Source organism: Rhamphochromis longiceps, linkage group LG3 (assembly GCF_057381845.1).
Source record: "Rhamphochromis longiceps isolate RC_006_pf linkage group LG3, R_longiceps_female_GT1.1, whole genome shotgun sequence".
In the NCBI taxonomy this organism is placed as follows: Eukaryota; Metazoa; Chordata; class Actinopteri; order Cichliformes; family Cichlidae; genus Rhamphochromis; species Rhamphochromis longiceps.
Genome location: NC_140559.1, coordinates 4,827,403 through 4,899,491, shown reverse-complemented (window position 1 = coordinate 4,899,491; position 72,089 = coordinate 4,827,403). Strand labels below are relative to the sequence as shown.

General features: G+C 43.8%; 2 protein-coding genes across 2 annotated transcripts in view; one reads left to right on the top strand and one right to left on the bottom strand.

Moving 5' to 3' along the window:
- LOC146672606 (uncharacterized) overlaps positions 1 to 11,141 on the top strand; it is a 15,709-nt gene extending 4,568 nt beyond the window's left edge. The window contains exons 2-4 of the mRNA XM_085401303.1: positions 2,751 to 2,856; positions 8,750 to 9,682; positions 10,008 to 11,141. Coding sequence (XP_085257429.1) covers positions 2,839 to 2,856; positions 8,750 to 9,682; positions 10,008 to 10,700 — 1,644 coding nt within the window. The 5' untranslated portion in view covers positions 2,751 to 2,838 and the 3' untranslated portion in view covers positions 10,701 to 11,141. The remainder of the gene's footprint in view (positions 1 to 2,750; positions 2,857 to 8,749; positions 9,683 to 10,007) is intronic.
- Positions 11,142 to 45,079: 33,938 nt separating this feature from the next.
- LOC146672605 (uncharacterized) lies at positions 45,080 to 48,328 on the bottom strand. Its single transcript, XM_085401306.1, has one exon. The coding sequence runs from the start codon at positions 46,880 to 46,882 to the stop codon at positions 45,485 to 45,487; it is 1,398 nt and encodes a 465-aa protein (XP_085257432.1). The 5' UTR covers positions 46,883 to 48,328; the 3' UTR covers positions 45,080 to 45,484.
- Between the last annotated feature and the right edge of the window lie 23,761 nt (positions 48,329 to 72,089).

The following is a 72,089-nucleotide window of genomic DNA, read 5'->3' as shown; positions in this document are numbered from 1 at the left end:
TTCTCTTCTTCCTTCCATCCCATCATTTCATATATCACTCTGCACTTGCTATGTGAGAACAAGGCACAACTTGCTATTGCAATAAACTATAATCTAATTATCCACACCTAACAACTCTTGCACTTAATCTATAATAAAATGATGACAGAAAAATGTTATAGCCCTGCCTTTAGTAGCCTCACACAGCTCCTGCTGTTTCCTCCTCATGTCCTTACCAGCCATGTCTGCACAATGTTATATCATGAGTAATATTTTTTTTAAAAATCCATCTAAATAAAACACACACATGCACGCACACACAGTGACATTTTAGACCTTCTTCAGAATACTGTATATACTATGGGCATCATGGTGCTGATCCAGAATCCTTACATTATTATTTATTACTAGAGCTACAATAATAAAGCAAAGAGGAGGGGGAAGTAATAAATATGAAATAATGTATTTATGATGATTCCATTTGTTTCACTATCCACTCTGTGCAGAGGCAAAGCTTATTACATTTTTAAACTGTAGAGATACAATCATTTTACTGCTGTAACATCCAACTTTTGTCTTATTTAAAATATAAATCTAATATAATCTGCTTCTTAATGTATGTTCTTTAAAATACAGCGTGTGTTTTTAATATATTATAATTATAATAATGCATAATTATGTGGACATGCATATTAGATCGTTTTTTAGTGAAATATAATCCCTCCAGAAAGGCAGGAAAAGCCCGGAAACTTACTTTAAAACTAAATATGTTCCCTAAAACGGTGACAGAGCTACAGACCCATGACAGCCTTACACAGGTAGCCAGCAGCTGTGACCAGCACTACCTGTGCAGTTAATAAAAGGACAGGTAATGTTTGTCGCGCTGTTGCACACACAGCACGCTCGTTTGTTTCAGTTCGTCAGTAGCAACAAGACAGCTTACCAACGTGTACGTAATAAGCTGATACTCCTGTGTGCTACACACTACAGTGTGCGCTGTACACCTACTTACTGGTTTTGTCGCATCAGTCTGTGTCTCTGAGTTAACTTGTGTTTCTCCTACAGCTCCGGACCGCTAAAAATGCGCGTGCTCTTTGTGAGCTCGTTCCCGGCTCGTAACCAGCGCGTTCTGCCGTCAAGGGCGATCATTGGTTAAATGTGATCATGTGACTGATGGAAGCCAGATCCTTTTATTTAGCAAAATGTGATTAATAGTTAAATATTATTGTTGAGGGGCACAGACAGGACTCCGCACGCACACACACATTAAAAAAAATAAAATAATAATTTTTTAAAAAAAAGTTGCCTCAACAAAAGGGCACCTTGGGCACCCATCAGGAAAGGGGCGGGTGCTCAAGCCCCTCTAGCCCCCCCCCTCTGCACGTGCCTGCTGTTAGGTTAATTGTGCTGATCCTCGGGTTGGGGGATTTGTGTTTGTACTGGAGCGCAAAATTCAAACCAATGGAAGATGGACAACAAAAGTTCAAAGCCATCAGGTGCTCAGGTTAGAAAAAAGAGAAAAGATGCAGGTAAGCAGACGTGTGATTGGATAATGGCAGGTCATCCTGAACCAATCAGACTAAACTCCAAACAATACATTATGTTACAGATTTTAATATTAATTAGTCATTGTTACTTGTTGATTTGTCCTTTTCTCATTGTGTGACGAATTATGACGACTGTTTGGTAGCTGTTATTGTCTCTCTCTCTCTCTTCATGTGTGTTTCTCTGGTGAAACAACAGTTTTGTGTTAATGTTAGGGCTGCACGATTTTGCATAAAATGAGAATCACGATGTTTTGGCTTAGAATTGAGATCATGATTCTCTCATAACAATAAATAAACATAAAACAACAAATGTCTCACGTTTTGTTGTTGCAGCAAAATGTTGTCCTGCTTGAAATTCCGTCTCCACCGTTGCTCGACGCTGCGTGTACAGAGCAGGTAGTGCAACAATAGAAAAATAGTTGCGGGACGGCACTGTGTAGCGTTTGTCTAGGGTGTTGATCGTTTTCCTAAATCCCTCGTTTTGCACAGAGTTGATGGAGCCATATCTTTGGTCAGGTGATAAGTGATAGCCTCCGTGATGTCTTTGTGCCTGCGGGAGTTCGACGTGTATAGGGAAGCGCTGTATAAGGTTCCCGTTATTGATGTTTGGGTGGTTGACCGGGACGGATTTTCTCCTGTCACTTTCTCGTCATCCCTGACGTGCTCTCCGTTGTTTTTTCCCTGCTAATTTTAGCATCACACGGCACAGCTTCTGTATCACGTGGTATAAGGCTCCGCCCTTGTCATTTGTTGAGCAGGAAGAGTGAGCGCTTGTTTTTATGCAGAGTACGTCCCGGATCAAAATGTGAAGTTTTACAAATCACCACTTCTTTAGTGAATATCATTTCAGTCTCAGACAACCTCGTTTCTCTTACAGAGGTTGAATGCACCTTCTGCGGATGGCGGTACCACACAGTGTGCGTGGACTTCCCCTGCACAGAAGGCAACTACAAATGCTGTGAATGCTAAATAAACAGAAACAAATGATCCCTGTTGTCTTTGCTTGATGATTGGTTTGAGTCTTGACAATCCACATTGCTGGCGTTGCATCTTTCAATGCCAGCAATGGCAGGTATCAGTGCTCAAACCTTTTGTGTTTGTTTCCAACAAGTTGCCCACCTCGGGAAACAAAAATGTGTTCTTTTACTTGTCAGATGAACATATGAGACACTTTGACTCTTCAGTGCAGTGTGGAGCCTAACAAAGATCTGTTTTGTGTCCCAGCTGATCAGCAGGAGGAGGAGAGTCTGACGGAGCAGCAGAGGAACATTTTCAGCTACTTGGACTCAGCTCAGCCACTACAGAGGAAACAATGAGCTCAACACAGAAGGTGACAGACAGAGCAGGACCATATGACCAAAGATATTTATCACCATATACATTTGAACATTTGCCATAACGATGTAGCTGACGATAGAATTGACACCAGACAAAATACTTTACAGCTGCACAACTTTATTAAAAACCCATCAATGTATTTTCACTGAAACAAGCAGCTGTTGTTTATGTGCATTAAAGTTATATAAAAATGTAACAGTGCAAATGCAAATTCCTCGCTGACAGTTTAACCAAAAGGCGTTTCCAGTGGAAACTGGCCAACACATCCTGAGCATAACCATGTATAATATCCACTAAACTTCAGAAGAGGTTATACAGTCGTGGCCAAAAGGTTTGAGAATTGCATAAATATTGGAACCTGGAGAAGTTGCTGCTTAAGTTTTTATAATAGCATTTTGCCTGCACTCCAGAATGTTATGAGGAGTGATCAGATGAACTGCATCGTCCTTCTTTGCCATGAAAACGAACTTAATCCCCAAAAAGCCTTACCACTGCATTTCATTGCTGTCATCAAAGGACCTGCTGAGACCATTTCAGTGATCGTCTTCTTAACTCAGGTGAGAATGTTGGCGAGCACGAGGCTGGAGATCATCATGGCTGTATCCCGATTCAGGTTCTGCAGCTTTAAAGTCCTCAAGGGCCGCGTACTCAAAGACCGCTAAGGCCGAAGTGCGAGGCTCGTAGGCTCGTGAAATGGGACGTCTAGCCTCCGTCGCGCTGCCCAGGTTGCCTAGCAACCATGATACTAACAGCTGGAAACGTTTCATACAGCTTTGTTTGACAGAAATGAAGGAGAACATATTTAGTTCATTTGTTTCTACATGAGCTCTGTGTGATTTGATGAGTATCTGAGGCTGAGACCACAGGACTGTGAAACATGATTGTTGGGCTTCATTTCTGTGCTGCTGGCTCTTCCTCCTCCTCTTCCTCACACACTGCTGAGTTTGTCCTGGTGGATCATCAGGGCTGCAAAGCCTCACAGATGATGTGCAGCAGTGGCTCCCTCAGTCTGTCCTCACTCTGGACACTTGCAGTCGTCACACATGGAAATCAAATGTGTGATAAGCTGCAGGATTCAAACACAAGTGTAACTTATAAACACATGTTCATACTTTTATTCCACAATCAGAGAGAAAGAAACAGAGAGAGAGTGCAGGACAGACAGACAGGTGACAGTCTCAGGTGTACACACTGCTACACAACAGCACCAGAGAAGCAGGATTTAGTGTTTGTGTTATTACGAGTGTAAACAAGAAGAGTTCCAGATGGTGCAGTGGACACATGTGTGACTGCTGTGATTAAAGCATCTTTCTTTCAGCTTAACGAGTGAACCGTCAGCTCATTCAAACACACGTTAAAGTGCGTTTGGCTCGACACCACCGAACAGAGGCAGCAATATAACACAGCTAACATTAACAGTCAAAGTCAACTTTATTTGTCAATTCTACCACATGTACAGGACATACAGAGAATAGAAATTTCGTTACTCTCAAACCCTAGATGAAATAGCAAAAGAACATTTAAATATAAGAGAGTGATTAAGAAATGCAAGTAAAATAATTAAAAAGTAAAAATTTAAATAAATACAATGCGATTATACCAAGAAAGATATACAATATACAATATACAATAGTCAAGTAAGGGTAAATGACATTGAGTGTAAACCAGGCAGAGTAGTGTAAATAGGCAAATAGTGCAACTGGAGATTTAGTAATGTACGGTAAGAGATAGTGTAACACAAAGTCTTATGAGGTAATGGCAGTCCACTGCTCCACAAAGTGACTGGTAACTGGTGCAGGCCAGTGAGTGAGTCAGAGAGTGTGTGTGTGTGTGTGTGTGTGACAGAGTTCAGTGAGACCATGGAGGAGAGAGGGGAGAGGGGGCAGAATCGGGAGGGAGTTAAGCTTCCTGACAGCCTGATGGATGAAGCTGTCCTTCAGCCTGCTGGTCCTGGCCTGGAGACTCCGCAGTCTCCTCCCTGACGGCAGCAGCTTGAAGAAGCTTTGCATTGGGTGCGTGGGATCAGCCGCTATGCAAAGGGCTTTTTTAGTGAGACGGGTGTTGTAAATGTCCTGGAGGGAGGGGAGAGAGACACCAATGATCCTCTCTGCAGCTCTCACTATGCGTTGGAGGGTTCTATGACAGGACGCATTGCAGGCTCCAAACCACACAGTGATGCAGCTCGACAGGACGCTCTCGATGGTGCCTCTGTAGAAAGTGTACATGATGGGGGCTGGTGCTTCTGCTCTTCTTAGTTTGCGGAGAAAGAAGAGACGCTGCTGTGATTTCTTGGCCAGTGCTGTGGTGTTGTACGTCCAGGAGAGATCCTCTGTGATGTGCACACCCAAGAACTTGGTGCTGCTCACTCTCTCCACAGACGCTCCGTCAATGGTCAGAGGAGCATGTTGGGTGTGCATTCTCCTGAAGTCCACAACAATCTCCTTCGTCTTCTCCACATTCAGAGAGAGATTGTTGTCAGCACACCACGTGGCCAGGCATCTCACCTCACTTCTGTAGTCGGTCTCATCCCTGTTGCTAATGAGACCCACCACCGTTGTGTCGTCCGCAAACTTGATGAAGAGGTTGGAGCTGTATGATGGAGTGCAGTCATGGGTCAGCAGAGTGAAGAGGAGGGGGCTCAGCACGCATCCCTGCGGGGCCCCCGTGTTTAAAATGATGGTGCTGGATGTATTACTGCCAACCCGTACTGCTTGAGGTCTTCCGGTGAGGAAATCCAACAGCCAGTTGCACAGTGAGGTGTTGAGCCCCAGCTGGACCAGTTTTTGAGTGAGCTGTTGGGGGATTATAGTGTTGAATGCTGAACTGAAATCTATGAACAGCATTCAAGTGGAGTGCAGTGGAGATGGCATCATCGGTTGAGCGGTTGGGCCGATACGCAAACTGGAAGGGATCCAGGGAGGGGGGCAGGACAGTCCTGATGTGTTGCATGACTAGTCGTTCGAAGCACTTCATCAGGATGGGAGTAAGTGCAACAGGACGGTAGTCATTAAAGCAGGAGGGAGATGACTTTTTTGGAACCGGAATGATTGTGGTGGCTTTAAAACATGTGGGGACGACAGCCTGGATGAGTGATATGTTGAAGATGTCTGTGAAGACATCAGTGAGTTCCACTGCACAGTCTCTCAGTACACGACCAGGAATGTTGTCAGGACCCGGAGCTTTACGTGCATTGATCCTGCTGAGGGATCTCCTCACGCTGTCCGGGGACAGAGTCATCACCTGGTCACCAGGAGGGGGTGGGGTCTTCTGTGCAGTGGTGCTGTTTTGGACTTCAAAGCGAGCAAAGAAAGTGTTCAGCTCGTTCAGCAGGGGGATAGTGCTATCACAGGTCTGTGGTGGTGCAGTGAATCCTGCTTGTGCCGTGATGTTCAGGACTGCAAACCGAGCAGCATCACTGACTTTCAGCTTGTTGTGTTTGTGGATATATGAGTGAGTTTAATTATCCACAAAATCATCACATTCTCTGTCAGATTAAGGTCGACTATTGAACGGCGTATATTTTAAAGGCTTTAAAACCAAGTTAACGCTGAAAGTACAAACATCACTAATGTCACATAACTCTGCCGACAAGGCATAGCTATGGCTATGAAATGCTCTTTGTGTATCACGTCTTCATTATGAAAGATGTCATTAATCCACTAGTAATGTCTCATCTGGAGTATTGTTCAATCATTTGGTCAGCAGCTAATAAGAAAGATCTTAACAGACTTCAGTTAGTCCAGAATAAGGCGTCCAGATTAGTGTGAAGATGTTCATACTATACTAATATTGATAAAATGCATAATAACCTTTCTTGGCTTCCTGTACAGGCTAAAATATTCTATGGCTTACTTGTAGTTCTAAAGAAAGCAATTCTGTTAAACACACCACATTTATTCTGCTCAGCTGCAGTATCCAGATGAAATACATCATCATATTACACAGTTTTCAACAAGCTGCAATTTAGTAAATGCTCGAGTTAAAAGTAACGTTTTGTAAAACTGTTACATTTAGAGCAACTTTTAAGTGGAATAAGTTGCCTTAAAAAATTAGAGAATTATTCAAAACTTCAATGAACACTTAAAAGCCGATTTACAGAGCTTTTAGTTGTTGTAAATATTGTAAGACATGATTTGTTTTTGAAATTTGTGTAATGTGCCTCAATGTTATTGATATTCATCATCAACATCATCAACTTTATTTATAATGCACTTTAAAACAACCACAGCTGACACAAAGTGCTGTACATTGGAACTGTAAAATAAAATTACATGAGCTATAAATAAAACACAAATAAAAGAAGAGTGAAATCATTAATTAAATAACTACTTCAATTAAAAGAGAAACTAAGTCTCACTGAGGTTAAAAGCCAAGGAATAAAAGTGGGTTTTAAGACGTGATTTAAAAGTGGACAGTGAAGGGGCCTCTCTAACGTGCATGGGCAAATCATTCCATAACTTTGGAGCCACAATAGAGAAGGCCCCGCCCCCTCTGAGCTTCCTCCTGGATCTCGGTACCTCCAGGAGCAGCTGGTCAGCTGACCTGAGAGACCGACAGGGTGTGTGGGGATGAAGAAGCTCAGAGAGGTAAGGCGGGGCAAGACTGTGAAGGCATTTAAAAACAAACATAAGAATTTTAAAATGAACTCTAAAAGACACAGGCAGCCAGTGCAGAGAGGCTAGCACGGGGGTTATATGCTCTCTTTTTTGAGTCCCTGTTAGGAGTCGTGCAGCCGCATTTTGAACCAGCTGCAGACGTGAGAGCAATGACTGACTGACCCCCACATAAAGTGAGTTACAGTAGTCCAGGCGGGAAGAAATAAAAGCATGGATCACTGTTTCAAGGTGCTGCCTCGAAAGAAAAGATTTTACTCTTGCCAGTCGCCTTAAATGATAAAAACCGGACTTCACCACTGCTCTGATTTGGTTGTCCAATTTAAAATCACTGTCCAACTTAAAACCAAGGTCAGTAACCACAGATTTAAAATAGACTTCCAGGGATCCTAAAACAACAGGGGAGGACTCACAGGGACCACTGGGTCCAAACACCAACAGCTCTGTTTTCTTTTCATTAAAATTTAAAAAGTTTAGAGCCAACCAAGCTTTAATGTCATCTAGACAAGTCAAGAGAGGTTTTATGGAGATGCCATCCATGTGTTTTAGTGTCAAATAAAGTTGGCAGTCATCGGCATAACAATGAAATGAGATCCCATGCCTTCTAAGGATAGAACCCAGAGGCAATAGATACAGTGAAAAGAGCAGTGGCCCTAAAATTGAGCCCTGTGGGACGCCGCATGACAGAGGAGCAGAAGACGATTCGTAACCGAGAAGGCTGACAGAGAAATATTATTATTATTATTATTATTATTGATTGCTTATATTTGAACAATTGTGAAACCTCACTGTGGATGTAAGAGTGAAATTATGTGGATATCTTGAATCCACTTCATTGTGTAATATTTTATGTGAGTATTTGACGGAAGACGAGCAACATCTGTTGTGGAAGCTGACGGGGTTCCTTTAGAATAAACAAACATAGGATTTATTATCACTGAATAATTATGTATAAATCTATACAAATTATAGAAATATGTAATAGGAAACAACAAAATAATCTAAATTATAAAATAATGTGTGTGTGTGTGTGTGTGTGTGTGTGTGTGTGTGTGCATGATTTTAGTGTTTGAACAGTCATGAATTATCTTTAACAGCAGGTTGGATGTAATGTGTTAGAACTACCAGCAGGTGGGGATAAGAGACCTTTAAGGTGTTTGGTGCCACGCTCCACCTTCAGGTTTAAAACTAGTGTTAATGGAGTTTGAAGGTTGAGTTTGTTCCACGACTGCATTTCACTCACTGCCTCTGTTTGTATCTCTGTCACTGCAGGACCAACATAGAGCCAGAAGTCAGCGCTCTCAGGAGGCCGACAAACCTCACAGAAGAAAGGGAGAGAAAAAACACACCTGTGACGAGTGTGGGAAGGGTTTTACTGTGAGGGCTAAACTAAAGCGGCATCAGGTCATCCACACTGGAGAGAGACCGTTCAGCTGTGACTTGTGTGGGAAGGGTTTTACTGTGAGGGCTTCACTAAAACAGCATCAGGTCATCCACACTGGAGAGAGACCGTTCAGCTGTGACTTGTGTGGAAAGTCTTTTTCCTTGAAGGGTTACCTAAAACAACACCAACTCATCCACAGTGGAGTTAAAGCGTACAGCTGTGATCAGTGTGGCAGAGCTTTTACTCAAAGTAGCAACTTACAGAGGCATCTAGTTACCCACTCTGGAATTAAGCCATACAGCTGTGACTTGTGTGGGAAGGGTTTTACTCTGAAAGCTTCACTAAAACAGCATCAGGTCATCCACACTGGAGAGAGACCGTTGAGCTGTGACTTGTGTGGAAAGTCTTTTTCCTTGAAGGGTTCCCTAAAAACACACCAACTCATCCACAGTGGAGTTAAAGCGTACAGCTGTGATCAGTGTGGCAGAGCTTTTACTCACAGTAGCCACTTACAGAAGCATCTAGTTACCCACTCTGGAATTAAGGCATACAGCTGTGACATCTGTGGAAAAACTTTCAGCCAGAGAGGGTACCGAAATACACACCTACGCATTCACACCAGACATGATGTGTACTGCTGTGAACAGTGTGGCAAATACTTTACAACAGACGCACAGTTACAACGACACATGTTTACCCACACTAAGGAGAGACCTTATCGATGTGACCTGTGTGAGAAGACTTTTAAATCTCCACATCACCTGAGAGAACACCAACAGATCCACACCAGAAAGAGACTCTACAAGTGCAGCTACTGTGAGGTATGTATTTATATTGTTATCTTGTCATTTTAGCCTGACTGTTTGGAACAACTCTGCTCATTAAACTGTGTTAGCATGTTAGCAATTCTACTGCATGGAAAAGCAGCTCTGAGTGATTATTCAGATTTTCCTTTCAGTTATGATTTTAGTATTACTGTAGTATTATGGTGGTAGTATTGTAGTTATTGCAGCCCAGTAAACTGAGTGTGTTAACTGAAACAGTCAAATGTAGTTGGACGTCTGCAGAGATGCTCTTTATTTCAGGCGACGTTCAGGATACAAATGTTGAAGGACTGACTTACACTGTCTTTGTGTCTTTGTTTAGAAGCAGAGCGACACAGATGGATCCAGTTCTCAACCCTGTCATCACTGTGGTGGTGGGAAAGACTTTCATTGTGACCTCTGTGGAAAAACTTTCAGTCAGCAAAAGACCCTAAAAGTACATCAACGTAGACACACTGGAGACAAACTGAAATACTGCAAAGAATGTGGGAGAAGCTTCACCACATCAAGTGATTTAAAACAACATGAACTGATTCACAGTGGGGTTAAAAAGCACGTCTGTGATCAGTGTGGGTCATCCTTCACCACTGCAGATCAGCTTAAAACACACAAACGAGTCCACACAGGAGAGAAACCACACAAGTGCAGACACTGTGACCGAAGCTTCTCACATTCAAGTACTTGTAACAGGCATGAACGTGCACACATGGAAGGAAACTACAGCTGTGACCAGTGTGACAAGAGCTTCAGGAATCTCAGTTCATACTCTGAACACAAACGATCCCACGTTACTAATAAACTGTTTCACTGTTACCAATGTGCCCAAACATTCACCTCATTGTCTGCTCTGTGCAAACATCAGCGCGATCACTCAGGGCTGAAATCACTCCCATCACTGGATCACAGTGAATCTGAAGACACAGAAAGATCCTCTGGTTTCTGTGTCAGACTCAAAAAGCTTGAGATCAGGCTCCACAGAGTTCAGATAGAATCATTTAAACTTGTGTTGAACTGAACTGGTTGCTGGGCTGAACTTCTACATAATACAGATCTACATGGGATCTTCTTTTCTGTTGTTTTACTGAGTCAGTTTTGTCCTTTTTTCTCTGTCCTGGTTTTGCTCGTCTGTAAATGATTGAAACTCAGTCAAATAGTTCATTGTTCTCCAGCAAAACGTTTTGGAAACTCATGTTTAACCTTTAAAACTCTGACATGTTTTAGCACACAAGGCTTCATCGGGGAGTTCACTCATGATTGGACCATGAGAACAAAGGTTTTTAGTTCTTTCAAAGAGAGTCTTGGAGATGTTGATGTTTCTGTTTTTCTGAAACCACCTGAAAGAAAAACTATTTTTCTTGCTTTATGTAGTGTGGAAGTTTTTAATGTTTCTTCATCTGTGATGTTCTTGAATGTGTTCACGTGAAGATGGTACAAATAAACTGTCCTTTCAGCCTTAGCTCCTAATTTATTCATTATTTATGGATGTAGCACAGCAGCCGTCTCTTGATTAACACATGGAGGGCTCGGGATCTGATGGTGTCGTCTCCCTAATTTGCCCACTCAGTAAATCTCACTCATGGCCAAGAAATTGAAATAAACCTTGTTTCCCTGCTGGATAGTGATCCACTGTAACTCTGCTCCTCCTTCCTGTTTAGGATTTCTGTGGCTGAAGTAAAATTCCCTCCATCCATCACTTATCCCAGCTAACCCAAAGTGAAATAAAGTTTTGCTCGTCTTAAAAAAGCATTACAATAATGGGCATTACCAATGCAAACTGAATGATACAGAAGATGAAAGAAGAGACTTTGATCAGTTAATAAAGCTCATGGTCTGGATTCATTGTGGCTGCTACACAGATACTTCTGGGTCACTTCTCTCAGTTAGGAACCTTCCTCACCAAACTGACTGTTGGACCACACCCCTGGTTTCATGAGAAATTGTTTCAGCCATGATTTCTCTTCCTGTATTTCAGAGTAAAGACTGAAGTGTCAAATGGAAGCATGTTTAAAAAACACAATGTGAGAGAGACGTTGAGGTCCTTAGAAGTTACCCTGGGTTTTTCTGTCACCCTGCTAGATGTTACACACCTTGTTATTGGACTGATTTCTACTGCTGGACTACTCCTGCGGAGAGCATTGAGCTGTTATTGAGCTGCACATACGTTACGACCTGCTTAAGTTCGAGGTCACAGCGTCTGTAGAGCAGCTGGAACATAATGAAGTCTACAAGGTTAAAGTTTTCTCTTCAGTTATTGTTCTTTCTGCTGCTTGGTTTGATGGATCTGAGAGCTTTTGTTTTTATTATTGTTATTATAATTATCATGAATATTTTACTCTCTAGAAGCTTTAAAATAGTGTTTGTGTTTGAAAAAATTGATTTAAGAATTGAACAGAAACATCTGTCCTTCTGAAAATCGCCCAAAGGCACGGAGACAAAGTCAAAGGATGCAACCTGTAACTTTCTCTTCCTTCATGTCAGGACCATCATCCATGATTTATATAAAATGCATATAGCAACAGTAGCACTTTAGTTTGGACTTTATGATTTCTGTAACTGGAAAATATTATTTTGTTTAAAGACAGAAGTGACCGCATAGTTGCAACATCAAAGGGAAATATTAATTAATTAGCATCAAGTATATTTGTTGCTTAAGCGTTTGCACTATAACTTAAGTAGGATTATAACTTTTAAGGAAGGAAAGATTTCAGATATTTAGTTCACTGCTTCAGTTATTTTATATGAAATTAAAACATTTACGTTGGTCAAATATGATGCTCTAAATCAAATAAAAGTTTGAAAATAAATGATGTATTTTTAAATGCTGCAACAAATGTTCACAAAAAGTAACTATAATTAAAACCAGTTAAACAAAATCAAATGTTTGAATCATGCTTAACCAAATGCCAGGCTGGAGAGCTGAACCTAAAGTATACGTAGAAAGATTTCAACATCTGAGCAGTTTTTAATGTTTTTATCACATATAAATGTCACAGCAGTGGGTCCTGGCCCAATGCTTTGTGTTTTTGCTTTTCTTTGACTCTTGTTTTTCTTGGTTTTTGTTCTTCTTATTTATCAGGCTCTCAGTAATCTTAGTTCTCCCTCCCTCAGTGTTCATTTCAGCCTGTGTTTAGTTTCTGTTCCCGTGTCCCACGTTTCATCGTTTCATGTCGAGTCAGCCCTGTCTCTCTGTTTCCTGTGTCTCCCCAGTCAGCCCCGCCTCCCTCGGGCACTCATGTGTGATACAGAGTAATAAACCTGACTACATTTGCTGCACTCTCTTTATTACCTGTTACTTTAAAATTCATACACTAATTATGTCTGCCCATCTCTCTAATGTGAAGGTCAAAGGTCAACATCCCAGTGACATAAGAATAATCCCAAAGGGGCAAAGGCAGCGGTTAATTTAGCACATTTAGCATTAAGGGTACAGCAAGGATATACTTTTACTTATTGTGGCAGGGGTGTGGTCTCTGGCCTGCTGCAGTGGAGGCTGCTGGCGGGACGTTGGACGGCACAGGTGAGGGTGATGGAGCTCATGACTCTCCCCTTTATAGTGACGGAGGAGACTGGCGTGGGGGAAGCGTGTAGTGGAGGAAGCCGAGGAGAGAGCTGGTTTCTGGCTACAAAGACGGCGTCAAACCAGAAAAGATTGCTTGTGGTCAAATGTCAAAGGAGCTTGCAAAGAAAAGCGTCTGGACTTCTTTAAGTTGCTTGAAGACGTTTCACCTCTCATCCGAGAAGCTTCTTCAGTTCTAAGGTCAAATGGTGGAGAGTCCCAGATATAAACCTAGTGGGAGTGACCCCCCACAGAGGGACAAAAGGACCCCCTGATGATCCTCTAATCGCCTGAGCCAAGGTGTGAAACTGGGTGTGGGTCCCAATCAGCCAGAGTTTCGGGTGTGTTCATTGTGAAACCTGGCCCCACCTTATCATGCGAATTCCTGAGATCAGATGGCCCAGGATGTGAGTGGGCGTTAAGGCGTCTGGGGAGGATCTCAAAACTGGATTATAGATGGCAGAGAGTTGATGTCGTAAACCCCGCCTCTGTTCAAAGATGGTCGCTCACAGTGGACATAGATGGCTTCTTTCACTCCTCTTTCAAACCATCTGTCCTCTCTGTCCAAAATGTGAACATTGGCATCCTCGAAGGAGTGTCCTTTGTCCTTAAGATGCAGATGGACTGCTGAGTCTTGTCCTGTGGAGGTGGCTCTTCTGTGTTGTGCCATGCGCTTGTGAAGTGGCTGTTTGGTCTCTCCAATGTAGAGGTCTGGGCATTCCTCGCTGCACTGTACAGCATACACCACATTGTTAAGTCTGTGTTTTGGCGTTTTATCTTTCGGGTGAACCAGTTTTTGTCTGAGCGTGTTGCTGGGTCTGAAATACACCGGGATGTCATGCTTGGAGAAAACTCTCCTGAGTTTTTCTGATACACCGGCTACATAGGGGATGACAATGTTGTTGCGTCTGTCCTTCTTATCCTCCCTCGCTGGTGTCTGATCTTCTTTTCTGTGCCTCTTTGCTGACAGTAGAGCTGGGCGATATGAGATTTTTTCATATCACGACATGTTTTTTTCATTTCAGGCGATAACGATATCTATCACGATATAAGCCAAATAACTATATTTGTAAGATTTAAATGTGCCGTTGCTCACAAGTAAAATGTGAAATAATCAGCAGCTTGTTTTTATTTAAATATTTATTTCCCATAATAAGTTCAACAGGGTAGATGTACTTAAGGAACATGAGACTTTTTCAGATAAATAAAGCCAAATATTGCAAACTACACAAAAGGCAGCCGCTAAAGCATTTAAGTTTCAAAATAGAACAAACAAAACAGACTAAATTGTCGATTCCACTTAGAAACAAAATATTAATTCTAAAAATAAATCTTAGTTTGTTTTACAGAAGAACAGACAAAACTGACTAACTTTTGTCAATATCAAATAAACTGAGAACTAAAAGGAAATTCTCAATCTCTCCTTGTTGTATAGCTGAGCTTTTCAAACAGTTTTAACAGTTACTTTAGTCTGACAAAAGCCGAATGACGAATTAGCGCTTCCAGTCAGAGACTGAGGCTACGTCCACACGTACACGGGTATTTTTGAAAACGGAGATTTTCCGTTTACGTTTTAAAAAATAATCCCGTCCACACATAAAGGCAGAAATGAAGGAAAACGCTGCTATGAACATGCCAAAGCAGCAGGTGGCGCTAGATTCCTAACCGTGCAGAAATGTACAGTGTGACGCATGCACCAGTTTATTGTATTTCCAGACTTGCTTTCGGCACATTTACAGTGCACGCTACTCTGTTTTTGTCAGACTTGAAATAGCCGAAATACCTTCACACTACGGAACTTCTATGGCTCTTCCGTTCGACAATCTCTCCGGCATTGGAACCATCATCTGGTTTTTCTTCGGTCACGCTCGGTTGAATTTTCTAGTCGGCACACTCATTTCCTCCATTACCCGCTGGCTGCTTCCCAAACAAACACACGTGCGGCTTGGCACTTGTGCTGTACGTAACAAGTCACGTGACGTGACGCTGCGGCTGTGATTGGTTCGGCTCTGCGCTACTTAATTTGGATTGGCTGACCTTTTTTTTTTTTTTTTTTTTAAGAGGACAAGAGCGGCGAGGTCTATCGCGATAGCTTAATTTCTCTATCGAGTAAAAGTTATATCGCGATACATATCGTTATCGTTCTATCGCCCAGCTCTAGCTGACAGAGGCTCCTTTGACTACGATGACCTGGATGACTGAGAACCTTCACAGACACTTGTGGTCAAATAATGTGTTGTGCAGCACGCAGGACAGACAGCGCACAATGTGCTTTGAAGTAGCAGCCAAGAAAGGTGTAATTTAAGTCTACGAACAGTGAACACCCGTGTGCACACCTGTGTGGATCAGCGCGCTTGTATTCAAATGGTTTCCACATGTAATGGTCTGCAAGAGGATGTAGCGAGCCATAGCCCCGTCCCCCAGGGCATGAAACAGGCATGGAGGAGATCCAGGCCCCAGAGTGCGAGAGCCCAAGGAGGACAACCGGAGGGGCATCTGTGCCACCCTCATGGGAAGGGCTGAGGATCCCCAGACGAGGCGTCACCCAGTAGCCACCGAGCAGAAGCTAGAGGGGGCTTCACCAGCGTGCCCAACGGCTCCGCCGGCAGCCGGCTGTGCCAGAGTGAACCGAGCCGCAGGCCCAGAGGCCGGAGGCCCGAGGGCCCCCCACACCCCGGAGGAGGCCTGACCGAGCAACAGGCGCCAGGCCCCGCCAGGTAGCCACCGGGAGTGAGCCGGTACATACCTGAGCGCCCAGCCCCGGACACCAAGAACCACCAATGCACCGACCCCTGAGGGCATCAGTCACCAGCAGGGAGTGTGGTGAGGGGAGATAGGCCTTGGAGGGCCTGGGAGTTCCCAGAGAGGTGGAGTCTAAGACCCGACCTGACATATAGACACAGACAAACAGGCACACACAGACACAAACATGCGTTCCCACCCTCATGCACACATATACAAACACTCAGCACTCACCCAACGTAAGGACTGACATAAATGGACATGTACACACAATCACACTCCCCAAACATACTCTATACCCCGGGTCCAGGTACCCTCGCCCCCAGAGGGGGAAGCAGAACCCAGACCCAAGAGATGTTACCCTTCCCCCCGGGGTGGAGGCAAGCAGACCGTCCCAGGCTCCGCAGCAGCAGGGAGGCCAATCGGACAGCCAACATCTCCTCCCAGCCCCCCCGCCCCGATGGCTAGCAGAGAACGGGGGTGTGTGAAGACCCCATACCTCCCTCCTCCCGCTCATGTGTAGTGTTGCTGCGTGTTGCTCTAAAGTGCATTTAAAACTAAAAAATGGTGCTGCTGCCAGAGAGCAGCAGGTGTTAGCATGGCCCCTCCCGAGAACCCTCAATGTCTACATGGATTTAAAATTGAGAGGTGGGCACCAGCGCCAGAGGTAGGTTTGAGTACACAGACTGTCCACTGGACGCCGCTAATGTGCCCACCCTCAAGGCCCTATATATATGTGTGTGTTATGAGAGTGTAAGTAATGTGGATGTCTAAGTTGTGAGATAAAATTGAGGCACAGGTGGCCAGAAGGGGACGGGGGGGGGGGGGATGTCTCACCTGCACTCCTGTGACACACCCGCACCCCAAGGCCCTACCTGTATGGGTGAGTGTGGTGGAGCGGGAAGAGGGAGGTAGCCGGGGATGGGGAGGAAAAGGAGGGAGGGGAGGATGCCCCTCCCTAGGGCCAGCTCCCCCGCTGACCCCAGTAGGCACCCCCGTCCTCTGGTACCCACCAAGGCAAGGGAGCCCAGGTCCATCCAGACCGGGGCCTACGGTAGCACTGCCAAGCCCCACAGGACCCGGGGCAGCCCACCCTACCCACCGCAGAGGAAACTGTACCCACCCCAAAATGAACATATTTCAAGTAAACAGCTGGACTGATCAGGTCCAAACACAGAGTGATAAACTTGTCAAACAGCTGTCATATCTTTATATAGAAGCTCTTTATAAATGCTGCTCACTGCAGTCTGTTTACTAATAATGTCAAAGTGTTAGAAACACAGAAACATCAGAATGGTCTTTGTTCACAGAAACCTGTCTGGGATCCTTTGTTGTTCTTTTGATGCAGAGTTACATTATAAATATAAAGAGTTATTTCAGAGTCTCATCAGTTTTCCTGCATGTCTTTATTTAACACATCAGCAGGGCTGAAGCTCTCATGTTAAACACACACTGATCTATGGACACGTTCATGTGTTTCTAACAGAACCAGGCTGTTATCAGCCTGCACTAACATTATGTCACACACACTGAATGTAACAGTGACAGTTTACATCATCACACAATCAGCTGTGATTGTTTCACTGTCATCAAACGAGTCAACAGGAAGTAGAATCAATAGAAACCAATCATTTACTGACAGCATGTCTGATGGAAATAAGTGCAGATTATGTATGAAGTCTAACTGCACACAGTAACTGTGTTACAATAAGGACTTAACAGCGCCCTCTGCTGGAGTGTTTCACACTGAGAGCAGCTTTCCTCTGAATTCAGTGAGGTTATGACTGAAATTATTGGTGTAGTCGGTTTTATAAAGACCAGACCAGTAAAAACAAGAGTGTCTCTGCTGTCTGTGAGGAGATGGAGCCGAACATCAAGCTGTGCTGTTTCACAGTGAAGCCAGGCGGCTGTCACCAGGAAAAGTCTTGTCCTGAGTTTTTGAGCTCAGAGAGCAGATCAGATGTTTTTGGAGCAGGAGCACAAGTATGAAGTCGCAGAGTTAGTGATGAGAGCTTCCTGGCAAAACTGGCCTACCTGAGTGACATATTTGGAAATGAAGTAAATCTACAGCTTCAAGGGAAAGATAAAAACCTCCCTCAGGTCACAAGATCAGCTCTGTCACTGAAAGCTTGCAGTGTGGGGCAGGAGACTCGATGAAGGAGACACAGATTCATTGGAGAACCTGCATGAATTTGTTGACACTACTGACGATGATGCCGCCTCAGTGACTCCATATATCAAGCAGCATATTTCATCACTGATGGGATACTTTTAAAAGGACTTCCATGAAAACAGTTCCCAGCATGACCAGCTCCAACTGGTTTCAGCTTTGCAGAGCAGAACCAGTTCATTGACGTCTGACTCCACACTGAGACTGCAGTTCACATCACAGACACTGAGTGGATTCTGGCTGAGTGTAGAGAAGCAGTATCCACTCTGAGGGCAGCAGGCTCTGGGCGTTCTTCTTCCTTTAGTCTCATCTTTGTGAGGCTTCTCTGCTGCTGCTGCAGACCAAGTCCAGGTCCCAGCTAAACACTGAGCAGGAGCTGAGAGCTGCATGATCCTGCTTCAAAGCTGCTTTGAAAAGCTGTGCACTGCAAAACGTGCTCGTCGGAGCCATTAATGCTGACTTTGTTATTTTGATCAAAGAAAGAAATCAGCACAAACTGTTTGATTCGTTTTTGTTTTGTAGGTTAAAGTGTTTCATATATTGTGCTCCTGAGTTAATGTTGCTGATCAGTTTGAATTCATTTTGATTGTTTATGGAGTTTATTTCATTTTATGTTTCAGTATCAAACGGTTCAAATGTTTATAGTTTTAGTAAGGATTTCTTTTTTATTGAAGGTAAATTGTTGCACTTTACATTGTTTCCATCTAAAAGTGTTACATTGTTTCTCTTCCAAACTAAAAAGTGTTTCTGCTGCAGCTTCCTTTCACTCTTTATCATTTTCCAGTCAGTGAAAGTCTTTTTGTGTCCTCCTAAAGTCCACCGTGCTCACAGTGAACACTCGTATGCTGTTGTGCTGTCACAGACTGTTATCAGCCGTGTAGCCGCTCATACCTCATTTATTCTTCTTGTTCTACCGTCAGACCCAGGCGCACAGCTTTGGTTGAAGTTCTTATGTTTGATTTCATAACAGCTCTTCCGATTTCCACTCTTTATAACTTTATAAGTATTTTTGACAAAGCCATCTTCTTTTACTCATCCACTCAGCAAGCGCAAGCGCCCAAGACAGTAACCTATCAACTCACATACCCACATAGCTTGTTCTTCTTTGTCGTTTTATTGGCAGTTGGTGGTGCATTACCGCCAACAGCTGGCTGGGAGAGTGGACCAGCATGATGCTAACCTGCATAGCTGCGTGTCGCGGCAGTTCAAAAGTCCGCCACGGCAGCCGGCAGGAAGAAACTATCCAACTACACAGTAAATGAGAAACTGCTTTGTGATCCGGACAAAATCCTCTTGGGGTCTGGATTTGGACCGGAGTCCAGGAGTTGGGGACCCCTGTTATAGTACCATATCACCCTATTAGAGAACTTTGCTCTCACACTGCAGGCCTACTTGTTGTTCCTAGAGTATTTAACCCTTGGATGCACAACCTACCAATACCTACACTCTTCCACGAGTGGGGTCAAAAATGACCCCAAATAGAAACAATGCATTTTGCTATAAACTCTGTTGTTATTCTTCAAAATCTTTAAAACGAAGAGTTGTAATATTTTCATATTTGAGGTATTTCTCATAAAACATGATTGTGATATGAGGCCCTTTGCATTTTTATTTATTTTTTCATTAATTTTCAGTTTTTGTATCACTTTTGTATGCTTGCTCGGCATATACTGCAGAAGCTGGGTCTTCCCTCTGAAAGGCACAAGTTGTTCATCCACTGTAACACAATCACTGTGGATGAATTTCTGCCTGCAGTTGACCAGGAACAGGTCCCATATGTAGCAGAAAGCTGCCATGTGGTTTGTTTTCAGTCGGTAGGCTTTGGTCCTCTTGTCCTCAAAGTGCAAGAAACGGCGAAATCTTTAAATCTTTGAATTGACATAGTGGCCTTGAACAATGGGTTATGCAGAGGACTCCCAAAAAACACACCGACTGGTACATCCCAGTTCTTCTCACTTCCTGCAAGAATGGTCAATCAAATGAAGGCCAGGAGCTTATGTTTGATTACATTTTTCCACTCTTTCCCCTGTCTGTGGCTTCTCTTTGTGCCTCCATGTTTGTGTATGACAGCACCTCTTCTATTAAATTATCAGACATGAACATCTTCCATGCATTTAGTGGGGAGAAAGTACTAAACCCAGGTGCAAGCCCTGGCCGACTAATTCAGAATATTGTGGCTAGAGCAGTAAGAGGGGCTTATTCTGTTAGACTAAATATTTATTTCCTCTTCAGAGGACTCCTCTGTATCTGACAGGCCTTGTTCAGTGGGGGGGCAATAGTCTGGGTCCTCTATATCTTAGATGTGAGATTCTGAGTCAATGCCTCCAATGGGCTCTTCATCCCATCCGTCCTGGATCATTTGTAGGGCCACAGGGATCCTAGCTGGCCTCATAGCAGCCGTGTTACTTTAGATAACAAAAGCGGAGCACAGCAAACACCGGAGCCCAAGAAAACAGCCCAAACACAGGGCAGTTCAGGGGGCCGACAATGCGGACGGCAACGGCTGCGGCGAAGGAGACGACGGAGCAGTTCAGGTGGCTGGCCGCGCGGAAGGCAGCGGCGGTTCTTAAGTGTCAGGCGTACTGGCCGAGGCTCGGTGGGCACAGGACCAGGCGAGGCAGGACCAGACAAGGCTGATGAAGCCGAAGCAGAAGCTGGACCAAGCGACGCTGAAGCTGGACCAGGCGACGCTGAAGCTGATGACGCTGGAGCTGGACCAGGCGACGCTGAAGCTGATGACGCTGGTGGAGCAACGGGCCCCTCGGACCCTCCAGCGGAGACAGGAGGCTGAACGGGCCCCTCCAGCGGAGACAGGAGGCTGAACGGGCCCCTCGGACCCTCCAGCGGAGACGAGGAGGTGCTGGCTGGGCTCACTGGAACCCCCAGCGGACGAGGTAGATGGCGGCGCGGGAGCCGCGGAGTGCTGGATGAGCTCATCCGAGCTTCCAGCAGGAGCTGATGTAGAGCCAGAGAGAATTGGGACCCCGGGCTCAAAGTTAAGCTGGCTAGAAAACTGCACTGCTACGGGGAACTGGGCCAAAGGTTCAGGTGCGAGCTGAGCTGCTGGACACACGGGGACCTGAGCTGCTGGACACACGGGGACCTGAGCTGCTGGACACACGGGGACCTGAGCTGCTAATGGTGGAGAAGTAAATGACCGCTCAGGGGACTGAACTGATGTCTGTAGTAACGGTGGTGGTGAGAGTGGAGTAGGTGGTGGAGTTAATGACTTCACAGGGGAATGAACTAGAGGTAGTGATGGTTGTGGTGCTGGTGGTTGAGTGGATGACTGTGCTAAGGGAGGCTGCACTGGGGACACTGGAGACTGCACTGGGGAAAGCTGAGCTGCAGGGGACTGAACTGGAGACTGCAGTGACGGTTGTGGTGGAGGTGTAACGGGTGGAGGAGCAGCTGAATTGGCTGCGGGTTGGATGGATAATGGCTCAGCTACAGAGTGTCTTAATGGCAGGGCTATAGGTTGAATGACTGACTGAGTAGCAGCCTGAATGGCTGAGTGTAGTGATGGTTGTGGCGGAAGAGAAACAGGTGGTAGTGTGGAAGATGGAGCTAAGGGTGACTGAGCGGCAGACCGAACTGATGACTGAAGCGATGGTAGAGGTGAAAATGGAGCTTGTGGTGGAGTTAATGGCTGTGCTAGCGGGGACACAGGAGACGCAGCTTGTAGCTGGGCAGCTAAGAGAGCTTCAGGAGGCTGGGCAGCTGATAAACTGTTCACATTACCATCCGTAGCACAAAACACAACCCCTGAACGAATAGTCCCACGGTTCGACACAGAAACAGAGTCCTTACTCACCACAGCCGGCGATGTACAAGTCCGAACGTCCGGCTGTGGGGTGGCGCGCTGGCGGCGTGATCGTCGTTTCTTCCTTGCAGACGGCTCCGAAGGGCCGGGCAAAACCACATCCGGCCGGTGTGGCTGACGTGGCTGCTCCAGGGTGGCTGTTGTCTGTTGCTGCTGGGCTCGCGCCGCCTCAAATTGGCCAATAAGTCCACACATCCTCTGACCTGGCGGAGATGGGAATTTCCTCCGAGGATTGCTTCGATAGCATTTATTCCCACAATCTTTGCCCGTGTATTTGAAGTGTGGGTTATCCACTCGACTAGGCGTTACACACGTATCAGATTGCTCTCCCCGGGTAAGTCTGCTGGGTCCATGTTGTGGTCACATCGTACTGTCATGAAACGCTGTGTGGCAGGCAGTGATTGGACCCAAACGCAAACTCACGGGGACAGAACTTGAACTCAAAAGCACAGCTTTATTGCTGGAAAACAGAACACAAGCAATGCAAAACTAAACTGGGAAATGCTAATTATAACACATACCAGAAGACACGGGGAGAATCACACACAGCAAGAGAGACGACGCGACACTGACTCAGAGAAACACAGGGTTTAAATACACTGGGGAGTAACGAGGGGAATGAGACACAGAAGGAGGGCACAGCTGGGAGAAATCAGGACTGACGAGACAAGCAAAGCAGGACACATTCACATAAGACACGGACCTTCAAAGTAAAACAGGAAGGATCACACAGAGACGCGAACTTGACACAGTGGAGACAGCAGCTAAGAAACACAGAGACATAAACCATAAGGCGGAGGACTCTAAGAACCGAGAGACACAGAGGGGAACTCAAACATGCAGACACAGACTTACACAGAACAGAGGGGACACAGAGCAACATGAAGGGCAAGGGATCGAAACTAGAAACCATAGAATAACTCACACAAGTACAAAAATACAAACATCACAAAGAACTAAAAACGCTGGGTCAGGAGCCCCAGGACCGTGACAGGTGCTCCTCCACCGCAAAAGAAGCGTGTATTCTCTGAATTTCCGGGAATGCTCATATTTTGACAGCGAATGCACACCTGCGGACCACTTATGTGCAGCCCTGACTATAAATCATGTACGTTACTGTGCAAAAATTAATTCTTGATCCATCAGAAGAGTAAGAGGAACAGTCAGAGTTGCTAAGAATGAAAGTTTCATAGAAGATTCCATAGGAACTGCTTGGAGTCATTTTTAACCCCACTTGTGGAAGAGTGGGGTAGTGATACAAAAACTGCATTTTTTTAATTAATGAAAAAATAAATAAAAATGCAAATGGCCTCATGTTACAAACATATTTTATGAGGAATACCTGGAATATGAATATATTACAACTTTGCATTTTAAAGATTTTGGAGAAAAACAACCCCTGGGGTCATTTTTGACCCCACGTGTGCATCTAAGGGTTAAAGTAGAATGGGAGGCAGAGCCTTCAGTTTTCAGGCCCCTCTTCTGTGGAACCAGCTTCCAGTTTGGATTCAGGAGACAGACACTATCTCTACTTTCAAGATTAGGCTTCAAACTTTCCTTTTTGCTAAAGCATATAGTTAGGGCTGGACCAGGTGACCCTGGATCCTCCCTTAGTTACACTCAAAGAAATCTGTTGTTGTGGGCGTAGTTGTCTGCTGCTGAAAACTCCAGTGATTTTCCTGCAGTTTGACATCTAATGTGATCTTGTGAACTTCGTGAGTCCAGGTAACGAACCACTCTGACTAGATTGTATCCTGTCATCTCAACAAGAACAAGAATTAAGTGTCTGAATTTCATGCAGATGCTACATGATTTAATTATGTTCACCACAGAAACATGAAATTATTTCGTTCAAATCACAAGTTTGAATCTTGTACATGTAACAACCACCCAATAGGTGTAGGCTGCTGGGGGACTCCCATGATGCACTGGGTGTTTCTTCTTCACTCACTGTGTGTTAATACACCTCTACGTGTTTAATCATGAGTTATTATTCATATCTGGCTCTTCCACAGCACGTCTTTGATGTCTTCTTTCTCTCAGCCGAACTGGTCACATGGCTGCCCCTCCCTGAGCCTCGGCACATCCTGTGGCTGCAGAATCAGCAGCAGCTCTAATCAAACATGATCCTCAAGTGTCCGTGAGAATAAAAGAAAAGGAAGTCATTTGTCATGAGAAGTGGGGCTCAGGAGGTGGAGCAGGTCACCTGACAATAGAAAGGTCGGTGGTTTGATCCCTGCTGCTCCAGTCTGCATGCCAAAGCATCTTTACTGGTCGTGTTACCATGGTAACCCAGAGGAGTTTACTATGATAAGTATTAATTAATTCATTAAATGAGACAATCAGTCAAAAGTCAATCATTCATTTTTAATCAGCAGTGTTTTTGGAATCATCACATAAATTTAAAACAAAACCAAAAACGCTGAACAAGTTTGTAAAGTTTTTTTCTAAGCCAGTCGTCACAAACGTCTGTAAGTTTGAAGGTTTTCAGCTGACAGACGTTCAGGTAGTTTCATCGCTCTGGTTTGGAGGATTCAATGTTTATTAATCGTCCCTTCAGACGACCAAAGGCTGCCACGTGTACGGTAACAGCACAGACACGTGACAGACTAGACTTTCATGTGACAGCGTTTAATCTGTAAAAGGTGACGTTGACATATTTTGGAGGCGTGTTGGTCACCAAACTGAACGTGTTCACTCACTGGAGTCTGTGTGGTTGTTGTTGTTGTTGTTATTCACCGTCTTCTCTCTGACTGTGATGATGGTCCCATTTCCTTTAGACACAGTTAAAGATGGAATCTCCACAGTCACTTTACAGATGTGTGTTCCTGAATCCTCTGATGTTTGAAATGTTCAAAGATGAGTCTTTGCCTCCTTTTCCAGACACTTGGAGATTGATTTGCGTTGGTCTCTCTCTTAATTGTTGTTTGATTTTTCAGCCAGGCCACTCTGAATCTTTCAGACGTTCTTGTCCAGCAGCAGGTGATGCTTACGGTCTCTCCCTCCATGACAGAAACATCTGGACTCTGGGTCACAACAAACATGCCCGATGAAACAGCTGCAAGAGACACAAAACTGTGAGTCAGTACAAGAGACGAGTCTCCAAAAGTTGGTTCTGTTCATCTGGACGCAGCGTTTTGTGAGAGAAACGTTTCGTCATCATCAGGTGACGTCTTCAGTCTCAGCTGCAGGTTTCAATCTTATAAACAGGACATTTGCATAATGACTGAAACCAGCCCACTGGGGCTGAGGTCAGTTCCTTCATCTTAATCATGCAGATTCTCATGACCATCGATCAACAACCACTGATCCATGTCCATGAGTCCCATTCACAGAGTTGGGGAATGGCTGCAATCACAGCATGTAAGATGTGACAGATGGACCCTTAGGCCCCTCCTCCATTCAGAGATGGTCTTTCCCTTTTCACGTAAATGGCCTCCTTGACTCCGCCCTCAAACCAGCGTTCCTCCCTGTCCAGGATGTTACATCCTCATCATTGAAAGAGTGTCCACTGGCCTGTAGGTGTAAACAGACTGCAGAGTCCTGGCCTGACGAGGTGGCTCTTCTGTGTTGTAGCCAGAGGTTGTTTGGTTTCCCCGATGTATAAATCCTGACAATCCTCCTGCACTTAACAGCGTACACTATGTTACTCTGTTTGTGTCGGGGGACCCGATCCTTGGGGTGGACCAGTTTTTGGTGCAGCGTGTTGAGGTGTTTAAAAGCCACAGAGACCCGGTGTTTAGAGAAAATGCGTCTCAACCAGGGGCGATTCTAGGATCAGAGCTTTGGGGGTGCTGAGCACCCAGAGAGCTGCCCAGCCAGGCAAGATAAACTTTACTCGTCACGATGAGACGTCTTCCCCGTCTCTGTCAGTCCCTGCATCCCTACATGCCTCCAGCTGTCCCGAGTTCTCTCTGACTGTCTCCTTGGTGCATTTAAACCCCTGTTCCTTCCTGTCCTCGTCGTCTGTTGTCTTCGTCTCCGTTATCAGTCATCCTAATTTTACCCTCTCTGCGCAAGTCTGCAAATTTCTGTATTAAATCATAAGATTCTTAAATTCATCAAGTCTCAAAACATGACATCACTGTTTTGTACATTTTAACACAATTTAATAAACATGCTTCAGCCAGTACCTTTTGATTAGCCTTGTCTCGGTTTCTTGCTTTGTGGTAGATCTTTATTGTTTTCACTGAGATATTTGAATGCTAATCAATAAATCAATATTCAATTCTAAAAACAAACTCTAATCAAACAGTTTTTGAAAAGTTTGTAACAAAACCATCAAATCTGATCAATGTTATTTAAACGCTGCAAAAGAAGAATGGATTGGAATAAAAACATACATATCCTGACCTTAATTACTGGGGAGAATAATGAATGATGCTCATAGTGAGTAAAAAGTAAACTGAGTGATTCTTTGGACAGACTTTTAAAGTGTTCGTATAATATAATACAGATACATAAACATACACTCCAAAAATAGAGTCCTTGAAATGTACAAATGTACAAAATATTAATTTAAACAATTATAAAAATGGAGGCAACTGTGCCTATGGTACAATGTATAAAAAGCTCTTCACTGCAGACACGACTAACATGGCTCTGCAGATTGTTTCTTTTATTTTAACCTCACCTTCAGGTTGGCAAATCTATCAGTGTTTGGTGATCAACTCTCTCAAGCAGTTTAACAGTTTCTGCTGTAACTGTCACTGCTCCCTGTCTGCTTCCTTACCTGATTCTTCCTGACCTTGTTCTTTCCCTCTTTGAACTGATAATCATACACAAATAGATTGTATTAGATGAAAAAATTACATTAATATGAAAAAATACTATTGAAACCACTAATAAAAAAGTCCTCCCTCAGTGTACTTTCAACCAAAAGGCAAATAACCAAACACATGAACATCAAATAAAAGACATAAATACTGAAACACTGATCCAACATTATCCTTTATTGACGGATCATTTGTTCTTTCATTTTTACCTGAATGTTGCTGATTTTTTGGAAAAACGTCCTTATATCCATTATGAACCTGACTGACACACACACACACACACACACACACACACACACACACACACACACACACACACACACACACAACAGGAGTTATAAGGTTAATGGGAATCCAGTCAGTTACCTGGTAAGTACCTTGGGTTTAATATCGGCACATATGACAAAGTGAGCAGCTTCTCTCATTCCTTCCTTTTCAAACAGGACAGTGGTAACAACAGCAGCTACGGACAAACATCGTCAGAAAACACGTTTAACACAGCAGGTTACCTGGTGTAATGTTTTTCAGGTAAACAGAAACATGGTCTGACTCCTACCAACTATATAAAGAGTAACTGAAGGTTAAATGCAGCTAACATGTCCTGTTTTAAGCCAGGCACTTCCACCTCCGCTCTGCTGCGTCTCAGCCACCATCTCTCTGCCACAAAGGTCACCAGAGCCAGAGCAGGGGAGAGCTGGAACAAACCATTCTGGGAGGGGGGTTATCTATACTTCTGTTGTTAAAAGATCTCAACCAAGTACTGTATACTTTCTATATTTTTTGTAGTGTATCACACAAACACCAAATATTGTCAAAAAAGTAAGAAATCTTTGGGGGTGCTTTGATCCATTTTGGGAAGCACCCCCCAAAACGGGCTAAAAACGCCCCTGAATATAGTTCTTTACACATTTGCCTACCAAGTGGAAGCTCAGCGGCTGAATCTCAGGAGGAGACAAAACATCTCTTTGGGGTTGTGTCAGAAATGGCATCAGGCCTAAAAATGTGTCCAATCACACATGAACAGTCACCCACTGTGGTGCCCTGTGAGTAACAGCTGAACGCAGCCAGGAAGCAGTTAAAGCAGTTCTTTTGTTAAATCCCTCCAATTAAAACTCTGATTCTGCACTTCAACACATCCTGATTGTTTTACTTTGGACAGAGACACAGCTACAGCAGAGTTCATTGTCCAAATACTTATGGGACAAACACTTGTAGTATATCACACAACACAGTACGTGAACATGTACTGAAGCTCCCCTTCCTGCAACCCTAAGTTGGACATGTGGTTATGAAACTAGATGGGCGGTAAAATAAGAACCATTATGGATGACTGTTGCTGCCTGTAAATCAAAGTCTGCCTGAGGTGGGATTTCAGAAGCAGAAACCCACAGCACCACTCCCAGAAGGCTGAGATGTGAAGCCATGTGATGAGTGAAATGATGACGGAGGAGAACACAGATGAAGATCTGGAAGCTGCTGCCTCTTTATATAGTAGACACTGAAGTCACCTTTTGCCTCCCTGCCAGCACGAAAACCCACACTAAAAACCCACTTACACAAACCCTCGGCTCTGGGATGGATTCAGAAACATGTCAGTTGTGGTAAACAAATGGACGGTTTTGCAACCACAAAGTTTAATCCTACAAGGGCAGAATTATGTTCACTCTGTGAGAGGTGAACCTCAGACAGTTAGCAAGAGAAACATTCAAAGAAACAACCTAAATAACACAAACTTAGCAGTTGGGATGCAGATCAGACGATATCAGCAACGTGATGATCAAATGTAGTTAAAAACACAAGAAAAACAGGCTTTTTGATCCAAAAGGACAAACAAAGCAGGGCCAGATTAACCTGTCGGCACCTGCTGGCGTGCAGAGTAACATGTGACAACAACACACACGTGGTCACCTCAACTTGTTTCACTGGAGTTTCTCTTTTAGAGCTTTAACCTCCTAAGACCTGAACTCTTTCATGCATTTTTAAAGTCTCTTTGCTATTTGGGCTGTTTGGGAACTGATTCATGTACAAACAAAGAATTACCAGAACTTTGTTTCTGAGAGAAATGAGATCCACATATGAGGATATTCACTTTAAATGTCGACAGAACAGAGGCAGGATAATGACCTCGTAAGTGCAAATCAGGTCCTTGTGGAGCAAAACTTTGTATTTTGGTCTAAACATCCCAAAATGTGACGTCCACACATGAGGACAACAGGGCGCTAAAGTCCGTACAAACTTTTGTTTCTTCATTTGCTTGCAAACGAATGGAAATCCTCACTTAAAGCCAAGAAGCTTATTACCTGTGCAGCTTTAGTGCCTCAGAGCAAACAAGAGAGCTTTGATCACAATGATTTTTGTTTTCACATTTCATTCACTAGCGATTTTTTTAATGTCACCTGATCTCAGTCAGCAGACTGAATATAACAGTAAAGCACTAGTGAGCTAATGAATTAGATATTGGTCACTCATATCAACTGAAAGAGTGTAAGACAAGTAAATGTGCTATGAAGGCCGGAGAAGAGTTAATAAAAAGGTCTTGAAATGAAAATATTTCATTATTTGCTGTTTCATAGATTTTTGGTTTTATTGCACTTTTGTCAGCCCTGCTGCTGTTTTTAAAAGTACTTTATTAATAAACTGGCATAAATGGTAACATTGAACACTTGCCAGTGTGAACAAAAGGTTCTTAGCTTTAGCATCAAAGCTTCAGTTCACCTTTCTCATGGCAGTTCCTTCAGTATGTGTATTAATGCAAGAACAACTCGATTCCACACAGTTGACGCACCGAGAGTGTCTGCTGTGTGGTTAACTTTATAACCTTTGGTACGCAGTGGTGTCGCTCCACCTGTTAGCTAGTTTAAGAAACTGGTTAAGGAGGGAGTATCTGTGAGGATGAGGAGGATTTAGTTCTTTAAAGACACATCAGATACTTGCAGGAAGCTTCTTTCAGCTTCTTTTCTCCACTGCGCAGGTTTAAAACCACGACAGCAGAAGTCATGATGAAGAGATTGATTAGTCAGTCACAGTGTAAAGAGTCTTCCTGCCTGCATCGCTCGCCAGTATAAACAGACCTTTGCTCCTGGAAAACAAATATGTCAAAGTCAAGTTGTCCAAGAAATGCATTTTATCTCACTAGTGAATCAAAGAAAGTCTGTATACTTTCTGAGAGTGAGAGGTGAACGTCAGACAGTTCTTAGAAAATGTAGTTTCTCTTTAACCCTAGAACACTATCGCTGGGTGATTTATACCCGAGCAAATACATTTACATGATTTCTCTCTCCTGCAGCTGTTTACGTGTCGAGGAGCCTGTGCCTTCACCAGGGAAGTCTCAAATGTCCCAGAAATGGGGGGACCAAAGACCAGCTTTCCAGAGTCATTATTTTGTTTTAGGAGGGGTTTTTTTTCATTTTGTTAGACATGAGTTTCCAAAACGTTTTGCTGGAGAACAATGAACTATTTGACTGAGTTTCAATCATTTACAGACGAGCAAAACCAGGACAGAGAAAAAAGGACAAAACTGACTCAGTAAAACAACAGAAAAGAAGATCCCATGTAGATCTGTATTATGTAGAAGTTCAGCCCAGCAACCAGTTCAGTTCAACACAAGTTTAAATGATTCTATCTGAACTCTGTGGAGCCTGATCTCAAGCTTTTTGACTCTGATCAGAGGATCTTTCTGTGTCTTCAGATTCACTGTGATCCAGTGATGGGAGTGATTTCAGCCGTGAGTGATCGCGCTGATGTTTGCACAGAGCAGACAATGAGGTGAATGTTTGGGCACATTGGTAACAGTGAAACAGTTTATTAGTAACGTGGGATCGTTTGTGTGCAGAGTATGAACTGAGATTCCTGAAGCTCTTGTCACACTGGTCACAGCTGTAGTTTCCTTCCATGTGTGCACGTTCATGAGTGTTACGATGACCTGACTGTGAGAAGCTTCTCTCACAGTGTCTGCACTTGTGTGGTTTCTCTCCTGTGTGGACTCGTTTGTGTGTTTTAAGCTTCCATGCAGTGGTGAAGGATGACCCACACTGATCACAGAGGTGCTTTTTAACCCCACTGTGAATCAGTTCATGTTGTTTTAAGTGATGTGTTGTGGTGAAGCTTCTCCCACATTCTTTGCAGTATTTCAGTTTGTCTCCAGTGTGTCTACGTTGATGTACTTTTAGGGTCTTTTGCCGACTGAAAGTTTTTCCACAGAGGTCACAATGAAAGTCTTTCCCACCACCACAGTGATGACAGGGTTGAGAACTGGATCCATCTGTGCCGCTCTGCTTCTAAACAAAGACACAAAGACAGTGTAAGTCAGTCCTTCAACATTTGTATCCTGAACGTCGCCTGAAATAAAGAGCATCTCTGCAGACGTCCAACTACATTTGACTGTTTCAGTTAACACACTCAGTTTACTGGGCTGCAATAACTACAATACTACCACCATAATACTACAGTAATACTAAAATCATAACTGAAAGGAAAATCTGAATAATCACTCAGAGCTGCTTTTCCATGCAGTAGAATTGCTAACATGCTAACAAAGTTTAATGAGCAGAGTTGTTCCAAACAGTCAGGCTAAAATGACAAGATAACAATATAAATACATACCTCACAGTAGCTGCACTTGTAGAGTCTCTTTCTGGTGTGGATCTGTTGGTGTTGTCTCAGGTGACGTGGAGATTTAAAAGTCTTCTCACACAGGTCACATTGATAAGGTCTCTCCTCAGTGTGGGTAAACATGTGTCGTTGTAACTGTGCGTCTGTTGTAAAGTATTTGCCACACTGTTCACAGCAGTACACATCATGTCTGGTGTGAATGTGTAGGTGTGTATTTCGGCTCCCTCTCTGGCTGAAAGTTTTTCCACAGATGTCACAGCTGTATGCCTTAATTCCAGAGTGGGTAACTAGATGCCTCTGTAAGCTGCTACTGTGAGTAAAAGCTCTGCCACACTGATCACAGCTGTACGCTTTAACTCCACTGTGGATGAGTTGGTGTGTTTTTAGGTAACCCTTCAAGGAAAAAGACTTTCCACACAAGTCACAGCTGAACGGTCTCTCTCCAGTGTGGATGACCTGATGCTGTTTTAGTGAAGCCTTCAGAGTAAACTCCATCCCACACTCGTCACAGCTGTATGCCTTAATTCCAGAGTGGGTAACTAGATGACTCTGTAAGCTGCTACTTTGAGTAAAAGCTCTGCCACACTGATCACAGCTGTACGCTTTAACTCCACTGTGGATGAGTTGGTGTGTTTTTAGGTAACCCTTCAAGGAAAAAGACTTTCCACACAAGTCACAGCTGAACGGTCTCTCTCCAGTGTGGATGACCTGATGCTGTGTTAGTTTAGCCTTCTCAGTAAAACCCTTCCCATACTTGTCACAGCTGTATGCCTTAATTCCAGAGTGGGTAACTAGATGCCTCTGTAAGTGGCTACTGCGAGTAAAAGCTCTGCCACACTGATCACAGCTGTACGCTTTAACTCCACTGTGGATGAGTTGGTGTGTTTTTAGGGAACCCTTCAAGGAAAAAGACTTTCCACACAAGTCACAGCTGAACGGTCTCTCTCCAGTGTGGATGACCTGATGCTGTTTTAGTGAAGCCTTCAGAGTAAACTCCATCCCACACTCGTCACAGCTGTATGCCTTAATTCCAGAGTGGGTAACTAGATGACTCTGTAAGTTGCTACTGTGAGTAAAAGCTCTGCCACACTGATCACAGCTGTACGCTTTAACTCCACTGTGGATGAGTTGGTGTTTTTTTAGGGAATCCTTCAAGGAAAAAGACTTTCCACACAAGTCACAGCTGAACGGTCTCTCTCCAGTGTGGATGACCTGATGCTGTTTTAGTGAAGCCTTCAGAGTAAACTCCATCCCACACTCGTCACAGCTGTATGGCTTAATTCCAGAGTGGGTAACTAGATGCCTCTGTAAGCTGCTACTGTGAGTAAAAGCTCTGCCACACTGATCACAGCTGTACGCTTTAACTCCACTGTGGATGAGTTGGTGTGTTTTTAGGGAACCCTTCAAGGAAAAAGACTTTCCACACAAGTCACAGCTGAACGGTCTCTCTCCAGTGTGGATGACCTGATGCTGTTTTAGGTAACCCTTCTCAGTAAAACCCTTCCCACACTTGTCACAGGTGTGTTTTGTCTCTCCCTTTCTTCTGTGAGGTTTGTCGGCCTTCTGAGAGCGCTGACTTCTGGCTCCATGTTGGTCCTGCAGTGACAGAGATACAAACAGAGGCAGTGAGTGAAATGCAGTCGTGGAACAAACTCAACCTTCAAACTCCATTAACACTAGTTTTAAACCTGAAGGTGGAGCGTGGCACCAAACACCTTAAAGGTCTCTTATCCCCACCTGCTGGTAGTTCTAACACATTACATCCAACCTGCTGTTAAAGATAATTCATGACTGTTCAAACACTAAAATCATGCCCATCCCTCCTGATTGTACACACACACACACACACACACACACACACACACACACACACACACACACACACACACACTATTTTATAATTTAGATTATTTTGTTGTTTCCTATTACATATTTCTATAATTTGTATAGATTTATACAGAATTATTCAGTGATAATAAATCCTATGTTTGTTTATTCTAAAGGAACCCCGTTAGCTTCCACAACAGATGTTGCTCGTCTTCCGTCAAATACTCACATAAAATATTACACAATAAAGTGGATTCAAGATATCCACATAATTTCACTCTTACATCCACAGTGAGGTTTCACAATTGTTAAAATATAAGCAATCAATAATAATAATAATATTTCTCTGTCAGCCTTCTCGGTTACAAATCGTCTTCTGCTCCTCTGTCATGCGGCGTCCCACAGGGCTCAATTTTAGGGCCACTGCTCTTTTCACTGTATCTATTGCCTCTGGGTTCTATCCTTAGAAGGCATGGGATCTCATTTCATTGTTATGCCGATGACTGCCAAATTTATTTGACACTAAAACACATGGATGGCATCTCCATAAAACCTCTCTTGACTTGTCTAGATGACATTAAAGCTTGGTTGGCTCTAAACTTTTTAACTTCATCTCCACACACCCTGTCGGTCTCTCAGGTCAGCTGACCAGCTGCTCCTGGAGGTACCGAGATCCAGGAGGAAGCTCAGTGTGGGCGGGGCCTTCTCTATTGTGGCTCCAAAGTTATGGAATCATTTGCCCATGCATGTTAGAGAGGCCCCTTCACTGTCCACTTTTAAATCACGTCTTAAAACCCACTTTTATTCCTTGGCTTTTAACCTCAGTGAGACTTAGTTTCTTTTTTAATTGAAGTAGTTATTTAATTAATGATTTCACTCTTCTTTTATTTGTGTTTTATTTATATCTCATGTAATTTTATTTTACAGTTCCAATGTAGAGCACTTTGTGTAGCTGTGGTTGTTTTAAAGTGCTTTATAAATAAAGTTGATGATGTTGATGATGAATATCAATAACATTGAGGCACATTACACAAATTTCAAAAACAAATCGTGTCTTACAATATTTACAACAACTAAAAGCTCTGTAAATCGGCTTTTAAGTGTTCATTGAAGTTTTGAATAATTCTCTAATTTTTTAAGGCAACTTATTCCACTTAAAAGTTGCTCTAAATGTAACAGTTTTACAAAACGTTACTTTTAACTCGAGCATTTACTAAATTGCAGTTTGTTGAAAACTGTGTAATATGATGATGTATTTCATCTGGATACTGCAGCTGAGCAGAATAAATGTGGTGTGTTTAACAGAATTGCTTTCTTTAGAACTACAAGTAAGCCATAGAATATTTTAGCCTGTACAGGAAGCCAAGAAAGGTTATTATGCATTTTATCAATATTAGTATAGTATGAACATCTTCACACTAATCTGGACGCCTTATTCTGGACTAACTGAAGTCTGTTAAGATCTGTCTTATTAGCTGCTGACCAAATGATTGAACAATACTCCAGATGAGACATTACTAGTGCATTAATGACATCTTTCATAATGAAGAAGTGATACACAAAGAGCATTTCATAGCCATAGCTATGCCTTGTCGGCAGAGTTATGTGACATTAGTGATGTTTGTACTTTCAGCGTTAACTTGGTTTTAAAGCCTTTAAAATATACGCCGTTCAATAGTCGACCTTAATCTGACAGAGAATGTGATGATTTTGTGGATAATTAAAGTCAGTCATATATCCACAAACACAACAAGCTGAAAGTCAGTGATGCTGCTCGGTTTGCAGTCCTGAACATCACGGCACAAGCAGGATCCACTGCACTGTTAATGTTAGCTGTGTTATATTGCTGCCTCTGTTCGGTGGTGTTGAGCCAAACGCACTTTAAAGTGTGTTTGAACGAGCTGACGGTTCACTCGTTAAGCTGAAAGAAAGATGCTTTAATCACAGCAGTCACACATGTGTCCACTGCACCATCTGGAACTCTTCTTGTTTACACTCGTAATAACACAAACACTAAATCCTGCTTCTCTGGTGCTGTTGTGTAGCAGTGTGTACACCTGAGACTGTCACCTGTCTGTCTGTCCTGCACTCTCTCTCTGTTTCTTTCTCTCTGATTGTGGAATAAAAGTATGAACATGTGTTTATAAGTTACACTTGTGTTTGAATCCTGCAGCTTATCACACATTTGATTTCCATGTGTGACGACTGCAAGTGTCCAGAGTGAGGACAGACTGAGGGAGCCACTGCTGCACATCATCTGTGAGGCTTTGCACCCCTGATGATCCACCAGGACAAACTCAGCAGTGTGTGAGGAAGATGAGGAGGAAGAGCCAGCAGCAGCTGACAGATGGAGACAATAGACAGACTGTTCCCTGTTTGTGAAGGACTGCTAGGAAAGTTTAACATAACTGTCTGTGCTGAATCAGTCTTATTAGGTAATGTTCAAATAATGTGATCATCCCAGTGTTTTCAGTGTGGGAGAAAGTACTCAGGGCCTTCAAGTTACACACTATGAAAGGCAGCAACAAGTTTAATGTTCAGAAACCTAAAGTCTGTATCAGCAGCAGGATGGAGCTAAAAATAAATGTTGGTTTCAGTTCTATGAAGCTTTGAGTATTTTGGATCAGTAGCTGCTGTGTTTGTTGCATCATATTGCTGTAACTGTTTATATGCTTTATATATTCTGAGCTAAGTTGATCTATAGTGTTACATGATACACTCTCAGAAATAGAGAGAGAACAAGGAGAGAGAAGAGAGAAGAACATTTTTGGTCTTTAAATATTTGGTCTATAGGAACATACTGGTCTTTAAAAGTCCAGAAATGCCCCTTTAAAGGTTCAATTTGAAATAAAGTACAAATCTGTATTATGAAAACTTAAGCAGCAACTTCTCCAGGTTCCAATATTTATGCAATTCTCAAACCTTTTGGCCACGACTGTATAACCTCTTCTGAAGTTTAGTGGATATTATACATGGTTATGCTCAGGATGTGTCGGCCAGTTTCCACTGGAAACGCCTTTTGGTTAAACTGTCAGCGAGGAATTTGCATTTGCACTGTTACATTTTTATATAACTTTAATGCACATAAACAACAGCTGCTTGTTTCAGTGAAAATACATTGATGGGTTTTTAATAAAGTTGTGCAGCTGTAAAGTATTTTGTCTGGTGTCAATTCTATCGTCAGCTACATCGTTATGGCAAATGTTCAAATGTATATGGTGATAAATATCTTTGGTCATATGGTCCTGCTCTGTCTGTCACCTTCTGTGTTGAGCTCATTGTTTCCTCTGTAGTGGCTGAGCTGAGTCCAAGTAGCTGAAAATGTTCCTCTGCTGCTCCGTCAGACTCTCCTCCTCCTGCTGATCAGCTGGGACACAAAACAGATCTTTGTTAGGCTCCACACTGCACTGAAGAGTCAAAGTGTCTCATATGTTCATCTGACAAGTAAAAGAACACATGTTTGTTTCCCGAGGTGGGCAACTTGTTGAAAACAAACACAAAAGGTTTGAGCACTGATACCTGCCATTGCTGGCATTGAAAGATGCAACGCCAGCAATGTGGATTGTCAAGACTCAAACCAATCATCAAGCAAAGACAACAGGGATCATTTTTTTCTTTTTATTTAGCATTCACAGCATTTGTAGTTGCCTTCTGTGCAGGGGAAGTCCACGCACACTGTGTGGTACCGCCATCCGCAGAAGTTGCATTCAACCTCTGTAAGAGAAACGAGATTGTCTGAGACTGAAATGATATTAACTAAAGAAGTTGTGATTTGAAAAACTTCACATTTTGATCCGGGACGTACTCTGCATGAAAACAAGCGCTCACTCTTCCTGCTCAACAGATGACAAGGGCGGAGCCTTATACCACGTGATACAGAAGCTGTGCCGTGTGATGCTAAAATTAGCAGGGAAAAAACAACGGAGAGCACGTCAGGGATGACGAGAAAGTGACAGGAGAAAATCCGTCCCGGTCAACCACCCAAACATCAATAATGGGAACCTTATACAGCGCTTCCCTATACACGTCGAACTCCCGCAGGCACAAAGACATTACGGAGGCTATCACTTATCACCTGACCAAAGATATGGCTCCATCAACACTGTGCAAAATGAGGGATTTAGGAAAACGATCAACACCCTAGACAAACGCTACACAGTGCCGTCCCGCAACTATTTTTCTATTGTTGCGCTACCTGCTCTGTACACGCAGCGTCGAGCAACGGTGGAGACGGAATTTCAAGCAGGACAACATTTTGCTGCAACAACAAAACGTAAGACATTTGTTGTTTTATGTTTATTTATTGTTATGAGAGAATCATGATCTCAATTCTAAGCCAAAAAATCGTGATTCTCATTTTATGCAAAATCGTGCAGCCCTAACATTAACACAAAACTATTGTTTCACCAGAGAAACACACATGAAGAGAGAGAGAGAGACAATAACAGCTACCAAACAGTCGTCATAATTCGTCACACAATGAGAAAAGGACAAATCAACAAGTAACAATGACTAATTAATATTAAAATCTGTAACATAATGTATTGTTTGGAGTTTAGTCTGATTGGTTCAGGATGAGCTGCCATTATCCAATCACACGTCTGCTTACCTGCATCTTTTCTCTTTTTTCTAACCTGAGCACCTGATGGCTTTGAACTTTTATTGTCCATCTTCCATTGGTTTGAATTTTGCGCCCCAGTACAAACACAAATCCCCCAACCCGAGGATCAGCACAATTAACCTAACAGACCTACACCTTAGTTCACAGATTCACTTTGTCTAAGGTTGATTTCTGGGATTTCACACAACCCAGGATTCAGATCGTGAATCCATGATGGGCTTGGATTTACATCATTATAAATGAAATGTGCTCTACTTGGAAGCAGCCGGCCCCGCCCCTTTTGACGGGTTGTGTGAGATTTTAAATCATCAAACTGTAAATTATAAATTTAAATTGTTATTGATCCTTTACCCCGAGTCCTAAAGTGTAGATTTATTTTCTTACTCTTCTTATATTTATTGTTTGTTTACTTGCACCACTGTAACTGCAGCCTCGTCGTCTCGTCTCTCTATATGCTGGACTGTCTGTAGCGGAGATGACAATAAAGTTTACTTTGACTTCAGCAGCGCGCAGGCGCACCGAGGGCTCTCGCACTCACTTTATAGAATTTAGAAAAAACATCGGTGCAGATTATAAGTCTGTATCATAATATCTGTTTGTTGTGTTGTTTTTATTTTGTTTTGCAAGTTGGTTATTAGATGCCACTCCAGCCAGCCAGAGACTCCCCGCTGCCCTGCCCTCTCCTCCCTGTGCCGCCAGCAGCAGGCGCACCTCGCAAACGGAGGGCGCCCTTACTCCCAGCAAATGGCTGATAGAAAACCGATCGGTGCCTACGAATTTCCCAATATGCGCTGGCATGACGTCGGGGAAGCATGGGTACGACCGATAATTTTATTTTTTTTATTTATTTTTTTTATTTTTTTTCTAAAATGACATCAGAAACAGCAGTATGTGACATTACGTGATGGCAGAGCTTCAGTTCATCCTTTGTCATTTTTTTTTTTTTTTTTTTTTTTTTTTTAATAAATAGGACAGGGGGAATGAATGAGAGAAAGAGGGGGAGAGAAAGAAAGAAAACCAAAGGGGAGAAGAGACGGTGAGAAGGGGGGGGAAGAGAGAGAGAAAAAAAAAAAGAACTCCTGGGTCACCTGTATGGAGAAAAAAAAAAACAAACAAAAAAAACAAACAGAGGAGACAGCAAACAACAAAGAGCAACATAATAATAGAGAAAACAAAGCACCATCACAATAAACTAGCTAGTCATAGATATCAATATTTACTAAATAATAAACGATATTGTGCAGCACGCAAGATAGACAGCGCACAGTGTGCTTTGAGGCAGCAGCCAAGAAAGCTTTAGTCCGCGTCTGTGAATACCCATGTGTGCATACCTGTGTGGATCAGCATGCTTGCATTCCAAAGGTTTCTCCATGTAATGATCTGCTAGGGAGTGTGGGGGGGCCACAGCCCCGTCCTCCAGGGTGTGAAGCAGGTATGGAGGAGATCAAAACTCCAGACATCCAGAGGCCCCCAGAACACAAGAGACCATGGAAGACCAACAGAGGGGCAGCCGCGCCACTGTTCCAGTAAGAGCTGAGGAGAGTCCCAGATGAGGGCTCGCCCAGCAGTCGCGGAGCAGAAGTCAGGGGGAGTTGCAGTGACGCGCCCGTGAGCTCCGCCGGCCCCCAGCTGTGCCTGAGTGACCGAGCCCCAGGCCGAGAGGCCGGGGGCACCCCACCTCCAAAGGGGCCCGAGCGAGCCCCAGGCCCCAGGCCCCGACAAGCGGCCGCCAAGGAGTGAGCCGGTGTGTACCCGGACGCCCACCCCCAGACACAAAGAACCACCAACACACCGACACCTGAGGGAGTCCGCCACCGGCAGGGGAAGTGGTGGTGGGTGGAGATAGGCCTCCAAACCTTGGAGGGCCTGAGGTGTCCCCAGAGAGGTGGCGTCTGATACCCAACCTGACATATAGACACAGACATACGGGCACACACAGACACAAACATCCATTCCCACCCTCATGCTCTCATATGCACTCACTCCACACTCAACCAACGTGGAGACAGACATAAAGAGACGCTGTACACACAATCACACTCCCCAAGCGTACTCTACAAACCGGGTCTAGGTACCCTTGCCCCTGGAGGGGGGAATTGCACCCAGACCCAGGTGGTGTTACCCTTTTCCCTGCGGTGGGGAGAGGCAGACCACCCCGACTCCGCAGCAGCAGGGAGGCCCCACACCCCAGACCGCAGTCGGACGGCCAACTCCTCCTACTAGCCCTCCCGCTCCAGCAGGCCGCAGAGAATGGGGGTGGGACTCTGGTGGACTCTGGAGAGCCCCGCCTTTAATGCTCTTCTCTCACAGAGAGCAACAGAAAACTTGGAAAAACTCCAGATTGACTGAACTCAGTTCAAAGTTACCTTGACACCTTTAGATGTGAGACGTAGTGATGGTCCACTTGAAGCTGACGCTCCGGTGCGTGTGTCAGAAAGATCAACGCGCTGCTTCAGAAGCACCGTGTCGAGGCTTGATTCGTTTGGCCAGAGTCACGTGATCAGTGACGTCTGAAGCTTCGTTTAGAACGTACCTTTTTTTAAATCGAACTTTATTGAAACACAATGAGTATACAACATACAAACAGATGAAGTTTACAAAAGAACAGAACATGAACATACAGAACCAGGAGTAAAAAAATGATGATATGAGTAGGCGAAAAAAATCAACATATTGTAACGTGCAGTGGAGATGAAGCCAGCCGCGGAGGTGTGCAGGTGGATAGCGAATGAGCAACAGCTTCTGACTTTCCAAAAAGTACTCATTTATTTACAATATCAAAAATAAAAGTGCTACCTCTACCACACATTACTAAAGAGCACACTAGTCCGCGTACACACGGGAGCATCCATTACAGGAGGAGTGCGAAGAAGAACAAAAAGGGGGTGACACCAGTCGTGAGACAGGAGGCGCCGCCATGTGGTGATACACTGCATTACAATAGCAACTGTTACATAGTCCCCCCCCCCCCCGGTGAGAAAAAGGCTGTCCTCAGCCGTACACAGCTGAAAAAGCACACACCACACCTAACAGTACCCTATACATATAGGTTACAGCTAAGATTGGTGCACACACACAGGGCAAAAGACCATTTAAAAATGAAATTGGTGAAAATAAGACGAATATGTACAGTGGAAAATCAGTTTTCTTAGTTTTTTTTCACTTTTTTTTTGTTCTTTTTTTTTTTCTAAGTAAATGCCAAGAATGAACCTTAACGCACGAAAGAGCCATAAAACTGGATTAAGTAGAGCAAACAGAAACATCTACATTTCATGACTCAAAGTAGCAATGCAACAAGACAGCGTCAAACAGGTTTAACCAGAACATTTCACTTCAGATCAAGCCTGGTTGTGTGAAAATCATTAGTCCATCTTTTGTTGCTCCAGCCAGACGTAACTATGGGGCAAGTGAGAGAGTCCCAGGTATGGAACGGTTGCATGTTCACAACATGATAAACACCTGCATCCACACCGGAGTCCACCCAAGTGAGCCTGTAATTAATATCACTGAGTCTCTGAGATACACACAATGGTCCCTGAAACAGTGGTACAAGTTTAGCAGTAAAGTTAGACTGAGCGTCTGACCTGGGGTGCGTCTTAACTCTCACAAGGTCACCAACACGAAACGTGGCATGTCGATGTCTCAAGTCATAGTAATGTTTTTGTCTGTCATGGCTATAGTCCAAAGCTGCTTTGGCGTGGTCGTGAGCTTCCTGCAGGGAGGCTCTCAGAGTCTCAGGGTAAGGCACACCCGGTTCATCAACACCTGCTGTAGAAGGCTGAGTGATAAGGTCTAGCGGGGTGTCTAACTCACGACCATAAAGCATCATGGCAGGAGTCATACCTGTACTGTCATGGGGGGCGGTGCGCAGAGCAAAGCAAATCTGAGGGAGAAACTTGTCCCATGATGTGTGCTTATCACCTACATAAGCGCGGATTGCAGTTTTCAGAGTCCGGTTGACGCGTTCAGTAGCATTTGTCTGAGGGTGATATGCCGTAGTGAGTCTGTGCACTGAGCCTAAGGCAGAAACAACATGTTCAAAAAGCTCACTCACAAAAGGAGACCCTCTGTCAGAAATGAGGTAAGTGGGTGTACCATGCCTAGCAAAAATGTCAGTGACGAATTTACCAGCTGCTACCTGAGATGTAGCTTCTTTGACAGCACTGGCTTCAACCCATTTAGTCAAATAGTCAACAAACACGATCAAATAAGCATTACCAGTGGGGGTGCGGGGAAGTGGCCCAACAAAATCCACACCCACATACTCCCAGGGTTTCTGGGGGACAATGGGAACCATAAGACCGGCTGCTTTTTTCTGACTTGGCTTGGTGAGTTGGCACACTGAGCATGAAATCACATAGCGTTTCACATCAGCTGCCATTTTGGGCCAGAAAAACCTAAAACGCAGTCTAGCCAATGTCTTAGAAACACCCAAGTGACCTGCTGTGGGGTGGTCATGGTAATAGTCCAGCAAGGTGCCTCTCATGGAAGTAGGGGCAAACAGTTTCAGCTCTTTCAAAGGGTGCAAAGCACATGTGGACTTGGGTTCTCTGTGATACAAAAGAGAGTCATACACAACATACTGTAACAAGGTGGCATTGTCCGAGCTGTTCAGAGTCTGCTTCAATGTCTCTGAGGAGTGGACCTGTGACATGATCGTCTAACTGCAGCTGTCTGAATTGTGAACGGTCAGCCAGAATGACGGGGGGCAGAGTACGAATGTCCAGGCTGCCCATAACAGCATGATCTGGTAAAAGATCAGTCGGCCTGTCACAGGTCAGAGGCAAAGGGTTGCGTGACAGTGCGTCGGGAACTTTGTTCTGTGCACCAGGTTTGTGCACTATTGTGAAATCAAAGTCCTGCAAACGAAGTGACCAGCGGGCAAGTCGGCCCGTTGGGTTTTGACGAGACATGAGCCACCTGAGACTGTTGTGGTCAGTGAAGATAGTAACATGAACACCTTCAACATATGGGCGGAAGTGTTCCAGAGCCCATATCACAGCGAGGCACTCCTTCTCTGAAGTGCAGTAGGGGAGTTCAGCTTTGTGAAGGGAGCGACTAGCAAAAGCCACAACGTACTCACGACCCTTGTCATCCTTTTGCATCAACACTGCCCCAAGACCAATGTCACATGCATCGGCGTGAATGGAAAAGGGACGGTTGAAGTCTGGAAATGACAGGATCAGGGCTGATGTGACATGATCCTTCAAATTGTCCATGGCCCTTCGACAGCTGTCGTCCCAGTGGAAAGCATTGTCCTTTCTGGTGATGGCGTGAAGAGGTTCGGCATGGCGGGCATAATTCTGAATGAAGCGTCGATAATAGCCAGTCAAGCCAAGGAACTGACGGACGTGTTTCACTGAGGTTGGGTATCAAACTCCTTAACCGCCTTTACTTTGTCCGGATCGGGCTTAACACCTGATGATGTGATGCAGTACCCGAGAAAGGTGAATTCATCGAGGCAGAATTGGCACTTTTTGAGCTTCAATGACAAGCCAGCAGCCTGGAGTCTGCCCAGCACCTCCTCAAGATCCACTAAGTGCTGTTCAAAGGTAGGTGAGGCGATAACAATGTCATCCAGGTAGACTGCGCACGTTTTGTAAATGAGGCCAGCAAGCACAGAGTTCATGAGTCTCTGAAAAGTTGCAGGTGCGTTGCAGAGCCGAAAGGGCAGCACCCGAAACTGGAAGAGACCGCAGTGAGAGATGAAGGCAGTTTTAGGCTTCGAGTCCTCTGCTACAGCAACCTGCCAATAGCCTCGCGCTAAGTCCAATGTCGAGACAAACTTTCCTCTTGCCAGAAAGTCCAAAGACTCATCTACACGAGGCAGTCCACACAAAAAGTCCACACAAAACCTTGGTTCCGTGGCCGCTCTATTTACAATGACTACAGGAGCTGCCCAAGGGCTTGTGGAAGGTTCATTGATGTTGTCCTTCAACATTTATTGCACTTGTTCTTCAATCACACGTTTCTTAGCAGGTGACGTGCGATAGGGTGGGAGTTTGACAGGTGTTGCATTGCCAGTCTCTATGGCGTGCTCAGTGAGAGCCGTTCGACCAAGTTGACCATCAAACAAGGAGCTAAACTTGCTGAGCAGATTTAGTAAAGCATCCTTGTTGTTCTCTGAGAGACTTGCTTCAGACAGTTTGGCTGTTAAGTCTGAGCGAACCAAGTCCAAAGACATCAGTGTTCCAGGTGAATGCGAGTAATCATTTTGAAGGTCCTCTTCATTGTCTGCGAGTGGGCAGGGGATGTCCTCAATGTAGACTCGTCTAGTGGGAATGTGAATAGAAACAGAAGCTCTTGCCATAAAATCCATTCCCAGAATGAAAGGAGAGGACAAATCTGGTACCGTATTTTCACGACCATAAGACGCACTGTGCTAAAAGGCGCAGTCTCAGTTATGTGTGCCATTACTGTATTTAACACACACATAAGGCGCACTGGATCATAGGGCGCATACAAGTACCGTATGCGTATTTAAAAATAAAGCGGGAGCAAACCTGAGTTCGGTACCTTACTCACATTTTTATTACCAGTAATCGTCATCATCAACAACACACAAGCATACAAGTGTGCGTATTTAAAAATAAAGCAGGAGCAAAACAAAGTTTGGTACTCACATTTTTATCATCAATCAAACCCATCGAAGTCCTCATCCTCTGTGTCTGAATTGAACAGCTGCGCTAAATCTCCATCAAACATGCCAGGTTCACTTTCTTCACTGTCAGAGTCACTTTCCGTGCCGTGCGGCTCCTCGGAAATGATGCCGGCTTTTGCGAAAGCTCGAACAACAGTGCCAGCAGACATGTTAGCCCAAGCATCTACAATCCATTGGCAAATTGTGGCGTAACTTGCCCGGCGCTGCCTTCCACTCTTGGTTAAACTGTGGTCTCCATCGGTCATCCATCGCTGGATGTGTTTGTCGCCGATGTGTTTGCTGCAGTAGGAGCGGAAGATGGCCAGCTTTTCCTTATAATCCGCTGGAAGTTGCTGCGCTACCGTAGTCCTGGTCCGGATGGAAAAATGGCACCGTTTCATAAAAAGTGAAAGTGAAACTGCTTTTAGCCGAATGGTGACCGTCGAAACGCTTCTCCCGCTCGTTCTTTGCTCGATGATCGCCTTATGTCCGCGGAAACTCAGCTGCGTATTCTTGACCTGTCGGAGCTTGTTTTCCAGCTTCCTCCATTTGCGAACCATCGATTCATTAATCTTTAATTCTCTCGCCGCTGCTCGATCTCCATGTTCCTCCGCGTAGCTGATGGCCTTCAGTTTAAACTGTGCTTCGTAAGCGTGTCTCTTTGCCATTTTCAGGGTTGTTAAAACAACGGTGTCCTGCATAACGCACATACCTGTTCTTTTATACAGGTATGTGCAATAAAGTCAACGCACACACTTCACCCTTTAGCGTTCTCATGGTGTTCTCTACTACGTCCTCCTTACAACACAAAGGGCGCACTGCGCTATAGGGCGCGCCGTAGTTTTTGAAGAAAATCTAAGACTTTTAATTGCGCCTTATGGTTGTGAAAATACGGTATTATGGCAAAACGCTGGTAAGAGTTCTTGTTCATGAATCCAATATTGAGCCAAATAACACCAACAGAGATACAGGGAGCATTATTGGCGAGGTTAACTGCAGGACCATTCCACTCACTTGTGTTTCTAGGGTAAGAGTCATTTACTTGAATGAGATCTGTTCGTACAGCCGAGAGGGAAGCACCCGTGTCGAGGGTAGACTCCACAGATGAAGCATTGAAGTTCACTTTCGTTCTTAGTGGGGTATTCCAGTGGACTTGTGAAAAATTGTCTTCCAAGTGTCCAAGACTGTGTCCACCCTGTAGTGAATCGGGCGTGTGAGGCTCCGTTAGTAACTGGGGGAAGGTTGGCCTCTGTAAAATGTCCTCCCCCCCCCCTGTAGTTTCCCGACTGCCTGTATTGTGGCTGGGATGTGGTGCTGCTTAATTCCACCTTTTCATGGCCAGGGTCAGAGGGGCCAGGTGCTGGCAATGGCTGGACTGGGCCATGCCTAGCGGTATTCGAGGCTCGTTGTGGCAAATGAGGTTGGGTGTTACAGTTTGGGCAGGTGCGTGTAGTGAAACCTGGCTGAGAGCATTTGAAGCAGTAAGGTTCAGGCTTATAGTTGTCTTTGCTACATAAAGCAGGCTGTGGTCTTTGTGGTCCAAGCACTGAGTGAAGCTCATGAGCGCGTAGCAGCAAGTCCATTACAGAAGTGACATTAGCGCCATACAGGGCAACTCTGTATTTTTCGAGAGCATGTTTACTAATTAGGTCAATTCTGTCTTTTTCAGGTGGGGGGCTCTTCAGTTTGTCAAACTCACTCAACATGTGGGCGACAAAGGTTGGGAGCGGCTCGTCCTGAGCCTGAACACGATCCAAAATTCCTCTCAGGATGCGTTCTTGGTTGTCGGAGGGCAGAAAAACTGTCTTAAACAGTTGACAGAATTGAGCCCATGATGTGATGTGGGAGCTCAGTGCCTTGAACCATTTCCCGGGCTCTTTTGCAAGAAAGTGTGGCAGTTCGTTTAGCAATTGCCCATCAGTTAGGTTCAATGAGGCTTTGTATGTGCCAACTGCATTTAACCAGTCCTCAGGTTGCACTTTTCCGTCCCCAGCATACACAGGAGGCTCCAGCTTTGCGTGATGTAAAGCTGCCGCAATCACTCTGGAAGTGCTGCTGAGTTCAAGTGAGTGAGATGGGAGGAAAGGATTTGTAGGTTGAAATGGGTTGCTGGGCAGGAACGGATTGGTACTGTTGGTGGGTTCAGTTTTGTCCATCACATGAACATAAGGTGTCGATGTGGCCATTGGGAAAACAGGAGACTGTGGGACTGCAGGAGGGGGAGAGTTCCCCGTTGTGAGTTGGTCCCACTGCCTTAGTAAACTCTGCTGTATGTTCAGTGAGTCACGTAAACAATCACTAAGCTTATTCACCTCAGTTCTTAACTCCACCACTTGTTGGCTAAGGCTAGGAGTCACATTTTCAACTATCTGGCACATAGGTAACGAGGTAAGTTCCATGTCTGAGTCAGAGTCGTCTGGGCAGTGTGCCATTGCGATTTCAAAAAAATTAAGCCGCTCCAGGGCACAGAGCAGTTAATGATATAGCAGTAAAAGAGTCAGTTAGGTCAGACTAGAAAGACAAAACTGCAAAAATGCGTTCAAGATTAAATTTAGAAAAACCACATATAAAATTTCGCCCAACAACTGAAATTAGACTGGAGTGATCAGAACCATGTTATTACAATAGCATGTCTGCAACACTAGAGCTCAATGCAAGATTAGTTTTAAGTCGTTTCGTTATACTGAGCCGAAGACCAGCACCAACGGTTGTAGTCGGCCAAGCTATCACTTACATGTGCTACAGTCAGTCTCAGCAGAGGGAAAGGGGAATGAAAAGCCAGCAGAAATGTTCATGTCCAGGCTCTCCACAGAAGAATTAATCCTTAGAAGACGAAACCAACAACAAATAACAAATCCACGGAGTCCATTTGCGTCGCGGAGTCAGCTTCTCTCTTTTTCTTTCTCCCAAGCGGAGCAGCGGCACACCACGGTATCCAGAAATTAGTCGGGTCCCACCTGAGCTGAGGCTGCGGCCATGGCTGGAGAAAACGTCCGAGCGTCCGCAAAACTGGGGGGATTTCCGAGACAGTTCACGTGCTAGAAGAGAAGAATCCTCGGCGGGATGCAAAAATCGTCTGAAGTCCAAGGGGAAAAAGTTCGGGCGCCAGTTGTAACGTGCAGTGGAGATGAAGCCAGCCGCGGAGGTGTGCAGGTGGATAGCGAATGAGCAACAGCTTCTGACTTTCCAAAAAGTACTCATTTATTTACAATATCAAAAATAAAAGTGCTACCTCTACCACACATTACTAAAGAGCACACTAGTCCGCGTACACACGGGAGCATCCATTACAGGAGGAGTGCGAAGAAGAACAAAAAGGGGGTGACACCAGTCGTGAGACAGGAGGCGCCGCCATGTGCCGATACACTGCATTACAATAGCAACTGTTACAATATAAATATTGTTCTGAGAGGCTTTTTGTTGGTTGAGTCTGAAATTGATTGTATGTACAATTCATATCCTTATAAAAAGGCAGAAATATGGTGTTTTATTAATAAACTTACATTTATGGATATAAAATAGCTAAAAGTATTAACATGCCTCAGAGAAATCACTAATAACACTAAGGGCTGGACGGATTTGATTTGCATTCTTCAAGAAGAGTGTGGTGTCATCAGCTAGCTGGCTGATGATGAGCTCCTTATCAGCTGTGCTGATTCCTTGTATAACAGGTCAAATCTCGGGGTGGAGTCTTAATCATTTTAATTGAGCTATTGCCATTCGTGTACAAGGTTTTGATAGCTTTACAGAAAAATGCCAAATTTTTCCAAAGAGTGGAAAATAAATTGATGTTCAATTGTATCAAAAGCCTTTTAAAAATCCAGGAAGAGAATGAAGCTATAGTCAGATACCAAATCAGAGTAATCAAGTAGATCTAAAACCAGTCTCATGTTCTTAGAAAGGTGTCTGTTTCTCATAAAGCCTGATTGTGTCTCATCGATAATTGTGTCCAAGAACTCTTTCATTCTGTTAGCAAGTACTAAAGCCATAATCTCATAGTCATCATTGAGCAGACAGATGGGTCTCCAATTATCAATAAGAAGTAAGTCTTTGTTTGGCTTTGGAATAAGTGTTATGAGACCCTGAGTAAGAGTAGGAGGGAGGATGTTATTCTCTACACTAAGGCTGCTCAATTAATCGAATTTTAATCACGATTACGATCTGGGCTTTCAACGATCATTAAAAATGACTGAGCCGATTATTAGCCCCTCCCCCGTGCTTTACTCTCGCGCTGCTCCGTGTGGCAAATTGAGCGCACCTCTTTGCATTTCCAACACGCATCACAACAATTAAGAAGACCCAAGGGAAGCTCGGAAAGCTAAGCAGAAGTTATTTGGAGAGGAGAGTGACTGCCATTGGTTGAAAAGAGAGGTAAAAAAAAAAAAAAAACTTCAGTGGTGTGGAAACATTATGGGTTCGCGGAGTCAGACGTGGATCAAGTAGACACAGTGGTCGTGTCCAAATTCATGGGCTGCATCCTCCTGAGGACCTGGCCTTCGCGGTCTACGTGGGCCGGGTCCTCAGAAGATCGGGTACGCCGGAAGTAAACGGCCGTGAAATTGGACGGTCTAGCCTTCTGATTAGCGTCACCGCTGTCTCGGTGGAGTTTAATAAACTCAGCCGTCTGATCCTTGCTATCTAAAGTATAACAGGACACTGGCGTAAATTCTCAACTGTCTCATACTTCTGTTTAATCAGTTTTCTGTTTGACGTTTAGTCAGCTGTGTAAAAACCTTGGTTTTTACACAGTTTTATTTTATCTTATTTTATTTTATTTTTTATTTTATCTAATCTAATCTAATAACTTTAATCTCAGCCAAACCGATTTACTCACGAACAAACAAAACACTGAAAAAAGCCAAACAATAACATTTTTAGGTTGTCTAAGTGACTTATATCTTACGTTTAACCCAAGTAGCGAAAGTCCGCGGTGATCTGAAAATGATGTGCCGGGAGTTGTGCCGTTCTCGGCCGCATCAGTAACCTCGAGCTCCCGGCTGGCTGTCGAGCTGGTGGGTAGCAGACGTCTCCGAAAACGTCGAAGCACTTTTGCAAATATGCGATATCTTGATAAACCGAGCTGATATTTGATGTTTACACAACTACTTTCTCGCCTGAAAATATGTTAAAAGTTTATTTTCTGACCCAGAAAGATTAGTAGGAGTAATTTTAAAACTTAGTAGCGGCCGCCATTGTTGGAAACTGGAGTTTGGCTGGGCCGCGCTATGAATTCTGGGATATGGTAGGCCACGAAGGATACACCCGACCCATCCTTCAAATTCGGGGAAAAGGAGGACTCGTTTGTCGGCTGCATTCGGAGCAGTATATGAATTTGGACAGCCTTCGGCGCGTCGCTGTGACGTAATCGGTCTACAAATGCGGCCTCAGGAGGATGCAACTCATGAATTTGGACACGACAAGTGTGTAAACTTTGCTAGGTGTCATAGCTGCACCACAGAGCAACACTGCAAAGTTCACTAAACATAGATGTTTACATTTTTCATTTATTTTTTATATTGCAAACTCTTGCACTGTTATCAGTATTTGCACACTATTTTACATTATTTTTTAAAGTCATTATTCAATACATTGTTATTGTTAACCCTTTAAATCCCTGTAGAACCGGAACCGGGTAAGCTAGCGCAATAATTTGTTTTGCATACAGGGAGTGCAGAATTATTAGGCAAGTTGTATTTTTGAGGAATAATTTTATTATTGAACAACAACCATGTACTCAATGAACCCAAAACACTCATTAATATCAAAGCTGAATGTTTTTGGAAGTAGTTTTTAGTTTGTTTTTAATTTGAGCTATTTTAGGGGGATATCTGTGTGTGCAGGTGACTATTACTGTGCATAATTATTAGGCAACTTAACAAAAAACAAATATATACCCATTTCAATTATTTATTTTTACCAGTGACACCAATATAACATCTCCACATTCACAAATATACATTTCTGACATTCAAAAACAAAACAAAAACAAATCAGCGACCAATCCTGGGCTATTCTCTAAGAACAAAGTTTTCGGGACCATATGTTGTGGAAAAGAAACTTAGCGAGACCAATTATGTTGTTCAAACACCTGATCGTCGTCGCAAGACCAGAATCTGCCATGTTAACATGATAAAACATTATCTTACGAGAGAGAGCGAGGATGATCCCCTCACGCCACCCAAAGCTACATCTAGCTCTCCTGTAGCATGCGTAACTTCAGAGATGGCCAATGAAAGCAGTGAGGAGGACGCGGTCCGGCGCAAAGATGCGTCACAAGGTACGAGACTAAGTAATGGTGAGATTCTGTCAGATTTGCCCCATTATTTGTCTCACCTGTCATTTGATCAGGCTAAAGATATCCAGAACCTGATTGTGTCGTTCCGGTGTATGTTTGGGGATGTTCCTACCCAGACGAGTTTGATATCCCATGACATTATTCTTACAAATCCTGCACCCGTTAAACAGCATGCATATAGGGTCAATCCCATCAAAAGGGAGGCCATGAAAAAGGAAGTAGAGTATCTGATTAGGAATGGACTTGCCATACCCAGTTGCAGCCCCTGGAGTTCTCCTTGTTTGTTGGACATTAAAGCTGATGGGAGTCCACGGTTCTGTACGGACTTCCGAAGAGTGAATGCGGTGACAGTTCCTGACGCATACCCCTTGCCCCTCATCGATGATTGCATTGATGACATCGGACCTGCCACATTCATTACTAAACTGGATATGTTGAAAGGTTACTGGCAGATTCCTTTAACCAAAAGGGCGTCAGAGATATCTGCTTTTGTTACTCCAGACAGTTTCCTCCAGTACACAGTCATGCCATTTGGGTTATGTAATGCGCCAGCTACATTTCAGAGGCTTGTGAACAAAGTACTGGGTGATGTTCCAAACTGCCGGGTGTACCTAGACGACATAGTTGTGTATTCCTGTAAATGGGCAGAGCATCTTGCTACTTTGTCAGCTGTGTTTGAACGCCTCTCAGCTGCCTCGCTGACTTTGAACCTGGCCAAGTGTGAGTTTGGTAAAGGTACCATCCTCTATCTAGGCCAACAAGTTGGCGGAGGAAAGGTATGCCCAGTGGATGCAAAGATCCATGCCATTTCAACCTTTCCAGTTCCATCTACAAGAAGGGAGCTACGTCGTTTTCTTGGGATGGCTGGATATTACCGCCGGTTCTGTAAGAACTTCTCAACAGTAGCTGCCCCATTGACTGCCTTGACCAGTCCATCAGTTCCATTTACCTGGTCTGATGAATGCCAACATGCCTTTGAGAACCTTAAAGGATTGCTTTCATGTACACCTGGGCCCTGTTTCAGGAAGCCGGTTTAGTGGAAAAACTGAGTAAGTATACCCTGAGTTAACGAAAACTCTGGGTTTTCGGTTTCACAAAGCGAGTTCAGCTGAAGCCTGAGTGAGTCACTATGACGACACACGCCGTGAAGCTAACCTGCCCCCTAGCAGGTTTACTACAACTAACCCTGACTGTCTCCGCCCCTTTGTCGGAAACCTGACTGTAGGAAGTGTCAGACATGGCGTGTCCCTTCCTTGAAGAGCCAGTAGATCGTGAAGCCCAAATTCTCCGCAGAGCTCTCCGCCGGGAGAGAGTGATCAGAGCGCGTTTGGACATTTTATCATTTCCTGATGATTTTCTGTGCGAACGTTACCGTTTCTCAGCACAATCTATAATTTATTTGGATAACATCCTCAGGCCATATATTACGCATGTGACACATCGCGGACATGCTCTCAGTTCTGTACATATTATTTGTATTGCACTTCGTTTTTTTGCAAACGGGAGCTTTCTGTATAATATTGGTGACGCTGAGCACGTTTCCAAGGCTACCGTCTGTCGGGCAGTCAGGAATGTTACAGTTGCACTGAAACGTCTCCTGCACTCGTTTGTGGTGTTCCCCGGTCATAGACCCACAAGATTCATCAAAGAGGGATGCCACAAAATTGCAGGTATCAGGATGACCAAAACTTAATTTATGGTGTGGTGATACTTGGACTACTACTTAAATTTTACATTTATTTTCAGGGTTCCCAGGCGTGATTGGCTGTATAGATGGCACTCACATTCCAGTCATTGCTCCTTTAGTAAATGAAGGAGACTATGTGAACAGGAAGTCTTTCCACAGCATTAATGTACAGGTACATAGTTCCCTGTAGCATTTCAAACTAACAAATTATTTCATCATAGTAATGGATGCTAATTTGTGTTCTCTGCACTGTGAAGATCATATAGGATGCTGCCAACATTATCACAAATGTGGAAGCCAAGTGGCCAGGCTCTGTCCATGACTCACAAATATTCCGTGAATGTACACTGAGCACAAAATTTGGACATGGTGAGTTGAGAATACTTTAAAATATATAAAGACCAATTGCTTCAGGGACATTTGAACTGAAGTGTATCCTTCTGTCTTAGGAGAGTTCACTGGCTACTTGCTTGGTGATAGGGGGTATCCATGTTTACCCTATTTGCTTACCCCTTACCCTGACCCTGAACCGGGCCCACAGCAGCGATATAATCTGGCTCATTGCAGGACAAGAGCCAGAATTGAAATGACTATCGGAATGCTTAAGGCCCGGTTCCAGTGCCTGCAAAGACTCAGGGTCACCCCAGAAAGGGCATGTGACATTATTGTGGCATGTGTGATTCTTCACAACATTGCCACAATTAGAGGAGAACATTGTCCTTCTGAACCAAACATCAGCAGTGATCCAAACCATGAACATCCTGACCCTCCCACGGACATACAAGATGGAAGTGCAGTCAGAGACACCATATGTCACAATCATTTCTTTTGACCCATCACCTCAACATGTTGAAAGAAGAATAAACAGATTTTTTGTTCAACTGGCTTTATTGGTCGCCTGTATTTCCTGTACACAAAGTATTAAAAGATGTACACCTCATAAAGTGTCTCTGTTGCTTCCTCCTCTGTAACAGCTGTCAATGTTTCTTCATTATTTTCCTGTAGTAAAGAAATAAACAACATTGCTGTTCTACTGTAAACTCATATAATCTGTGGAGTATTACTCACAACTGCATGTTGGTCTGGCTCAACAGGAGGCTGCACCAGATGCAGTACACCACCACCATCAACTGATAGAATATGAGGTTTATACAGGTCACTTATAACTTACAAGGGACCAAATGGCAATTAACAAACATACCAATCACCTTACACTTCATTGTCATTATGCTCTCAAAGACAACCAAGCCTGAGGGAAGGCAAAATCAGTAGGAAAATAACTTCACTACAAAATAATCCATTATGGTAAAGAGTTTATCAAATGAATGAGTAGCACTGCAAAGGTGACTGTGAAGAAAGGATGTATGCACATCATGTATTATTTTGGATTTACCCCCTATGTAGGCACTTGTGTCTTGCGGGGTTATTGACTCAGAGGATGTCCCCGCAGAGATGCCTTCGGCCACAGGGCGCCCACTGTTTTGGCTGAGGGCCAACTGCTCAGGCTCTGTGAGTGGTGGTGGTGGAGGACCCCCACCTGTTTTTCGGGCCTCCGCTTTTTTTCTGTTGGCTATAACGGGCCACATTTGAGCATACAGAGTAAGCAAATATGTACTTGTAATGTGCTCAGATAATTTCAATAAGTGCTTACAGAAAGGAAATTAATGTAGCCTCTAACTGCAATTGATTTACATAGGACAAACAGACCAAGCACTATGGCTAATAATACAATTACACCATACCTGTTTGGACTATATTTTTATATTTCATTTTTACTTGCTGCCAGGAACGTTTGGGGCCTGTTGGGTTGCACCTGCGCTCACATCACATCACAAAATAAAATGTATAAAATAACAAATAAAATAACATATGATAAAATAACGTGTTAAATGGGTGGAAATCCCTAGATCAATGTTTATATTAACACTCACGCATTGACTCTGTCGGCTATGTTTTGCCATGCATGCTCCCTGTCTTTCGCAGCTGTGGCTGTGTTACTTTTTTCCGCGGAATTTGCGTGTTATCGGCATATGCTGCCATCAGAATTTCGGCCTCAAGCGCTGTAAAATACATTGACCACGCCTTCTTTCCCTCCGTCTCCATGGTGACTCGCTTAATCTGTGCTCCGCTTATCAGGGCTTTATGTATCCTCGTCCGCGCGCTTCACTTGGGGTTAAAGCAACTCCGCGTTGACTGAACTAATTGTTATCAGCCTTTCTGAAACCGAATATTCCGAGTTGGACAGTTCGGGGTTACTCAACCCTGCGTATCGTTTTTCACTCTGAGTTTTCTAAACCGGCTTCCTGAAACAGGGCCCTGTTCTCTCCGCCCCAGACTTCGGCCGACCATTCAAGTTGGAGGTCAATGCTAGTGCCGTCGGGGTAGGTGCTGTCCTTCTACAGGAAGATCAGGATGGACTCGACCACCCTGTGTGCTACTTCTCAAAGAAGTTCACTCTTCCCCAGAGAAGGTATTCAACCATCGAACAAGAAACTCTTGCCGTTCTGCTGGCTCTGCAACATTTTGAGGTTTATCTCGGATTAAGCAGGGAGCCCATAAAAGTCTTTACAGACCACAATCCGCTTGTTTTCCTTTCAAGGATGTACAATAACAATCGTCGGCTTATGAGGTGGTCTTTAATCATTCAAGAGTACACCCTTCAAATCTGCCATAAAAAAGGGACAGAAAATGTCCTGGCTGATGCACTATCCCGTGCCCTGTAGTCTGTTTAGGGATTTTGTTTGTGTTTGAAGGATCCAAACTGTTTGTTTGGACTTGTAAGGGTGGGGGTGTTACGTGTCTGCAGGCTGCATGTTTTCTTTCCCTCCCCTTTTGTTTTCCATTCCCTTAGGTTGCAGACTGCAGGCTGATGTCAATCTGTGTGACGTCCAACTAATTAGAGGAGGGAGGCCCTGATTGGACAACCCAGGAGTGAAACCCTTGATAAGGAGACTCACCTGTGGCTGGGCGCGGCTCTCTTCCCTCCTTGAATTGTTTGACACGGCTCTCTTCCCTCCTTGAATTGTTTGACACATGTGTGATGTTTTCCTGCTGTCTTTCTTTTGTTTGATGATTGTGGTGGGAGTAAAGTGGACTAGGTAAGTTTGGGGACCCCATACACTTACTCACGTAGAGTCTTTGTGTTAGAAACACTAGGTAAGTAGGTTGGTGCCACCCATGTAATTTTGAGCTTGTTTTAAGTTGAGGTTTAGGGTTTTTCTCTCCTGTTTGTTGCTTTTCTAGGATAATAGCTCAGCTCAGCTAAGTTTTGGTTTTGTCTTTTTGGTGTTTTTTTTGGCACAACCTAACTGTCCCTTTTTCCCCCACATTTGTTGTTTGAGTCTGGGTTGTTTATTTTGTGAGAGCGCTGCCATTAAACCTTTTTTTTTTCATAACACCTGTACTGAGTTTCCGGAGTTGTTGTGTTACCCCCTCATGCCCTAGGAGAGACGTAACACCACCTTTCTTTGCAAGGACACTCAAAAGCCTGCCATCCATGGATTCTGTCAGTGTTTTGATCTGTTCACCATCAACATTGCGTGCAGCAGCAACCACAGCCTCCCAGACTCTGTTCAGAGAGGTGTACTGTTTTCCCTCCTTGTAAATCTCACATTTGATGATGGACCACAGGTTCTCAATGGGGTTCAGATCAGGTGAACAAGGAGGCCATGTCATTAGTTTTTCTTCTTTTATACCCTTTCTTGCCAGCCACGCTGTGGAGTACTTGGACGCGTGTGATGGAGCATTGTCCTGCATGAAAATCATGTTTTTCTTGAAGGATGCAGACTTCTTCCTGTACCACTGCTTGAAGAAGGTGTCTTCCAGAAACTGGCAGTAGGACTGGGAGTTGAGCTTGACTCCATCCTCAACCCGAAAAGGCCCCACAAGCTCATCTTTGATGATACCAGCCCAAACCAGTACTCCACCTCTTTTTTATTATGTCTGCCATTTCCTGTCCGAAACCGGAAGTGATGTCATTTTCGTGGAAAATGTAGTTTTTTACTTGTAGGCCTTAAAAGCCTATACTGGTGTTTTTATAAGTCATGTTTGACTCTATACTTTTCTGAATAGTTTCTGGAATGCTTAGAACTCGAATTGCACTGCTGGAAATAGTTTATTTTGATGCACATGCTGTTTTCTTTGCAAATTTGCATCATAGGGTTGTTTTTTGTTTTTCCTGCAGTATATAAAAATTGCTGTATCTCCAAAATAAAACTATGAAGACACTCAAAATAAATTTCCTGTGGTGGGAAACTATTTTTTGCAACTTTTTTGTATTTAAAGTTTTGAGGGATAAGCCTCTTAAATTTCCCCAAGTAGAAATATACCGTATTTTCACGACCATAAGGCGCACTTAAAAGTCTTAGATTTTCTTCAAAAAGTGCGGCGCGCCCTATAGCGCAGTGCGCCCTATGTGTTGTAACGGTGTGTTCACACCGAACGCGATGGACGCGAATAGAGCGTCAGGTTTACATGTAAAGTCAATGGAAAGGCGCGATGACGCGCGATTGCGGGTCCCGCGAAAATTCGGAAGCAGATTTGCGTCGCGAAAACGCCGAAACGCGCGTCAGTGTAGCGCGTCTGGCGCGTTTGACTCGCGAATAAAACCACGCGCGTGAGTTTTTGTGTTGCATTTTGTGCATACGCGCGTTTCGCGTCTACCGCTCGAGTTGGAAAAATCTGAACTCCAGCGTCAAATCGCGCCGCGACAACCAATCAGGAGCCTGGTGACGTGGCTGTTACCTAGGTCAAAGGGGCAGATCCAGCCAAAGCCTTTCATACTTCAATGGAGGGGAAGGCTAATCAATGCGGTAGCAAACAACTCGGAGCTGTACAACACCAGCTGCTTTCAGTACCGAGACAGGAATAAAAAGGACCGAGCTTGGAGGAAGATATGTGAAGAGATCGGGCAACCTGGTAAGTTCATTCATTTCTCTTTTGAAAGTTTTCACTGACCCGGGGAAGCCGCACAAAAGCTAGCAAGCCACCGCTATTTTCCCACTGACGTACAAATACCGTTCTGCTTTTATGCATGTTGTCATTTAGGAATATATTTTATTGTTTATTAATAAACAGCACACAGTGGTCCCGCTGTTCATCCGTCACTGCTTTGCTTTTTCGCTGATTTTTTTATTGCACAGTACAGCATTGCATTCTGCAGCCTGATTGACAAATCTCCTGGGCTTGGCAAATTTATCACGTTTGGTTTTGATAACCATCGCGTCCAATAGAAAAAACAGCACAAAAACACCCATAACTATGAGCCTCATTCGGAAATAGACACCTGCACCGCGAGGGAAAAAGGCGCACGAAAGTGGCAGGCAGATGAAGACAAACCGCGGCATATTAATACTTTTACGTTTTGCAATCTACAAAGGTTTGCACTTTGAGAATCAATTGTGAGAACTGTGATCAATGTTCATGTGTGTGTGTGGAAAAAAAGTGTATAAAGTGCGTGGCCAGGGGCTAGTTATTCTGAGAACCCCTGCGATAAATGAGGGACCACTGTCTACTCTACGATTATTATATCCAACCTGTTAACATTTAATACTGTATTGATAGAACCAACTGATTCTGCAGCAGAGCATCCCCAGTCCCTGAGCTCCTGCTGCTGCACCCACAGATATGTACAGCAAGCACTGATACCTTTTTAGTCGGTGGGATTCCCTTGTGATCACCTTTACTAAATATCTAAAACCAATCTGATTATATCCTGTTATTGTTTTTTTTTTTTTTTTTCAATGTTGAAATTAAAATCTAGTAGCAGCCTTCTCATTTCTTTGTGTTTTGTGCTGTTTTACAGGCCCACAGAGGAGGACGGCTCCGAGGCAGATGAGGGACGGGTCCCAGGACGGTCCATCGGCGGTGGAGCTGGCCATCCTGGAGTCCCTGAAGAGGCCACACCAGTCTCCAATGGAGCATTTCCTCCTCAGCCTTGTTCCTGCTCTGGAGAGCAGCTGGTCCTTTTTATTCCTGTCTCTCTGTAAATTCTTATATTTTATATATTTATGTTTAATGTTTTTCTGTTTGAGACTTTTAATATTATTTCAAATAAATGTTTATAATGACTAATGTCTCAGTTCTACTACACAGCAAATGTTGGCACACAACTTGACACATGTAGAATTTATTTCATATTATACTAATGACAAAATATACTGATACAGTGGGATGCAGAAGTTTGGGCAACCTTGTTAATAGACATTATTTTCCTGTATAAATCGTTGGTTGTTACAATAAAAAATGTCAGTTAAATATCATACAGGAGACACACACAGTGATATTTGAGAAGTGAAAAGAAGTTTACTGGAGTTACAGAAAGTGTGCAATAATTGTTTAAACAAAATCAAGCAGGTGCATCAATTTGGGCACCACAAAAAAGAAATGAAATAAATATTTAGTGCATATCAATGTGTGTGTCTCCTATATGATATATGGGGTGCCTTTGTCTGGATGTGCTTCCCATCCAGAGCTGCACAGCACAGAGGAAAGTTCCAGCGCTCCTGGAATCCCTCTGTGATGGACCGCCAGTCTCCAGGTGAAGGCACAGCCATGAAGTCGTCCACTAGACAGTCCCAGATGGACGTCGCTGCCTGGGGGGTGATCTGGCTCACCGTGGACACACCGACTCTGAAACTGAACGCGATGGTCCTGAAGGAGTCCCCGGTGACAAGGAACCTGGACAAAATTGTTCAAAATCAGTATTATGTGTACTGCAGTTACAAAATACATTATTCAAATTCCAAAATACTTTTGTGATGTCAGATATAAATCACAAAACTTAAATCTTACATAAAACCTTTTGTAATTATAAGGATAATAACAAAATGTATATTAGATCATATCTAAAACAGTTGTGTTTTGTTTTAACTTTAACATATCATAATTTGATTGGTAGCAACTTTCACAACTACAGTGAGCCAATCACTCATAATCCCTAAACATGTCAATCAGGTAGGAATGAAGTGAGACATTAATAGAAATAAAGAGTTGTATGTTGACATGTAGCCCTTTCCTTGCTTAAATCATTAATATTTTTGAAAAATTAATCTGTGATAAGACAGCTTATCAAGATAGAACCATGTAACTAGAGATGAACCAAACTGTTCAGTTTTATCTAACTCTGTTTTAATAAAGGCTGTGACCCCTGCTATAGAGTCTGACAGCTGCAGGGATTATATACAAATATTCAACTATCCCAGAATTAAACCAGGGCCCTGTTTCAGGAAGCCGGTTTAGTGGAAAAACTGAGTAAGTATACCCTGAGTTAACGACAACTCTGGGTTTTCGGTTTCACAAAGCGAGTTCAGCTGAAGCCTGAGTGAGTCACTATGACGACACACGCCGTGAAGCTAACCTGCCCCCTAGCAGGTTTACTACAACTAACCCTGACTGTCTCCGCCCCTTTGTCGGAAACCTGACAGTAGGAAGTGTCAGACATGGCGTGTCCCTTCCTTGAAGAGCCAGTAGATCGTGAAGCCTAAATTCTCCGCAGAGCTCTCCGCCGGGAGAGAGTGATTAGAGCGCGTTCGGACATTTTATCATTTCCTGATGATTGTCTGTGCGAACGTTACCGTTTCTCAGCACAATCTATAATTTATTTGGATAACATCCTCAGGCCATATATTACGCATGTGACACATCGCGGACATGCTCTCAGTTCTGTACATATTATTTGTATTGCACTTCGTTTTTTTGCAAACGGGAGCTTTCTGTATAATATTGGTGACGCTGAGCACGTTTCCAAGGCTACCGTCTGTCGGGCAGTCAGGAATGTTACAGTTGCACTGAAACGTCTCCTGTACACGTTTGTGGTGTTCCCCGGTCATAGACCCACAAGATTCATCAAAGAGGGATGCCACAAAATTGCAGGTATCAGGATGACCAAAACTTAATTTATGATGTGGTGATACTTGAACTACTACTTAAATTTTACATTTATTTTCAGGGTTCCCAGGCGTGATTGGCTGTATAGATGGCACTCACATTCCAATCATTGCTCCTTCAGTAAATGAAGGAGACTATGTGAACAGGAAGTCTTTCCACAGCATTAATGTACAGGTACATAGTTCCCTGTAGCATTTCAAACTAACAAATTATTTCATCATAGTAATGGATGCTAATTTGTGTTCTCTGCACTGTGAAGATCATATGTGATGCTGCCAACATTATCACAAATGTGGAAGCCAAGTGGCCAGGCTCTGTCCATGACTCACAAATATTCCGTGAATGTACACTGAGCACAAAATTTGGACATGGTGAGTTGAAAATACTTTAAAATATATAAAGACCAATTGCTTCAGGGACATTTGAACTGAAGTGTATCCTTCTGTCTTAGGAGAGTTCACTGGCTACTTGCTTGGTGATAGGGGGTATCCATGTTTACCCTATTTGCTTACCCCTTACTCTGACCCTGAACCGGGCCCACAGCAGCGATATAATCTGGCTAATTGCAGGACAAGAGCCAGAGTTGAAATGACTATCGGAATGCTTAAGGCCCGGTTCCAGTGCCTGCAAAGACTCAGGGTCACCCCAGAAAGGGCATGTGACATTATTGTGGCATGTGTGATTCTTCACAACATTGCCACAATTAGAGGAGAACACTGTCCTTCTGAACCAAACAGCAGTGATCCAAACCATGAACATCCTGACCCTCCCACGGACATACAAGATGGAAGTGCAGTCAGAGACACCATATGTCACAATCATTTCTTTTGACCCATCACCTCAACATGTTGAAAGAAGAATAAACAGATTTTTTGTTCAACTGGCTTTATTGGTCACCTGTGTTTCCTGTACACAAAGTATTAAAAGATGTAAACCTCATAAAGTGTCTCTGTTGCTTCCTCCTCTGTAACAGCTGTCAATGTTTCTTCATTATTTTCCTGTAGTAAAGAAATAAACAACATTGCTGTTCTACTGTAAACTCATATAATCTGTGGAGTATTACTCACAACTGCATGTTGGTCTGGCTCAACAGGAGGCTGCACCAGATGCAGTACACCATCACCATCAACTGATAGAATATGAGGTTTATACAGGTCACTTATAACTTACAAGGGACCAAATGGCAATTAACAAACATACCAATCACCTTACACTTCATTGTCATTATGCTCTCAAAGACAACCAAGACTGAGGGAAGGCAAAATCAGTAGGAAAATAACTTCACTACAAAATAATCCATTATGGTAAAGAGTTTATCAAATGAATGAGTAGCACTGCAAAGGTGACTGTGAAGAAAGGATGTATGCACATCATGTATTATTTTGAATTTACCCCCTATGTAGGCACTTGTGTCTTGCGGGGTTATTGACTCAGAGGATGTCCCCGCAGAGATGCCTTCGGCCACAGGGCGCCCACTGTTTTGGCTGAGGGCCAACTGCTCAGCCTCTGTGAGTGGTGGTGGTGGAGGACCCCCACCTGTTTTTCGGGCCTCCGCTTTTTTTCTGTTGGCTATAACGGGTCACATTTGAGCATACAGAGTAAGCAAATATGTACTTGTAATGTGCTCAGATAATTTCAATAAGTGCTTACAGACAGAAAATTAATGTAGCCTCTAACTGCAATTGATTTACATCGGACAAACAGACCAAGCACTATGGCTCATAATACAATTACACCTTACCTGTTTGGACTATATTTTTATATTTCATTTTTACTTGCTGCCAGGAACGTTTGGGGCCTGTTGGGTTGCACCTGCGCTCACATCACGTCACAAAATAAAATGTATAAAATAACAAATAAAATAACATATGATAAAATAACGTGTTAAATGGGTGGAAATCCCTCGATCAATGTTTAAATTAACACTCACGCATTGACTCTGTCGGCTATGTTTTGCCATGCATGCTCACTTTCTTTTGCAGCTGTCGCTGTGTTACTTTTTTCCGCGGAATTTGCATGTTATCGGCATATGCTGCCATCAGAATTTCGGCCTCAAGCGCTGTAAAATACATTGACCGCGCCTTCTTTCCCTCCGTCTCCATGGTGACTCGCTTAATCTGTGCTCCACTGATCAGGGCTTTATGTATCCTCGTCCGCGCGCTTCACTTGGGGTTAAAGCAACTCCGCGTTGACTGAACTACTTGTTATCAGCCTTTCTGAAACCGAATATTCCGAGTTGGACAGTTCGGGGTTACTCAACCCTGCGTATCGTTTTTCACTCTGAGTTTTCTAAACCGGCTTCCTGAAACAGGGCCCAGGTCTAAATAAAAAGGAGTGAGTATCACTACAAGGTTAACTCAGTGGTCCTAATGCTACAGTTTGATATCAGCAAACACCGAGCGCATACATTGATGTGACACCACAGCCATGCTATCATGCAAACACTGATAACAGCATAAATCGAATTAAATCGGGACTTGATGAGAGCTTCTGAGTATCACTAGAAATATTATAAAGAGTCGTCTCTGTACCACAGTTTGCTTTCAGTAAACACCGACAGCATTCACTGTTAGCATAGCACATCCATGTTAGCAGTGTATAACTGGATGGATTAGCATATTAGCACAGATATCAATAAAGGACTACCGTATTAAATAGTTTTACTAACCTCAGGCAGACGGACAGGCGCTCTGCAGGTGGGATTGAGCGTCTGTAGTTGGTGTCTAGGCGGGCAATGCTGGGACCGACGAGGGAAAGCAGGTCCTCAAACTGGCCGAGTGAATGACGGTGATAGCGCTGGAATCGGCCGTCATCCAGGCGCAGCTCCTGGAGCAAGTGGTGAAACTCACCAAACTGCTCATGCCTCTGGAGGACCTGATGGACCCAGGTACAGCGAGGACGTCTTTTACGCTGCTGCTCTGCTCTCCACAGTACATAGAGAAGGGAGACTCTCTCTTCAAGCGCTAGCTCGATAGCTGCCATCTTGCAAAGATACCGGTCTGGCACAACTCCCTCCCACATTCCTCCCACATTTCCGGTTCACGCGCGATGGATTTTTCTTGGACACGCGTTGAGACGCGAATGTACACGCGTCAAATTAGGGGCGTTTGGGGCGTTTTATTCGCGTCCATCGCGTTCGGTGTGAACACACCGTAAGGAGGACGTAGTAGAGAACACCATGAGAACGTTAAAGGGTGAAGTGTGGGCGTTGATCGTATATACCGGGACAATCGCACATACCTGTATAAAAGGACAGGTATGTGCGTTATGCAGGACATCGTTGTTTTAACAACCCTGAAAATGGCAAAGAGACACGCTTACGAAGCACAGTTTAAACTGAAGGCCATCAGCTACGCGGAGGAACATGGAAATCGAGCAGCGGCGAGAGAATTTAAGGTTAATGAATCGATGGTTTGCAAGTGGAGGAAGCTGGAAAACAAGCTCCGACAGGTCAAGAATACGCAGCTGAGTTTCCGCGGACATAAGGCGATCATCGAGCAAAGAACGAGCGGGAGAAGCGTTTCGACGGTCACCATTCGGCTAAAAGCAGTTTCACTTTCACTTTTTATGAAACGGTGCCATTTTTCCATCCGGACCAGGACTACAGTAGCGCAGCAACTTCCAGCGGATTATAAGGAAAAGCTGGCCATCTTCCGCACCTACTGCAGCAAACACATCGGCGACAAACACATCCAGCGATGGATGACCGATGGAGACCACAGTTTCACCAAGAGTGGAAGGCAGCGCCGGGCGAGTTACGCCACAATTTGCCAATGGATTGTAGATGCTTGGGCTAACATGTCTGCTGGCACTGTTGTTCGAGCTTTCGCAAAAGCCGGCATCATTTCCGAGGAGCCGCACGGCACGGAAAGTGACTCTGACAGTGAAGAAAGTGAACCTGGCATGTTTGATGGAGATTTAGCGCAGCTGTTCAATTCAGACACAGAGGATGAGGACTTCGATGGGTTTGATTGATGATAAAAATGTGAGTACCAAACTTTGTTTTGCTCCTGCTTTATTTTTAAATACACACACTTGTATGCTTGTGTGTTGTTGATGATGACAATTACTGGTAATAAAAATGTGAGTAAGGTACCGAACTCAGGTTTGCTCCCGCTTTATTTTTAAATACGCATACGGTACTTGTATGTGCCCTATGGTCCAGTGCGCCTTATGTGTGTGTTAAATACAGTAAGGGCACACATAACTGAGACTGCGCCTTTTAGCACAGTGCGCCTTATGGTCGTGAAAATACGGTATGTAAAAAAAAAACGATTTTCAATTTTTTTTGTAGTTTATTGCACTTTTTTGTAATTAATGTAATTACTATGGACTTAATGCATACATATTATTAAAATATGGGCTATAACAGTTGTATTGATGTATAGCAACTTGAAATGCTCCCAAAAATGGCACTACAACATGTAAAAAAATAATATAAGCTCTGGCAGACTTGGTTCTATGGTAGGTCTTAAAGGGTTAAATAAATATCGTCAAATAATCGAGATCTCAATTTCAGTGAAAATAATCGTGATTATCATTTTTGCCATAATCGAGCAGCCCTACTCTACACTTCCTACGAAAAGCTGCAGTAAGAACGGAGCCAGGAGATTAGAAAATGATTCATAAAACTCTGCAGTTAAACCATCTGTGCCGGGAGATTTGTTGGCCTTAAGTGCAGAAATAGGATTACAAACGTCCTCCACAGTCAGAGGGCTGTCACAGTGACTTCTATCTTCCACAACAATAGTTTTTAGGTTTTTAATATTATTGAGAAACAGCGTTGAGACATATATATATATATATTCTACTTTTCTAAATGATTGACTATTTCAATGGAGAACCTAAATGACACGGACCCGTGTTTGTTATTACATATCTCTATTTTGAATGTGACAAGTCTATCGTTGCCTGTTATTCATAGGTATTAACAGAGTTTTTGGCCTTTTTTTTCCTCTATAAAAGTTAATTGACTCTTTACAGTGGCCTGCTATGGTTAATAATAACATGTTCAGTCATGAGTGAAATCAAAGCTTTTCTTCACTTTAGCATTTAACATTCCCAACAATATAATGTGATACCTTAATTAAAACACAGCTAATAAAACACAATTTTCTTAATGCAAACATCAGTGACTCAACATTAGCAACCAAAGGGTTCAGTCTGCAGCTCACACTCGTGAAGCTACAGCCTCCCCCTTTAGTCTCTGTCATCCTTCTGCTCCTGCACAAACAAAGCAAGACAAAACCTCCACCCTTCTTCTACAGGCTGGGTGAATTGTTGTGGACATTCACTAATCCTAAAGTCGGCACCGTTTTTGTCTCAGTATCAAGTCAGTTAAACTTTTAGTCGTCAGTCCGTCACAGTCCAGTCACATGCATACATCCACACACATTCATACCAGATATTGCTGATAATGGAGTCTCACGCGCAGCCTATTCGAGCCTCCATCACCAGCAGGATGACGTCATCATTTTAAAGGAAAACAGCTCCTTGTTTTTGGACTGGATTGACTCGCTGCAATCCTTTTAGGCTCAGGACTTCTCATGTGATCAATGTGACATACAAGTGAATTTCTCCCAAGCCCATTATAATCATGGAGAAAAACACTTTGCCACTGTTTCCAGTAAGAATATTTTATAGCGCTTTAAAGTTCAACCTCTCAGGTCTGGATTAAAGAGCTGATTTGTTAAATCGGGAACTCACAAAATACCAAAATATCACCACCGGTGGATCACACCTCTCAGATGTTCTTATCTCAGTGCATTGTAACAAAAGCACAAACAAACGCAACCAATAAAACACTAATAAAGTAACAAATACTGGGGCCCATTGCAAACATGTCCAAGCATAAAACCATCTTTCTCTCTCTTAGAGAAAGAAAACAATCCAAACCTCACTGATAAAATCAACCTAGTGTCAAGCAAAACCCAAAAATCAACCAAAACTTCACCAGAAAGTTTTCCTCCCTCCCGGGACAATATTGTGCAGGAATACAGGTACCGTAACTCCTTTTGCACTGACAAAAACATGTTGGATTTACTTGATTCAATAGTGGACACTGGTTGCACACAAAGGTTTTGCTTTGGCAGAAACTTCTTTGCAAGCTCCTTTGACTTAAACAACTGAGTTAAATCAACACAACCTTTTCATATTCAGTAAACCTGCATGTTGTGTTCATAAAACACGATTGAAACATGTTCAGATGGAGTAAGTTGAGCTCCTGGAACATTTTAATCCTTCAATTGAAATTGAATGGGTCTACAACAACTACCATCCTCCTATCTCTATCCTGGTTGCAGCAGGGCTGGGAAATAACCCTGAAGTGATAGGTTACCAGGCAGGGTACACCCTGGACAGCTCACCAGTCTATCAGATAGAAACACACAGCCGTTTACATTCATGGATAATTTAGCCCAGGACCTTCTTACTGTGGAGCAACAGCACTAACCAGCATGCCAACAATGGAGGAAATACAGGAAAGCTATGATTTCCTGTATTTGAGGCAGAATTATTTTGTTCTTGCCCTTGACAGGTTAATCCACAATAAATAGCAACAGCATGCATGTGGTGTGTGTGTCGTTGTCTGCCTCTTATAACTCCAGTGATTTTCCTGTAGTTTGAAATCTTATGCGGTGTTGACACAATAATTTGTTGTAAACCAGGAAATTCCCAACTGTGGTAGAAAGCACAGCTTAGCCTCAGCAAATGTTCAAAGAAAAGTCGTCACTTCCTGATTTCTGCTTCACTGATAAATATTGTCACACTGGGGTTTTTGCAAATGATATCAGTGAGCACTGTGTGGCAGCTGGAGTCAGACAACTGAAGCTCCCACAATCAAGACCACAAACAGCTTTCAAAGGAGATTTGAAGCTTTTCTGGCAGCAAGCTTCATGATTTATGGGACTGGAACTGGAACAGAAACTACCTGATCACCAATGGTGAGCTGGCATGGAATTATTTTTATGACATTTTATCAAAGTTATAAATAAGCATGCCCATTAACACATAGTGAGTGAGCATGTTGTCTTCCCACGCAGTGAACAGCGGATGCTAATGTTTTTGTCACTTTTTACAGAGTCAAACTCAAAGTAAGGTCAGTGCTTCCACGCTTTAAACGCTGCACGCTCACACTCTCTCCACACTCGATAGATTATCCATTGTTCATCTGCACACAGCTGCGGTTTTAGTAACGCAGTAACGCAGCGTGCTTACGGGAAAGTAACAGTAATCTAATTACCTTTTTTGCAATAGTAATCCCTCACTTTACTCATTTCTTGAAAAAAGTAATTGGATTACTGCCCATCTCTGGTTGGAGCTGTGCACTTGTGGGTTCCACCTTGTGTACACGTTTATCTTTGCTGTGTGTACTTGTACCTCTGAGTGGAAGCTGAACTCTTGAGTTCGAGTATCGAAGCATCAGCTGTGACGTTAAAGTCCAAACAGCTCGTTCATTTGACGTGCAAATGAACGAAGGTAACGCCGTTTTCATGTGGATGTGTCACTGAGACACTTTCCACATCCACAGCTCACAAAATGGGAAAACTATAGAAGTATAACAATGAAGAAGTTACTATGTTACGGGTCCCAAGGATGAAGACCTCGATGACAAACATGTTACCTGTAAAAGCAGGTGAAGAGCAGAGTAAGGAAGACACGATGCGTCTCTGCTTTCCTCCAGAACGTGTCTGAGTCTGATTTATTTCACACAAATAAATGCTATAAAACACTAAACATGAGCTTTCAATATACTGTTCAGCTGGTTCCTCATTCACATCAATTACATTTACTTATTTCACAACATCAGTGAAATATACTCTTTTTAACTGGTTCAGTTTCTCAAGTTCACACTTCTTTCCATAACAGCTACATCCTTTTATCATATCAATAAACACATCACATTGTCTTCTGCAGTGTCTTACTGGCTAAACAGTTCTATTCAATAACAGCATTGGTAAATACATTACATTTGTTCCCTCCAGTAATTTACTGGCAAAATCACTATTTAGTGCATCATGAAACACAGCTTGTTGAATCAACCCATGAATGCCTCTGTTAGCTACACAGAGTTGCTCAGAGTGCTTGTGTTACACTAGCTAATCTACTCAGTCACTTTAACAGAACTATTAACATTCACATCTCACAGAACTGATTTGATTGGAGCATTACAACACGTTTGCACAGAGCATAGGAGCGCACTGACTCTGCTTCACGAGCGCTCCACCTAACGAGCGGGCTCGCGGTGCGGTCGCGCGGGACACTCCTCTGGTTTTCTCCCGTGTTTACATATAAATAACTTTGGCGGACCGCCTTAACTCTCCCATTCACATTAACGTGGGTAACCATGGTGACAATAAACAACATTTTCGGTGCGAGCACCGTGTACCGACCTGTAAAAGCAGGTGAAGAGCAGAGTAAGGAAGACACGATGCGTCTCTGCTTTCCTCCAGAACGTGTCTGAGGAAGCAGCGGAAGGTGGGCTCCACTTACTGCTCCCCGAAACCCCGGAGCAAGCACCAAAGTTCCGCCCTCACTGCTTTCTAACATAAAATGAATCCCTGTTACATGGATTTTCTATCCTCTTAAAGAAACTGAAAATAAATACATATAGCAATGAAAAATGTCCCGTTACATGAGTGTTTTACACAAAATAATATTCATGTGGTCATTCCCTCACAGGGGTGCCACAACTACACTGCTGTTTTGACAGAGACACAGTGTGTTTATCTAACTTGGCTGAAGCCAAAGTTCTCCAGACAAATTCAGTCTGTTTCTGCCAAGTGTGAACTCACTGGATGAGCGCCAGATACACAGAATCAAAAAGGGATAAATTACTTTTCTTATGTCATGTTCCCGTCACAAACTGGCTCAAGGAGAGGGGAAGCAGGAGTCCACAGATGAAATGTTCCTATAAATAAAGTGGAATTTATTCAAACTTTACCAAAACTTCAACACATCAAATACAAGCAGTTCAGCAGGGAGTGGATGTGTGTTGCATGTGCCAGGTGGATGCAGAGAGAGGCCAGGGCCACGTTCAAACCTGAACACGCTGCACAGTGTTTTGTTCCATTTGTTAGGGATGAATGAAATGCTTCCTTGAAAGGATGTGTGCAGTCACCAGTGGGCGTGGAAGCATGTGCGCCCTCATTTGGTGGGTGTGCAAGAAAAGTCATCCTGTCACACAGCAATGCCTACATAAATCACACCACTCTGCTTAAAATAATAATGTTTAGTGAAGCAGGTGAAGCAAAGGGCTGCTTTTAATAGGCTGGGAGACCCAGGTGTGCTGCTTTAGCTGCTGAGCCTCTTATGACAGAACAGCGGAGAGTGGTAAGAAGGGAGGAGGGGGTCTGGCTGTGTTTGTGAACGATAGATGGTGTAACTCTGGGCATTTCTCTATCAAAGAGACGCTATGCTGTAAGGACATTGAGCTTACATTACATTACGTTTTATTTATGTAATGAACACATTTTGAGCTCTTAAAGAAATATAACAAAGGAAAGCTGAACTACAATGATCCATGTAGCAAACACAAACTGTTATATCGCCTTTGGGCTTTTGGAGCCTTGACCTGACTTTTAAAAAATAATTGGAAAAAAGCTCTATGCTGCTACAAAATGAAAAATAGATGTTTGCAAAATTCTGCCTAAGTATGTATTTTATGCTGACATAATGTGGATCCGAAGATCCATAACTGGCCTACCTGGGGCTGAAAGTCTCCATAAATGCAGGCGTTTCGGCGGCTACACCGGCTTCCACGAGTGTGACGCTTATTTTGAGAAAATAATAGAATATAAATGTAGTTTTTATATTTCAATATCACAATAATCTTCCAATGTAGAACTACAAGTTAAAAAAGAAGTAACATAAATCAAATCCACTTCAGCTAAATACTTCTCATTTATTTCCATCTTACATGCTGTGACTGCAGCCATTCCCACATCTCTGTGAATGGGACTCATGGACATGGATCAGTGGTTGTTGATCAATGGTCCTGAGAATCTGCATAATTAAGATGAAGGAACGGAGCTCCCAGCCCATCGTTCCTGCAGCTGCTTTCAGTCTTTATGCAAATGTCCTGTTTGTAAGACTGAAACCTGCAGCTGAGACTGAAGACGTCACCTGATGATGACGACACGTTTCTCCCACAAAACGCTGCGTCCAGATGAACAGAAGCAACAGACTCACTTTCCTGGATGATTGAGATGCATCAAGACTTCATTGTGTGTTACTTCTCATTCAGCACAGACACATTATTCCTGTTAGGTCATGTCAGCTGTCACTCAGTACAAGCACAACTGTGAACAACACAAACTTCTCTTCAATGTGTCACAGAAACACTAAGTGTGAGAGCCTGTATGACACACAGGACAGACTGTAAGCTCTGCTGGCTGCACAGCACTTTGTAGCAGTTTTCCAACATGTCCTCCACCCGTGATGTCAGTGGTGGGACCCCAGTCACAGCACTCAGCACCACCTCCTTTAAATGGATTTTATAGCAGTTACTCCCGTTACTCGGTGCAACGCTTCTTAAATGTGTTTTTGCAGGATAAAACACAGCAGGTGGTGTAGAGAGGACGTCAGCTGACGGAGCAGAGGGAGGCAGACTGTGGATAAATGACAGAGTGAGAGGAGAGCAACCATGACAGAAGCACAGGTGTGGCAGATAGAAGTGGCTTTATAGACACTTATTGTCAGTCCTCGTGCATGCTGTGGAAATAAGTGTCTGTGTCATGAGGTGACATGTGAGCTTATCTTTGGTCAATAAAGCTGAACGACCAGTTTTCACTTTGCTTGTTACGCTTGTTTAGTGACGTCTGGGTTTCTGTGGAGCCCGAATTTTGATGAGTTCTGGTGAAATCATCTGAGATCATCTGAGCATCGGTGAAGAGTCAGCAGAGAAAGTGTGGGACAGAAGTTTGCTTTGGACACATGGACTGAAATCAAAAAGTAACAAACAGGATTTCCAATGGACAGTATGGAGAAGTGAAAGTACACAAAGGCTGTGCTGGAACACGTGTGTTACACTTTTTGACAGCTGAGAACAAAACACAATATTTTGCATCATCTCTGCAGTGTCTCTTCTTTCCTCTGCTGTTGTGCTTTTAGCTCCAAACTGTTTCAAATGGTTTGTCAGCAAGCTGACCTCTGACCTCTGCAGTACTAACTCCTGACCCGTACAAAGAGCGGGCGTTTCTGACCTTTGACCTGCAGCTGTATGTCTCTCAGTCTCAGTTCTTCTCTCCGTCACTGATGGAGCAGGTGTAGTTGCTGCTGACAGTCAGTCGTTTGTTTTCTCAGAGTGAGGCTGAAGTCTGAACTGTTCAGAGCATCAGGTCTCATCAACGTGCGCTGCTGTAACGCCGCTTTGTCCTCTGAGATCACCAGGTATGAAACCTGAGTGCTGACAGAGCAGCATGTTCCCCCTCATTCACCTCCACCACCACAGCCAAGGCATGCTGGGAAACTGAGGACACACAGACGGAGAACTGAAGTGTCTGCTGTGTGTTCATCTCAGAGTCCTCACAGGTGACACATTAGCTCCAGAACACCAAGCCAGGTGTTTGAAGCCTGACAGGGATTCTTCCCATCCAGAGGGAGGATTTAGCTGCACAACAATGAACATTAGTGTGTAGTTTAGAAACACAGACTGTGCCTGCACTGCATCTAGTGAAGAAAAGTGTTACTGCCAGAGAACGAGGCTCCTTTAAAGCAGCTGATATTAAGGTTGAAAAATCAACAATAAGCTGATGTAATCAACGTTTCACAA

Coding starts and splice junctions, on each gene's coding strand:
- LOC146672605 (XM_085401306.1), bottom strand. CDS start 46,882: ATGGCACACTGCCCAGACGACTCTGACTCAGACATGGAACTTACCTCG.